This window comes from Geotrypetes seraphini, chromosome 11 (genome assembly GCF_902459505.1).
Source record: "Geotrypetes seraphini chromosome 11, aGeoSer1.1, whole genome shotgun sequence".
Taxonomy (NCBI): Eukaryota; Metazoa; Chordata; class Amphibia; order Gymnophiona; family Dermophiidae; genus Geotrypetes; species Geotrypetes seraphini.
In genome coordinates this window covers 54824979-54896369 of record NC_047094.1, presented here as the reverse complement: position 1 = coordinate 54896369, position 71391 = coordinate 54824979, and the positions used below count along the sequence as shown (strand labels likewise).

The window sequence follows — 71391 nt, the reverse complement described above, 5'->3', positions numbered from 1 at the left end:
GGCTTTGACCAGGTGACTTAATTTTGCTGTATTTTTTGAACAGAAAGCAATGACAATGACTGTGTGCTCTGTGTAAAAAAAAAAAAAAATTAATAACAAAGGTTCCTGACAAAGGGAGCTTGTGCTCTCGAAACCGAGCTCAGTCGAAGCTATTTTTGAGATTGTCTTTACAGAGTATATTCATTGAAAAAATTATTTTGATGGCGTCTAGCATGACAGCGATGCATTTGATTCTCAAGCAACATTAAAATAAGTGGTTTTGAATTTTACTTTGATTAGCATTCTCTCACTGGGAAAGCACTTTTTATTTATTATTTCACTACATTGGTTTGTGTAATTGCACACTAGTGTAACCCGATGATGGTGTACAGCAGAAGGCCTGTGTGCCTATTGGATGTCTGAATGGTCTATACCAGTGTATCAAAAACTTTCTCGAGCCGGGACACACTAAAGGTAGTGCCATTGCTCGAGGCACCCAGAGGTGTGCGGACATCACCGTAATGACATCATGCGCATGTGTGACATCATCATACTGACATTCATGCATGTGCAGAGGCCTTGCAGACAGGCCCTGAAATGCCAATAGGATGTGCCAGCAGGGAAGTCTAACAAATATCAACCGAGTACCCCCAACCACAGACCTCCCAAACTCCACCCAAGCTCTTCCCCAGGGCTGTTGCTGGACAGGGGGAGCAGAAAAGGGGTGATGGTGGACAGTCGAGGAAAGAGAGAGACAGAAAGAAAGACAGACAACGGCCAAGGAGAGAAACAGAAAGACAGACACACATCTATTCTAGCACCCGTTAATGTAACAGGCTTAAAGACTAGTATATAATAAATGTGTGCTCGGTGCTCTGACTATACAGTCACAATATTATGACCATCATTTTAGGGAGTACCTTCTATAATCACAGTTACTTTTTATAAATATATATATAATTATTGTGGAAATCTCAGACCCATAAACCCGTGAATGGTGGTATCACCATAATGAGGTTCAATTAGGGGACCATCATAGATTTTCACCGTCCCTTTGCCATCCAAATAAGAATAATGTGAAAAACTAACTAAACAAATAAAAAATTTTTTATAAAAGAACAAAACTTATCTGTGAACTGGATGGTATGATATCACTATTGAGCCTCATCGGTGATTATAGTGTAAGTAAAATGTAGAAAACATTCGTTGCAGTTCCTTGAAACTATATGCTTGTCCCTCCGACTCGAGTTTCGAAAATCTTTCTTCTTCGGGGATGGACAATGTAAGGACAAGTATAGAATCTCATAATGGTGCCGGCTCCATAATTCGGAAAGAGCAACAAGCCACACACTGTTCCCACTCGGTATTAGCTTAACACATAAGTGAAACACACAGATATAGAAAATCCACTTATCGGTATTTTGACGATATATTTGGTCTTTCAAATAACAAATTGCTAAAGCTGTGGTCACTCAATTGAATCCTGTGAACTCTATTCCATATTCCTATATGATTAAATCAAAACATTTTCACCCAATTCATAAAGCCAATCCTTCTTTCATTCCTCAGGAGTCATTCATTTGTCAAATGTCTTCTGACCTGCTAATGTCTACACTTACTGTGAGTGCTACTCTCAGCTGTGCTCTCACACACTGGTATGGCTGCTACTGGCTGCTACTCTTCATGAAACCATGTGAGAAAGAGAAAGTAAAACAGGGAAAGGAATAGAGAGGGGAGGATGATATACGAAATGCGAGGGAGGAGAGAGCAGGAGTCCCCCAGCCAAAGCTCCACCGTTGCTCACAGCAGTCCTAATATAGGGCTCCTTTTATCAAGCCGCGCTAGCAGGGTTAACGCGCGTGACTTTTCATCATGCGTTAACCCCTGTGCTGCCCTCAAAATTACCGCCTGCTCAAGGGAGGTGTTAGTGGCTAGCCTGGCCGGCGGCTTAACGCGCGGTATTACTCACATTAAACCGCTAGCGCGGCTTGATAAAGAGGAGTCCATAATCTTTATCCACAATATAAATTTTTCAGAGAAAAAGCAAGATAATTTATTTGAAGCTAGTTAGAAAAAAGAAAATTCTATGACCTGACTAGAACAGTGGTCTCAAACTTGCAGCCCGGGGGCCACATGCCAGGTACTATTTTGAGGCCCTCGGTATGTTAAGTAAAATAAAACAGTTTCTTGATCATATGTCTCTAGCTATAAAAATGATAATATTATTATTAAGACTTCGCCAAAATGAAAGATTTATAAACTATAAAGAATTTTACCTCATATAAAATTGTCATTTCTTTAATAAGACATTAACTATTTTTTCTGAGGCCCTCCAAGTACCTACAAATCCAAAATGTGGCCCTGCAAAGTATGAGACAGTTATAAAACAGACCTTAGGGGCCCTTTTACTAAGGTTTAGCACGTGCTAAATGCTAAGAAGCCCAAAGGTATAAAAACAGGCTTCTTAGCATTTAGCGCTTGCTAAGCTTCAGTAAAAGGGCTCCTAAATGTCCTTAAACGCATAAAAATACTGCAAAACCTGAACATGGTACCATTTCTGGCCTCCGATCAGGGCGGTGCTGCCACTCTGGAAGGGAGAATCTGTAGCACTTGGCAGCCATATTTGGTTCAAATATAAAGCTCACAGAAACCAAAGGGAAACCCAGAATAAATGTAGAGAATTTCAAGTTACACTTTTGCAGAAAAACAAATCAGATTTATTTCACCATAATGTATAAATCTAGGCTCTGTTTTCAGATACCAACAGGACCAATATTTTGAATGTTCACAGAGAAGCCACTACTACCCATGGATAATTTGTACATTGGTCCCATAAAAGGTCATCACAGGCTACAGAAAACCCAGAGCTCTATGCAATCACCACCAGAGTTGAACCTAGTACAAACGCCTCAGATGGTGCTTGGGCCAGTTTGTTCTTCTTTATAGTAACAGGTTCTAAATTTTGCTGCTAAAGCATAGATAAAGCTTAAAAAAAACATTAAGCACTCCTTTCAAAATATGCAGAGAAGAGACATTTTATATCAATGTTCTGAAACTCTTTTCAGCTTTCTCAAGTTTTTTGCCACATCAAGCCATATTTCTAATGCTTGTGCCCCTGCACACAGGAGATTTTGTAGAAAATTACAAAAATAAAATAAAACCCCCCACACACATTTTCCCCATATCATTTCAGTGTCTGATGCTCTTTTCTATCTCCTTTTCATCTCTTTTATTCATTCTTCTCTCTCTTGAGAATTGGATGTGGAGACGGCTCTGGTGGCACCAGGACGCACACCAGCTGAGACGTATTCTTACATCACAGATCAGCCACAACACCTGGGCGAGTGACTCTTGCTGCCTTGAGACTGGCTCCAGCTAGCATTAGGAACTGCATGTCCTTTGGGAAGGAAGAAACAATGAGACAAACTAAAGCAAACAAGAACTTAATTTCTTTAGATGCAAAGGATATGCAGGGAGAGGCATGAAAACCCTCATTACTTCAGCAAGCCCACTGCTGAGGGGAAGAAAGGGGGCTCAGAGGAGTTGCACGGCTGCAGTAGGAGGAAGGAGAGGCAACAAGATAGCCAGCATAAGACTGAAGTTCCAGTGCTGCAGTAGTAGCAGAGATGAGGATGATTTTCATTAGTGTTTCCAGGGCTCTGGACTGTGCTATTCATTGCTTGCAGAAGATAAGACACTTGTTGTTAGCTGGCATATCAACCTTTGAAAAAAAAAAGGCACTGTTAAACTAATAGGAATTGGAAGGGGGAGGAGATGGAAAAGAATTTGTTCATAACAAGAAAAACTTGAAAGGGCAAGGGTGTTGTTTGTTGTCTCCATTTTGTGAAGATTAGGTTCTTGTCTTGATAATCTTCTTTCCAGGATAAAGACACGTGAATCTTCACAAGTGGGTTTCTTCCTTTCACCTGCGAGGATTACAGAAGGCAGGGTCTACAATTTTCAACTCCGCCTCTGTGTCACTGGGCAGTACCTCAGTCACACACACAGAACTCAAATGCCAAATACATAATAGCTAACCAAAACTGATAAACATAAATTAAACCAAAATCCTAAGAAGCTACACCTGCCATGTAGTACAACACCAAAGAAATATTAAGACCCATTTCCGCCTATACTGTGCAAAATATAAAGATCACATATGCCAGGTATGATGTTAGACCAATGAGTGTAATTAGGGCAACTCCCCTCTGGCTACAGAAAGCCCTAAGTTGCTGGAATCTGAAGATGGCATAGGCTATTAGTGGGCTTTGGGGTCCTCTCCCAAATTTCTGCCCTGGGCCCAACCCATGTCTAACACCGACACTGGTAGGATAAACATTTAAATTCTCATATTCTAACCAAAAAATAGAAAATAAAATTATTTTTTCTACCTTTTATTGTCTGGTCATTTTATTTTTCAAGTCATGCTGATCCCAGGCTCTGGTTTGTTTCCCTCCATCTTCTCTTAACTCACTCACCAGGGTCTCCTGCTCATTTGACATTTCTTCTTCTGTGGTTACCATCCATCTTCCATCTTTGTGTACCTCTCTTTCCCTTCTCTGTGTCCCATCCAGCATCTCCCCTGTGTCCTTCTCCCTGTATTTGTCATCGCTACCATCTGTGTTCCTATTCTCTCCCACATCTAACACTTTCCCTGTGTGCTCATATACCCCCTCCATATCTGCCATTGGCTCTCTCTGTCCATGTACTATTCCCATGCAGCATCTCCCTGAGTCACTGTCCCTATTTTCCTCTCCATGCCCATTATTTCCCCTCTGCTTCTGATACCTCCCTGCGTATCTCCCTCTCTCTTCTGTGTTCAGTATTTCATTTCCTCTTCCTTCATCTGCAGGCCAGGTTTTCAGGATATCCACAATGCATATGCATGAGAGAGATTTGCTTGCACTGCCTTCTTGGTATGCAAATCTCTATCTCATGCATATGCATTGTGGATATCCTGAAAACCTGGCCTGCCAATAGATCTCGAAGACCGGACTTGGGCAGCCCTGGATAGCATCTCTCTTTCCCTTACCTCCAGCAGACTCCCCTTCCACAGATGCAGCACCTCTCCCTCTTCCCTCCAGCTCTCTTTCCTGCATATCCTGTAGTTCTCTCCATTTTCTTTAGTTCCATAGGTCAAGCACCTCTCCCTCCCTCCCTTACCTTCAACTCATCCCTCCCAGGCCTCTCATGCGCCCTTTCCTCCAGCCCCAGCTCCCCTCCTGTGCCCTTTCCTCCAGCCCTAACATCTACTTTGCCTTGTTCCCTCTCTTGCTTGGGACCAATGGCTCCAGAGGATCCAGCTTCCTTTCCCTTATGGGTCCAACTCTGGACGGCTTCCCTCCCTCCCTGCTGCTGGCACACACCTTGTAGCAAAGCAAGCTGATCTCCACACAGGCCTGCTCGATGATGCTCGCAGCCTTCTCTCTGCTGGGCTCCTCCTTATGATGCAACTTCCTCCCTCTCTTTGCGAAAAGAAGAAGTTGCGTCATAAGAAGGGGCCTGGCAGAGGGAAGATCACAAGCATCATCGAACAGGTCTGTGTGGACATCAGCTTGCTCTTTTACAAGGTGTGTGCCAGCGGCAGGGAGGGAAGGAAGCTGGCTGGAGCCACAGGATCCACGAGAGAGGGTGGGGGGCTGGAGCCCGCTGGACCCATGAACGATGGGGGCAAAGCACGCCAGACCTGCAAACGAGGGGAGGGAGGGGGGCCCAGAGTCCACCAGATCCGCGAGCAAAGTGGGTGAGGAATCAAACACCTACATTAGTTTCACTCAGGACTCCTGATGGGGTGGGATGCCTACAGCCACAAGGGGGGTAGGGATGTCTGGAGCCTCGAGGGGGGCGCTATGATCATGGGTGAGGTTCCCTATGGGATCAAAGCTTTTTACCACACTGGCAGTAAACATTTTTACCTGTTCCTGCAGTTTTACTGTGGTTTACTGCAGGAATGGATCACCATGTCATTCTCTACTCCTGAGGATCTCTGCAGGGAACTTCTTCTGCCCTCATGGGTTCAGAAGCCTTTCCACATTTGAGTTTCACCACCAACACCGAGTCACCATTCGAGGGCTGTAGAGGGGATTTATGCCCCAACAAATGAACTTCCTACAACTCTAAGACCCCAGAGGGACCAGAGGGGCTAAGCCCAGCACTCCTGCTCACCTCCCCTATGTGCCCTGCGGCATGTGGCACATAGACACTCCTCAGCCAAACCAGCCAGCACAGAACTGGCATAATACAGAGGTAGAAAGGCCTAAGGAGTCCATAGAAATCGTTTATTATAAAAAAAAATGAGGTGTTTTGATGCAGATTAGATGCTTTTAAAATAAAACTGGGAAATTTAAGATGGCTGCGGCAGCAGCATTTTGGCACTAGAAAATGACCCAGGAAAGCTATAGAAAACATTCAAAAATTCAGAAAAAGGGTTTTTAGAGGAGGGCGATCCTATAGGAAGCCCTAAAGACCCTCAAAAGTCTAGTTCTTGAACCACCCTGAAGTCTCCCATAGATAGTAATGAACTGAACTCATAGAACTGCTTGGTGCTGTACCTGCATTAGCTCACACTGCAGCTGGACAATAGAGAAGATTTCTGCCTCAGACAGATGCTTGTTTCTTTGGACTGTCTTTTAGACAGTTTCTGAAAGCCTAAAACCCTCGACCTAACTGGGTGAACACATTTAAGCACCCTGACCAAACTATACAGTATGTTTAAATAAATGTCTACTTGAACAGAGGCTGACGAAAGCTTTGCATGGTGCCAGTACATCTTTCTATACACTTTTTTACACCACATTACTATTGGAACATATTGAGAATAATTAAAAAAAAAAAAGTGATCATGACAAGTACAAAACTTTGGAAGCTTATTTTTGCCAGAGGAAGCGTTATGAAGTACTTGACTGAAAGGCTGTTCAAACTTTTCTGTAACCAGCTGAGGGCCTTTCTGTTCTTGGTTTTGGAACTTTCCCCACTGTTGCAGCTCAGAAATATTCTTAAGTCTCCTAGCATGATTGAGATCTCCTCCCAGATTACAAGCTGAGTTGCAGTTGACTGGCTTGCAATGGTGGGGATAGGGGCTGGGGAGGAGGAGGGGTGGCTGACAGGCTTGCTGGATGGCGAGTGTAGGGGCTGAGGGATGGGATTTAATGCAGGAAGGAAATAGGGGGAAAGGGGGAGGAACAGGCTAAAACAGAGACAGGGTGACAATGGAGGGGGGGAGGGAGAGAAAGAGACAGCTTGTGTCTGAGAAAGTGTGCAAGACTGAGTGATGACAGGCTGGGAGGAGGGAGAAAGAGATAGCGAACATGCGAGTAAGATTAAGTGGAGGGGAACAGCTGGCTGTGTATTTCTCCCAGTGGCCTGCAGGGGTGCATAAAAGGGCCTAATTTACTAAGCTTTTTTTTTTCCCCTTGGATGAGAAATGGGAAAACAGTAAATCAGTCCCTAAAGGAGCTGTGTAGACCATAGAAGAGTTCTCCTCTCCCCCCCCCCCCCTTCACTTCAGTAGAAATAACAGGGAGGGTGGAGATCTCAGAATGATAGATCCACTCATGGGCTTAACACTTGGCAAGGTGTTCTTTTATTTAAATGCTTTACCTCTTGTTTTCTCCACAAAACTATGTCCAAAAAGTTCAGTTTTTGACTTATTTGTCCAAAGAACATTCTTTCAGAAGTCATCCAGATGTCCTTTGGCAATCCTAAGTCAGTCAGCAATATTCTCTTTAAAGCCGTGTCTTCTTCTTAGCAATCTTCCCTTTACCACCATTCCTCTTTTTGTCCCGACAGTTGATCCTGAACCCTTATAACAGCCCCAGTGAGAGGTGCCTGACAATTTAATTTCGCTGCTTTTCTGGGACTGTTTTTGACGTTTTGCACAATTATCCAATTTGCTTATGGAGTGATCTTGGCAGGATAAGCACCCCTGGATAGAGTAACTCTGGTTTTCAGCTTTTTCCACTATCTGTCTGACAGTGGATAGATACAGCTACAGATCTTCTGCAAATGACTTGTAAACCTGTCTAGCTAAATGAGCTTCAATTACTCCTCTTTATTGTACATCCTCTGAAATTTCTTTTTGATCAAACTCAAAATCGGTTAGACTTTATATAAGATAGGATGTCTGTGCTTTTACTTGTTACCCAATTATTTAAGCCCCTAATTATATTTAGCCAATAAATTGCACTAGATTGCAATTAATTGCACTGGATTCACTTATTGTTCCAAATACCGACTGATTTTAGCTGATCCTACTTTGTATACTATGACTCAAGAAGTATGACATTTTAAAATCTATACCCTTTTATTGCAAAAGACTAATTTCAATTAAACAAGAGCATTATGGCATTCTCCTAGATCAAGCAAGATGCGCTAGCCACATGTAGGACCATCTCTTCCCTACTGAGGAAGGCGAGAACACGGCCTCCTGCTATCTGAGCTCTCACCCCCACTGTGAGGCAGCTGAGTAGACTAACCTATCACATGGCCTAGGTCAGGGGTGCCCAACACGTCGATCGCGATCGACCGATCGATCGGGAAGGCAACGCCAGTCGATCTCGTGTTGCCGTTCCAATCGGCCGGCCGATCAGCCTTCCTCTCCCCAAGGTTCCCCACCGGAATCTCCCCAAGGTTCCCCATGCACACTCATTCTTGCTGCGCCCTTCCTGCCCGACTGCCAGAACCCGTCGTCCGACTGGGGGATGATGTCACTTCCTTCGGGAGAAGGCGGGAGGGAGGTCTAGGGAAGTCACGACCCTTGAGAGCTGAGCACTGGCTGCCCCTGGCGGAATTGACAAGCCAGACTGGAGAAAGGCGGTCGGGAGCAGGAGGTGCTCTGCCCAAAAATGCCGGAGCTGCTGCTGCTGCTGCTCTGACGTCTTGAGCCTGAAAATGGGAAGTTGAGTGTCGTGCTAAAAAGAGACTGGAACGGCTCTCATGGAAGACTGGCTTTTTTTCTTTTCTTTTCCTCGGCCCTGGGGATCCAGAGATTTGGGCCTGCAGAAGCCTCATGCTGACCAGCATTCCTCTCCCCGACATCAATTCTTACATCGGAGAGGAATTTCTGGGCCAGCCAATCGCTGCCTGGCTGGCCCGGAACTTCCTCTCCGACATCAGAATTGAAGGGGAGCAGAATGCTGGTCAGTGCAAGGCTTCTGCATGCAGAGCTTGGTGGGCGGTGGCTTGGAGGCCTGTTCCCCGGTGGCGACAGCAAACCTAGTGGCTTGGGGGAGGGCAGGGAGAAAGAAACAAAGGGGGCAAGCAGGGAGACAAAAAGAAAGTGGGCATGGAGAGAGAGAGAGAAAGAAAGAACAGGAGGCAGGGAGAAAGAAAGAAAAAGTTGGGGGAGAGAATGAGGTATGGAAGAGAGAAAGCATATAGGAGGCTGAAAGAAGGAGTGGGCTGAAATCAGAAGATGTCAGAAGAAGTGCAGCCAGAGTGAAGTGAGAAGAAGTCAGAAGAAGAAAGTGCAACCAGAGACTCATGAAATCACCAAACAAAAGTAGGAAAAATGATTTTATTTTCAATTTAGTGATCAAAATGTGTCTGTTTTGAGAATTTATATCTGCTGTCTATATTTTGCACTATGGCTCCCTTTTACTAAACCACAATAGCGGTTTTTAGCGCAGGGAGCCTATGAGCGTCGAGAGCAGCGTGGGGCATTCAGCGCAACTCCCTGCGCTAAAAACTGCTATGTGGTTTAGTAAAAAGGGAGGGGCTATATTTGTCTATTTTTGTATGGTTGTTATTGAGATGACATTGCATAGAGTCATCTGCCTTGACCTCTTTGAAAAAAACCCGGAATATGAATGATAATTAACATTTTCTCTGCCTTTCAGTGTGCTTTGTGGGTTTTTAAAATTTTTTTTATTGTTGGTAGATCATTTTGACTTGGTCATTTTAAAAGTAGCTCGCAAGCCCAAAACGTGTGGGCACCCCTGGCCTAGGTCATAACAGCCTCACAGACATCTCTCACTAAGCATCTATACCCTACAACCCAGAGCTCCACAGAACAGTGCACTGAGAAGCAGATTGCCTTGATGTACTTCTGCAGTAACATCAGGACCTCCAGTCACTTGAAGTCACAGAATGCTGGGTTGTCATACAAGCTCTCAGAAGAGATCCAAGAACATGGTCAGCACTGATCAACAGCTTCTCTCGGTGCCAAGAACATGCCTCAGCGCCCAAAGGGCTCTCAAAAAATACCAGTGACAGATCTCTAAAACATGGTGTTAATTCAGGAGAGAGATATCAGAAGGTATGAGGCTGTGTCCCCATCTTCCCCAGTAGAGATGAGATGATGCTTCATGTGGTTGATCCGTCCTGCTGTCCTTGAACTATTACAAGTAACTGCATTAAACTTCTAATTCTCATTATTTTACTTGGTGTTTCAAGCCAAAATCTCACTGTATGAGCAGATGTCTTCAAAACCAATTCGTGGGAGCCATTCAGGAAGCTGCTTAGCGCCGAGAAGCAGCGCCAAAGCGTGCTCCTGCTCAGTACTGCTCAGCAGCTGAAGCCGGAACTTGCAGCAACAATCGACTGGGTTAGCAGTGTGACAGGAGCATGGAAATCTTGCTCCTGCCTGTTATACCTCTGGACCACCAGGGATTTCAGCGGCAGAGGAAGTACAATGGACGGGGTGGGGGTGGAGGGGGGGAAGGATGGGCGCAGTGCCTGGCAGGGCAGGGCAAGGCACTTGAATATTAAGCTGCCCGACTTATATTCGAGTCAACCATTTTTCCTCCTTTTTTGGGGAAAAATTGGGGTCTCAACTTATATTCGCTGATAAAAGACAACATCAATGAGCACCTAGAAAAGAATAAACTGATGAAAACAAGTCAACATGGCTTCTGCAAGGGAAGATAGTGCCTAACGAACTTATTGCACTTCTTCGAAGGAATTAACAAACAAATGGACAAAGGGGACCCCATAGACATCGTATACTTGGATTTCCAAAAAAGCCTTTGACAAGGTACCCCATGAATGCCTAGTACGGAAACTGAAGAACCATGGGGTGGAAGGAGATGTACATAGATGGATCAAAAATTGGTTGGCGGGTAGAAAGCAAAGGGCCACTACTCGGACTGGAGGAGGGTCACGAGTGGTATCTCGCAGGGGTTGGTACTCGGGCCACTGTTGTTCAATGTATTTATAAATGATCTAGAAACAGGGACAAAGTGCGAAGTTATAAAATTCACAGACGACACCAAACTATTTAGTGGATTTAGGACTAAAGAGGACTGCGAAGATTTTCCAAAGGGACCTGAACAAACTGGGAGAGTGGGCGAATAAATGGCAGATGAACTTTAATGTAGAGAAATGTAAAGTCTTGCATGTGGGAAACAGAAACCCGATGGACAGCTAAACGATGGGAGGGCTGGTAATGGGTGAAAGTAGCCTAGAGAAGGACTTAGGGGTACTGGTGGACAAAACAATGAAGCCGTCGGCACAGTGCGCAGCGGCCTCTAAGAAGGCAACAGAATGTTAGGCATTATCAAGAAGGGTATTACAACCAGAACGAAGGAAGTTATCCTGCCATTGTATCGGGCGATGGTGTGCCCACATCTGGAGTACTGCATCCAATATTGGTCACCGTACCTTAAGAAGGATATGGCGATACCCGAGAGGGTACAGAAAAGAGCGACGAGATTGATAAAAGGTATGGAAAACCTTTCATATGCTGAAAGATTGGAGAGACTGGGGCTCTTTTCCCTGGAGAAACGGAGGCTAAGAGGGGACATGATAGAGACTTACAAGATCATGAGGGGCATAGAAAAAGTAAAGAAGGACAGATTCTTCATACTTTTGACAACTACAAGAACGAGAGGGCATTCGGAAAAATTAAGAGGGGCCAGATTCAGAACCAATGCTAGGAAGTTCTTCTTCACCCAAAAGGTGGTGGATACCTGGAATGCACTTCCAGAAGGTGTGGTAGGTCAGAGTACGGTATTGGGGTTCAAGAAAGGATTAGATGATTTCCTGAAGGAAAAGGGGATAGAGGGATATAGATAGAGGATTACTATACAGGTCCTAGACCTGATGGGCTGCTGCGTGAGCGGACTGCTGGGCGTGATGGACCTCTGGTCTGACCTAGCAGAGGCATTGCTTATGTGCTTATATACGGTAATCACAGACAGAGCAGGATTACCTCCTCTCCCACCCCTTTCAGCTGCAGAAAAATATGTTCAGAGAAAATCTCATAGAAAAAAAAAATCAGCCAAGCTTTCAGCTGGAGATATATTTGTAAGCACAGTCATTGATAGTCTCACAGGCAAGGGAAGACAATAAGAAAACAAAAGAGAGAGAGAGGTTTGCATACAGCAGGTCTCCAACCACATTAATTGTGGTAACCCTGAAAACCTGACCGGCTAGGTATGTGTCCATGAGAGGGCTAAGAAGCCACTGGGTGGGAGGCACCTGGGGCGGTGGTGCCCCCCTCACACTCTTCTCTGCCCCCCCCCCCCCGATGCGCATGCCCCTTCCCTTCCCTGGCGCGATCTGCATCTCCAAATTGCATCTCCCTCTGACATCACTTTCTAGTTGCAGAACCCAGAAGTAACTTCAGAAGGGAGCGCAGAGATTGGCACAAGCAGCAGGTTGGAGCTGCCGCTAGCGCTAGCGAAGAGCTAGACGTACAATGGAGGGGTGACGGGACAATTGCGCGCCAGACACCGACAATCGAGCGCTGACAATTTGGCGCAAGACACAATCGTGCCACGGGAAAACTTAGTTTTAAAGAGCTCCGAGAGGGGGTGTGGGGGGAACCCCCTCACTTTACTGCATACTATTCACGCTGCCGTGGGGGGGAATGTGGGGGGGGGTTCCCCACTCACACCCTGCTTTAGAGCTCTTTAAAACTAAGTTTTCCTTTGGCGCGCTAGTATCTTGCACTGAATTGTCTGCCCTCCATTGTCGGTGCGCTGGTGTCTCGCGTGCGGCTGACTATGAACCCAATGGGGGGGGAGGGGAATGAAGGCACGCACACGGCGGGGGAAGAGTGGGAAGGAGCAGGGGGTGGAGAGGTGCCAGCACCCCCACAAAGTCAGCGCTAGGGTGCCACTGTCAGTTCAGCTGTCAAAGAAGGTTTGAAGCAGGAGCTATCAAGAAAGGCCGACCAAGACCTTAATCCTCCAAACCACACCTAAATGTGTTTTAATTTCTTGTGCATCGGTGTTTAATCTTTACTCTTGGCGGCCACTCCAACTTCTGTACTTTATCCTATTGTTATTTTTTTTTATTTTATATATGGGTTGGCAGAAGTAATGTTAAACTCTGACATATACCATTCTCTCTAGACGTAGTCCATTGGCTTCCGCGAGCTGTTGCAGCTGCATTGTGTCCCGAATCCCCCAAGCCGGATTCCTGCCAGAATAATAGATCTAAATATTAGTGACAGTGAAAAAAAACAAAAAAAAACCCACCAAACCCAACTAATCTGAAGTCATTCCCTTCACAAAATCAGACTGAAGAAAGTGAAGCTTAAGAGGCATCATCGGAGTTGTGCGTGGGGCTGGATACTAGAATCGCAGGGTGTGTCACAAATCGGGAGTGAACTGCACTAACCATCATTTAGATCCGTCTCAGCTCTGGGAAAGCAGAGGTGCTGCACAGCTGCAATGCACTAGCACATTCCCATGTTCTTATTTTGTAAGAAGCTGCATTAGGACCTTTGTTTTATTTTCTAATATTGGTCTCCTCACCTCAGTTGTAAACTGTAATTGAAGTCCACGTTGCTCTGTGGAGTGAGATGTCCGTTAACAGCGTAGGGCTGTGAACACACATAAATAAAAAAGTTACTATGTTTTTTAAAGACCCACTTCTTACTCCCTATGTTAAAAAAAAAAATTTCTAAATGACAAGTGTTCAGGGCTCTATACAGTAATGTTGGAAATAACCCCAGAGAAAGGTCAGTTGCTGCATCCAGTCTGTCATGTCTAGACTTCTCTTTGGTTTTCTGGTACTGATTTTTGCTTGTTTTAAGTGGAAACAGCATAAAAAAGGTCGTTTAGGAGTTTGTAGTGTGTAATTGTGAATAAAATGCTGCCGATAGAGGCGATAAAGAAGGCTAATCCATTGTTATCTAATGGTATACAGCATTTTCATGAATAGAAACTTAAGGTGTGATTAATTTAATCACAGGGATTCGTATTTTTGTTTACCCATAGTACTATTACTATGGGTAAACAAAAATACGAATCCCTGTGATTAAATCAACACCTTAAGTTTCTATTCATCCTGTTTTCACCATTGCCATCTATTTATCTCTCACAACCATATTCACAAATTCTGTTACAGTGCTGACCTCTGCTGGTCACTTTGCTCACAGATTTCTCTACAAGACCAACTTAACCCTAAACTCATGCTTTCTTCCATGGCTTATTATCATATTCTATAACAATGCACAGTGGCATCAACAATTTGTTGTTCAAGAACATTCAATCATCCCATATTCAATATTTGGTATCATGGAGCTTGCTCGGTGCGGATTAACCTGCCATTTCTTAGAAGCCCAGTGGAACTATTACTTTTGGGGTCAACGCTAACGCGTCCATAGACTATAATGGACACGTTAGCGTTTAGTGCACACTAATATTTAGCGTGCGCTAAAACGTCTAGCATGCCTTAGTAAAAGGACCCCTTTGTTAAGATTTTAACCTCATCTCTGTCCCCACCAGCTTCCCTGTAATCTCAGTTCTGCATACAGGCACCTCCAGGCTCTTTGGAAGTCTGATGCTGTGGTACCACAGCTGTTAAGACTAACCTAGCCAGACCCAAATGTGCTTTTGCTTTCTGAGCCCTGGAAAGTCTTTTTCCCCATCTAGCCTTCTACAACTTCCTGAGCTAAAGCTCAAGACACTTCCATTTTTTTTTTTCTATTATTCCCTACTAGTCCTTACCATGGTACTCAGATTCTGTCCTAAGCATGTTTAAATTGTCATGATTTTAGTTGCCACTAACTCTAGTATCTAACATCTTCTCAACAAAAGTTATTTTCTCAACTTTTCTTTGTCTTTTCCTCCCAGCAGCTTCAAGTCATGACTCTCTGGTCCTTGAATCTCCTTGGAATAGATCGCTTTCCTGTACTTTATGAAAGCATGCTAAATATTTAAATTTCTATCTTGCTGCTCTCATTCCTTCTTTCCTCCAGCAAGTTACCTTTTTCTTTATAGGGATGTTGCTTTTTCTAATGTTCTTCCATCCTATCAAGCTCTTTTCAGTTTCCAATATGGAACAGAATGCTAGGTGGATCTCGCAACTTCATACATAAAATTACACATCCCCCTCCATATTCGTGGGTTCGGAACTTGTAACTTCGGTTATTTGCAGTTTTCATCTGAGTGACCACCCCTGCTTCCCAGACCTCTCCACTTCCTTACTTTTTTAAAAATCTGGTGATCTAGCGGTGAAGCAATCTTCCTACTCTCCTGCCCTGTGCAGAACTGGGAACAAAAATGGCTGCTGTGAGTTCTCGGGGTCTCGCGGGAACTTCCGGCAGCCATTTTTGTTCCCGGGTCTGCATGGAGCAGGAGCGTAGGAAGATCGCTTCTACCCTGCTTCACTGCTAGACCACTAGGTTTTAAAAAGAGAGCAAGTGGAGAGGTCAGGGATGCAGGAGGGAGGTGGGGGTAGGTCAGGGTCAGCTCTAAAGTTATTCGCGGGCTGGCTTTGCTCCTAACCCCCGTGAATATGGAGGGGGATGTGTGCTACCTTCCTTCTGCTGAGAATACCTCTGCTTCTGCCACCAAGCACATTGCTAGCTTCTCCAGTTTACTTCTCCCCATTCACCTTCTGAGGTCTTGCAGAGTTTGGAGAATAGGGTAAACAATGTGACAAATACAATTCACCTTAGGGAGTCACAATAAGCTTTTCTTTGAGCTATTCAATGGGTTATTACGGGGGAAGCAGCACAGGTGATAGATCCTATATGACCTCTCCTGAGGGACTCAGAGATGACCAAACTTGTATCTGAACCTTATCTGCTACAGCCAATTCCTACATCCCCCCACCCACAAAGCCCCTGCCAGCTACTTTCAAATTGAGGGTAATCTCCTCCCTGACCCCCTCCCCCCCTAGTACTGCAAGCCCTTCAGCCTAAATTAGGACTTACGCCATAGGTAAAGAGCACACCCTGAGACTTCAGCAGCTGTCCTGCACCCCGAAACAATCCCTGGAAAGAAAAGCAAGTGCACTATACATCATCTGTATTCAAATTAGAATTGTAAGGTGTCACTGCTACAGGATACTTAAGTTTTAATTAATTAATTTATTTCTAGACCACCTAAAAATTAAGCGGTTAACAATTGAAAAACATTCATAATAATTCATACACAATACATTTACAAAATGCATTCATATTACATTGCAATTACATAGCAATCTCATCCCCTAAAAATAATGTCGAGAGCTCAAAGAATTTACACATTAAATAAAGTGCAATAACCCTGCTACTCTCCTATCCCCTTCATTCGTCCCCACATCCACAAAATGCTCTGTTCTCAGTGGTAGTCCAGGTTACTTCCAGTGTCATGGATATCTGTTTTCTGCCCCTTAGTCTGCTAGTCAAGAACGGAGTTTAGGTCAAGAGAACCATTCTGTGACTACTTTCTAATGTCTGATATTATAAAATAGGTGTAGGAGCCACTTGTTGGGGTAGTGGGCGATTAGGGGGAGGGCCTCATGGGGGGAGACTGTGGTTTTGTATTACTGATGCGACATTCTTGGAGTTCTTTGTGGCTTTTAACAAAAACCTAGATTGACATCCTGTTTAGGATACTACTTTGGATTACTCACTCTGTTGTCTATCTTTCGATTCCGTTTTGTTTTTTCGCTTGCTGTCTTATAATTGTATTTGTTACCTACCGGTTGTACCTCAATAAAAATTGTTGAATATATATATAAAATAGGTGTAGGAACAGCATGGCCCTGGGGGTCTCTCCCAAGGCTTTAGCATCAAAAGACAGGCGAGTGCCGCAGATACAATTCATCTCCCAAGACCCTGGACTTGGGCCCTCTCACCTCAGTGCAGCTATAGTCCGTGATGTGGATCATGTTGATGTTGACAATGATGTCCAAGTTGTTGGGTTGCCATCCTCCCCATGTCTCCCAGCCTAGGGAGGAGTCCAAGAACAATGGTTCCATCACATTCTTCAACTTCAGGGTTGATATATAGGCAGATATACTACGAGAGAGAGAGAGAAAAAAGGTCTGTTTAGGAAGAGTGGCATAATACACCAAGTTACTTAAGGGTTAATAGCATACTGCCTACTCATTACTCCATGTTATCAGAGGGCCATTATGTTATTGAAGGATCAGCAGTATGATATGGCCATCATCACTCAATGTTACATTATGCTTTTACATTTCAAACAAAACGCATTCAGGTACACATCAGCATATAGAGAAATAGCAGCCTACTAACTACTATAAATTAACAAGTGGAGAAAAGACCTCAGCGTCACGTAGGATCGAACAAACAGATCCTTCAGACCAAGCAACTTCAAATAACAAATTTAAAGATGCAGACACATCCTCGGTCATAAAAAAAAACTCCACTGTTCTAATAATTCTTTTGTTTGAGTTTAAAATATAGCATTGATAAATAGCAATTCAGAACTCTTAGTCAAAAAATTCAAAACAAAGAAATAATAACAAACTTATCTGCTGCAAAGGGTCCAAATCAGTCTCATATGGACCACTTTCCAGCCAACTCCCGACAGGGCCCCTGTTTCGCTATATTTAGCTGCATCAGGGAAATAAGCTTTAACTTGAGCATAACGCTTCAAAAATCCTGCTCAAGTTAAAACTTATTCCCCTGACGCAGCTAAATATAGCGAAACAGGGGCCCTGTCGGGAGTTGGCTGGAAAGTGGTCCATATGAGACTGATTTGGACTCTGCTATCTTTAGACAATATTATTATTAAGACTTAGCCAAAAGGAAAGATTTATAAACTGGGGCTGAGAGGAGAATGGGAGCAGAGACATGATTTGAGCATTAGGAGCTCACTGTTACCGTTTGGATCTTCTTATCTTTGCAAATTTGGATTTTCAGCTCTGACAGAAATTTTTAAAAAAGAGAATGACTGCAGATGGTGAAATGAGTGCGCTTTGAGTTAATTTGCACTCAAAAACAAGCACATCCATTGCATTGATTAGCAATTCTATTCTATCTACTTTAATTTTACTGTTGTTACAGTTACCCATACATAGCGTACAGAACTTTAAATAAATAACTCTCAATTTTAATTTTTTGTTGGTTTTGCAGTTTTTAAAATTTCTATTATAATGTGCCATGAAAAACATTTGCTCTGTTTATTGTGCCAGTGCTAAAAAAGTTTGAGAGACACTGAGATAGAAGGTGAGAGATTAGTAAGCACAGCTCAGGAAAGCGATCTTGGGGTGATCGTGTGTGAAGATCTCAAGGTAATGAAACACTTTGACAAAGCAGTGGCCTTGGCTAGAAGGATGCCGGTCTGCATAAAGGGGTATAATCAATATAAGAAAGAAAGTGTTGATGCCCCCTGTACATGTTGTTGGTGAGGCCCCGCTTGGAGTACTGTGGCCTTAATTTACTAAGAATGGAAAAAGATGAAACGGTTCAAAGAACAGCGATGAAAATGGTACAGGGTTTGTGTCACAAGACATATGAGAGAGACCTGATGACTTGGAGAAAAGGAGAAATAGGGGTGATATGATACAGACATTCAAATATTTGAGGTATTAATATGGAAACAAACCTTTTCCCAAGGAGGTAAGGTTTCAGAACTAGAGGACGTGAATTTAGATTGCAGGGGACAGATTCAGAAATAACATCAGGAAGTACAAGAAAAGAGTGGCAGATGCCTGGAATGCCCTCCTGTGGGAGATGGTAGAAATGAAAACGGTAACTGAATTTAAAAATGCATGGAATAAACATAAAGGAATCCTGTATGGAAGGCATGGAACCAAACAAGCTTAGAGGTGATTAGATGGCAACACTAGTGAGAAGCAAAGCCAGTGCTGGGCAGACTTCTACAGTCTGTGCCCTGAAAATGGCAAGGACAAATAAGAATATAGAAACATAAGAATTGTCATACTGGGACAGACCGAAAGTCCATTAAGCCCAGTATCCTTTCAAGTACCTGGCAAGATCCCAAGAAGTAAAACAGATTTTATGCTGCTTATCCTAGGAATAAGCAGTGGATTTCCCTAAGACATCTCAATAATGGCCTATGGACTTCTCTTTTAGGAAATTAGCCAAACCTTTTTTAAACTCTGCTAAGCTAACTGATTTCACCACGTTCTCCAGCAACAAATTCCAGAGTTTAATTACATGTTATGTGAAGAAATATTTTCTCCAGTTTGTTTTAAATCTACAACTTAGTAGCTTCATTACATGCCCCCTAGTCTTAGTATTTTTGGAAAGAGTTAACAAGTGATTCACATCTACTCCACTCAGTATTTTATAGATCTCTATCATATCACCCCTGAGCTGTCTCTTCTTCAAGCTTTAGCCTTTCCTCCTAAGGAAGTCATCCCATCCCTTTTATCATTTTCATCATCCTTCTCTGTACTTTTTCTAATTCCTCTATATCTTTTTGAGATAAGGCAACCAGAACTGCACACAGTATTCAAGGCCCAGTTAAGCACAGCAAAGTATTAAATCATTTTGAAGCAGATATGGAAATTCTGTACAACTCGGTGGTATGACAAACATGACCGATGTTTCGTCAATCTTATGGTCCTAAGGAGGCCAGTTTAACCATTAGGCAAGGGACAGCAGCTTTTTGGAGGGAGTGGATTGGAGTGTAACAAAGAACAGCAAATTTAATATTTGATAAAAGCACCTAAACCTACTATTTTAGCTGATATGATGACCGATTTTATAGGACTGTAATAAAATGATCATGACTGTTGAGTTTAATTATCAAAATCTTAGAAGAGAATGGAGGAGCTAACCCTTTAAAATGATTGAGGGTAGAAATATTAGGGGTGCCCAAGCATCCAGAGCTGGCTCCTATGGGGCCATTTTTAAGAACCCAAGACTCTTGCAGCGATCCTAGTTCCGGGTGAAGTTGCTTTCGGAGCTCGGGGCAAATCGCTCTCACCTCTGCCGGCACTGCGGGTCCGTATCCGAGGGATACCACCGCACGTTGGGCAGCGCCTGGGCGCAGTGCACCGCGTGCTGGCCCGAGCCCGACGCCACCTCCAACAGCCGCACCTCGGGCGCTCGCGGGTCCACGTACTGCCGCAGGACATCTAGAATAGGACCCTTGTTCCGCTCCGCCGCTGCAGCCACGATCATCGCACACCGCAGGGCTCCAGTCAGGGACCCAGTGGGCCGGAACATAGCCTGATAGCGTCAGCTGCAAGCCGGGTGCCAATGGAAGTTGTAGTCCACCTGTCTCTTACATGAGAGAGATACGTGGGGGAAAAGTCTACAATTCCCACAATGCACTCAGAAGTATGTGCGTGCTAGGGCTGAGAGTTTTTTTTAAAGGGGAAGCGCGGATTCTTGCCGTCTCTGGTAGCCTGTGCTGGATTTCTCGGTGTAGTTAGTGGGGTTGTACATTTCAGTCTGATTTTATGGAAGCTAAAAATAAATAAAAGTAAGCTTTCTTACCCTGCAAAAGAACGTGTGAATTTTTGTAATTTTATAAAGTAATGAAAAGTTTGTTTAATTAGCTTACAGAAATTACTGATAAAGAAAGGAGCCAAATATAAGTGATTTAGAAGACTATAGCTGGTTAGGTTGCAAAAAATAAATAAATAAATAAAAATTTGTGCGCCGCCCGGGAATCGAACCCGGGTCGCAAGAATGGGAATCTTGCATGATACCACTACACCAGCGGCGCCGATGCACGTGAGTATCTTCAAAAAGATGTGTTCTCCAGTACACAAAAGAAATTGAATTATGTTGAGAAAGTCCAATGCAGCTATTTTCTTAGAACAAATTACTTTACTGTCCAAAGCTCCTATTTAAGAACAAAAATTCTATTTACTTTCATAAAACTCCTACTGAACCAACAGGACAACATATTTCAGTTATCAAGTAAGAGTTGCTCTTTGTTTTAAAACAAATTAAAACTCATGTGGAACATTAGCTCAAAGTTAGTACAAAAATCAATAATAAATTTACATGTTTCATCATGGAATCCTTGCTATAGCTGTAGCTTATGGTCTAACTTTCACAGAAAATTGTGGGGGAGGAATTTCTAATTATTGTGACACATTGTACCCTAATATTTATTCAATACTGTATGTGAAATGTCATGATACAGATTATGTTGAGGTTCCCTTTTGGAAACGTTGGCTCACCAGAGGACAATAATGTGCGGTTTCTGGGCAATTGCTCAGATGTAGAAAGAATGCAACAAGTATCATCTTAGTACTGTCAACAAAAGGGTAACCAATGGGATATGATCAGTAAAGGGGTTACATGGTCATATTTTTTTGCTTTATGGATTAATTTTATTGCGGTGTTTTGGATAATTTGAAGCCTCTTTTTGTCCTTTTGTGGTACTTTTCAATATACCACAAAAGGACAAAAAGAGGCTTCAAATTATCCAAAACACCGCAATAAAATTAATCCATAAAGCAAAAAAATATGACCATGTAACCCCTTTACTGATCATATCCCATTGGTTACCCATTAACCATCGAATCACTTTTAAAATAGCACTACTAATCTTTAAAACTATGGCTTCTAAGGAACCACAATTTATTTCCAAAATGATTATTCCTTATCATTCTTCTCGCTCCCTTCGTTCTATATCTCAAGATCTATTATCAGTCCCTTCTTTAAAAACAGTAGGCACAAGAAGAAACGAAATGTTCTCCGTCTTAGGACCTCACACTTGGAATTCCTTGCCCCTCTATATAAGAAAAGAAAAAGACCTCAATTCCTTTAAAAAATCTTTGAAAACTTTTTTATTTAAAGACGCTTTTACTATTTAATTTTAAATTCTGTTTAAAAAATTTTTTGTTTTTCAAGCTCAAATTTTTAATCTTCTATATTTATTTTTGCCCTTTCCTTATGTGTTTACCTTTATTGTTTCTTCCATCTTAGATTGAAAAAATTGTAACTGTTCCCCTTTTTCCCTAATGTATCTAGTTAAGTGATGTAACCCCTTAAGTTCTAACATTGTATGTCATAAATTTTTTTGCCTTTCAAAAAATGTTAAGAAGTTTTGTTTTTAACACTGTTTGTTATCATATATGATATTTTAATTATACATCGCTTAGAAAGTGTTATAGGCGATCCATCAAATAAAATTGAACTTGAACTTGAACTTGAAAAGTCAATTAGGTAACTACATTATTACTTTGTTATTATATAGGCATACTGTAATACAATATGGGGCTCATAATCGAAACAGAAATATGTCTAAAAACTCGTCCAAGTCTGCACTTGGACAATCAAAAAGACAGGTCATCCAAGTGCTGATAATTGAAATGGCTTTTTTGATGTATCCATGGACTTTTTAGGCCTATGAATCCCACTGTGCGCCCAAATTTGAAAGGGGTGTTTTTGGAGGAGTAATTAGGGCGGGATATGGGCCAACCTAGATTTAGTCACACTGTGATGGACTGGCCACCCAGACATGGCAATAGAGCAGTGGGGCACCTTACAAAGCACTGCTGTGAACTTCACAAAAAGGGTGCCACATAAATATCTCACCACAACTCCCATATAAGTAATGTTGAGGCCCCAAAACACGCCCAAAACCCACTATACCCACCTGTCTACAACCCCCATAGCCCTTATGGCTGCAGGTGGCACCTACTGTGTATGGGCTCACATATTCCACCATTAATGTAGTGATTAGAGTGGCTTATGGGCCTGGGTCCTCTCTATGGTTCAGTAGCCCACCCCCCCAGCCTACTTAAGCCACATCTGTGCAGCTCTACTAGGCTTTCCTATGCTAGGTGATGATGTTCCGGATACAGGTATGTACGTTTTTATTCTGAGTTTTATGGCAGTGTGAGGGGGTCAGTGAACATGGGGGCAGGGCCCGATTAATGAATAGGCCCAGTAGGACCCGAAACTGTGAGGGGGCCCCGCTGAAGGAGGATGACTCACCTTGCCATTTTTTTTAAACAGCAACGGCCCCCCTCCCAGCATCAACAGTAACGAGCCACCCCCCTCCTCCATCAACGTCAATGCGGCTGGCTCTGTTACAGGAAGGTCCCACGATGACTGCGTCTGCCGGTCCATCCCACTCCGACGTTACTTACTTGCTCCGGAAGAAGTGATGTCAGAGGGGGATGGACTGGCAGGGGCAGAGGGCCCAGTGTACTTGTGTGCCTAGGGGCCCTCGTCGAATTAATCTTGCCCTGCACGGAGGGAGTGTTTGGGGGTCTGTACTTTGTGTATGCAGTGGTTATCTGGGCACTTTTGATATCTTCTGGGCTCTTAGACCTGGTTTTAGATGATCGCCTAAGTCACAACGCATAAGTTCCGTCCAGGCAGTCTGGTAAAACTTGCGATTATCCCTGCAGTATGTCTAAGTCTAGGCTGGCTCACATCCCGCCCTAACCACTCCTTCAAAAACACCCCTTTTAGCTCTGGGTGCACAGCGGGATTCAGAGGCCTAAAAAGTCTGTGGATACATCTAAAAAGCCCGTTTCAATGATCAGAACTTGGATGACCTATCATTTTGATCATCCAAGTGCCGACTTGGGCAGGTTTTAGACGTAGTTCTGTTTCGATTATGAGCCCCCTACTGTATTTCTGTTGGACAACATGGTTCATAGACAGTAACGCGGAAGACAAAGGCGCGTGCCGACAACTGAGCGCAAGACGGAGGCGCGCGCCGAAGAAAAAGACTGCTTTTAGGGGCTGCGATGGGGGGTTTTGTTGGGGAGCCCCCCCACTTTACTTAATACATATCGCAGCGGCGTTGGGGGGGGTTGGGGGGTTGTAACCCCCCACATTTTAGTGAAAATATAACTTTTTCCCTGGTTCCCCCCCCACACCCCCTGTCGTAGCCCCTAAAAACAGTCTTTTTCTTCGGCGCGCACCTCCGCGCTGCGCTCATTTGTCTGCTCGCGCCTTTGTCCCGGCGCGCTTTTGACCTGACACCAGACATTAGCGAATGATCTCTATAGAATCAGTTTTTGTGTTATTTTATTGCATATCCACAACATTCATACACTCCTGACGCAGGTATCTACTGAAATGTGGCCACAGTTTGCTGTTTTCTTGATCCTTTTTCCAGTGCTGGGCTTCAGCTAAACTGGCATAGATTCTTTTATTTAGAATGAGTTTTGATTTGTTTATTACAATTCAGCTATGCCCTTTGGCACCTGCATGGCTAATCGTAATCACCAGCTGTACATGTTTATTTTTGATTGAAATAAAACCAAACATGGAACAATTAGATTCCAAAATTTCTCATAAATGGAAGATAGTTTCTCATATTCTGTATAACATGCACCTTACAATTATTTTTAGCGTATGAATGTAATGCATCACTTAATCTACATACATCAAAAATTGCCTAATTTATTTGAATTTTAAAGTGTTGCTTTTCTGCAAAATACTATCGTCAACTGGAAACCAAGATAGAACATAAGAACTGCCATACTGTTTCAGGCTGAAGGTCCATCAAACCCAGTATCCTAAGAACATAACATAAGAATAGCCCAAAAGGTTCCAAGTCATCAGAGATGACCTGTACTTAAATTGCTGTATAGTCCATTCTTAACCTGTACCTAAATTGCTGTATAATCCCCGTACTTGAACTACTTATAGTAACATAGTAGATGACGGTAGATAAAGACCCGAATGGTCCATCCAGTCTGCCCAACCTGATTCCATTTAAATTTTTTTTTTTAAAAATTTTTTCTTCTTAGCTATTTCTGGGCAAGAATCCAAAGCTTTACCCGGTACTGTGCTTGGGTTCCAACTGCCGAAATCTCTGTTAAGACTTACTCCAGCCCATCTACACCCTCCCAGCCATTGAAGCCCTCCCCTGCCCATCCTCCACCAAACGGCCATACACAGACACAGACCGTACAAGTCTGCCCAGTAACTTGCCTAGTTCAATATTTAATATTATTTTCTGATTCTAAATCTTCTGTATTCATCCCACGCTTCTTTGAACTCAGTCACAGTTTTACTCTCCACCACCTCTCTCGGGAGCGCATTCCAGGCATCCACTACCCTCTCCGTAAAGTAGAATTTCCTAACATTGCCCCTGAATCTACCACCCCTCAACCTCAAATTATGTCCTCTGGTTTTACCATTTTCCTTTCTCTGGAAAAGATTTTGTTCTACGTTAATACCCTTCAAGTATTTGAACATCTGAATCATATCTCCCCTGTCTCTCCTTTCCTCTAGGGTATACATATTCAGGGCTTCCAGTCTCTCCTCATACGTCTTCTGGCGCAAGCCTCCTATCATTTTCGTCGCCCTCCTCTGGACCGCCTCAAGTCTTCTTACGTCTTTCGCCAGATACGGTCTCCAAAACTGAACACAATACTCCAAGTGGGGCCTCACCAATGTATATTGGTGTACTGTATAATCTTTGTACTGTCCAAAAATACACCACTGTGAATATTTGCTTGTAGGCCGTTCTGAGCTACTGGGAGAACGGGATATAAATTGAAATAGATAAATAAATAAGATCTTTCAAGACCTGGCAGAGGGTCACCACTGAGTAGCAGGCGCAGTGCCCTTGATTTCCTGCACTCACTTTGGATTAATGCATAGATATGATAGATCAGTGTCTCACAAACTTTCTCGAGCTGCGGCACACTAAAGGTAGTGGCCGTGGCTCGAGGCACCTGGAAGTGCACAGATATCGCCGTGATGACGTCAATCCAAATTATCAACTTCATTGGTTGTGCACTTGTGATGCCAAGCATGGATGAGTGTAACCTGAATGGGTGGTGGGTGCAATTATGTCTGATTTGATGAATGCGCTGTCATTTAATTTCTTCTGCCATATTTATTTATTTAAAATATGTCTAAATTATTCTATCCAGTTGTAATAGTTACATCACAATCTCATGTAACCAGGACAATACACAAAAATGAATATAAATTAAAAACTTATCAAATAATCATCATACAAAAAACAGTAAACAACTAAATACCTTTAATCTAAAAAAAAGAAAGCCTGAAAAAAGAAAAACACTTTTTAATAGTTTCCTAAACTGAAGTAGTGATGTCATCAAACAGAAATCATTGTCCCTATAATATGCCGAGTGGCCCCATTAACCTCTGAGATCCAGTCACTCCCTCCAAATTGCCTTCACATCTAGAAGCAAAAATCACTGGCGTATTCTCAGAACTGGCAGTGATGTTTGATCTTTCCTGAATATGTTTTGGCGTTATTTATCTGTCTCAGCCTTGGGACTGATATATGGAAGCTCACAGAGTCCTTGTTGATAAGAGAGCAGCCGGCCCTTGCAGATCCTACTGAGGGACATCTTAAAGGGAAATGAGGATCATTTTTCATCTCCAACTGAAATAAATCTATTGTACTCTGTAGACGGGATGAGTTGGGTGAGAGACTTGTACAGTTTGAGGGGCATAATCAAAAGGGACGTCTAAGCCCATTTACGTCCATCTCGCAAGTCGTCCAAAGTTAAAAAGAGCTTAAGACACATTTTCGAAAGATACGTCCAACTTTATTTTTCGTTTCAAAAATCTTCTAATTATACGTCCTGCCGATCTGATCGTCCAAGCCACTAAATCGTCCATCTTTATACCACATTTTTGTCCAACTTTCCATCCAAATCCAAAATACCTAGAACAAGCCCTGTTGGACGTGGGAGGGGTCTGCAAAGTGATGGACTGCACACCCAGACATGCCACCTAAACAGTGGGGTACCTTATAGGGCACTGCTGTGAACTTCACAAAAAGGGTGCCATGTCTTCTTCTCCCTAAAGCTCCCTTATAGGTTACAGTGAGCCCCCCAAACCACCTCCAGAATCCCCTAGACCCACTTATCTACCACCCCAATAGCCCTTATGGCTGCAAGAGCCACTTATATGCCAGTACAAAAGGGTTTTGGGGGTGTATAGGGGAGTGTACATGTTTAAGTATCAATGCAGTGATTACAGGGGCTTATGGGCATGGGTCCTCCTCTCTATGGGTCCCTAACCCACCCCAAGATGATTTAAGCTGCCTCTGTACTGGACAACTAGGCTTTCCTATGCCAGGCAGCCAGGTGATGATGGTCTGGAGGCAGAATTTTAAAGTTATAATTAAAATTTTTATGGGGGGGGGGGGTGTGGTGATTACTGGGGTATTGTGTGGGAGTCTGTTTTATGTGTTTGCAGTGCTTATCTGGTGACTAGGTGGGTTTTTGTGACTTAGACCATGTTTTACATGGTCTAAGTCACAACGTCCAAGTTCCGTCTAGGCTCTGTTGTAAAACTTTCGGTTATACATGCTGTACGACTAAGTCTAAGCTGGCCCACGTCCCGCCCAACTCCCACCCTTGACACGCCTCCCGAAATGCCCTGTTTAGCTTTGGTCATTCAGCAGCACTATGAAGGCCTAGGTTGTTTAGAAATACATCCAAAACCCGTTTTTATTATCTGCACTTGGACATTTTTGAGAAATGTTCGTCCAAGTGCCGACTTAGGCCGGTTTTTGGACATTTTTCTCTTTTGATTATGAGCCCCTTAGTGTCCCATATATGGTGATTCAGTGTAGGATGGTCTGGAGAGCAGTGGCTTAGTGAGGGTAAGTGTTGCTCCTTCCCGCCCCTTTCCAACCCCCTCCCCTACCGCTGTGCATGTACCCCACTTCCCTTCCCTTGTACCTTTTTAATTTTCCAGGCGATCAGCTGAAGAGAAGTTGAAAAGATTTTTCTCCTATCTTTCTCTGTCTTCTACAGCACAGCACAGAGCTTTTTCAATTCGGATGAAGGTTTTTTTGCCAATGAGGTGATCGCTCAACCACCTTTAGAAACCACTTTTTGTGGAGATGGGAGGGCCCTTGTCTGAGGCTATTTCCTTCTTTTTCAACTTGTTATAAAGCCTGTACTGTTCTGATATTGTATCACTTGACATCATGCATTAATTGTAGTGAAAGTGTTTTTATATACTATATGCAATAAAATCTGTATATAACTACTGCAAATGACCCCATGCTTTTAAACCCTTGACATTATCAGCATTATCAATGGTGTTAGAATAGATATAAATATGTACGCTAATATCATTTTCTAAATGGAATGTCTCTTTTTTCATGTTTTACTTCCAATTCTAACTGAGCTAATATTCATATATTTAATAAGCGTTTGTGTATATTTCATCCTAATAATAATTAGATGGTTAAATTTCTCAAATGATAACCAGTTCGATATACACTTGCTGTTAGATGATAATACCTTATGTGGACAAATGTGCAGAGTTTATGTTACTTATTCTGTTCATATTATTTTTTTTAATGTATTGTTTCTTTCTTTTTGTTGTAAAGACAAAAACTTTTTTCAATAAAAATATTGAACAAAAAGAAAAAAAAAAAAAACCAGAGAAGTTTCTGGAATACGGTGGATTACAGGACCAGAGACAACGGATTCACTATAGGTAGGTCTTGTCAGACAAATCTGATCAATTTCTTTGACTGGGTGACCAGAAAATTGGATAGAGGGAGTGCACTAGATGTGGTGTATTTAGATTTTAACAAAACTTTTGACAGTCTGCTAATAAATAAACTGAGGGCCTCTTCTATTAAATAAACTGCGCTAGCAGTTTCTAGCACTGGAAGCCGCACTGAGTGGCCCACGCTGCTCCCGATGCTCATAGAATTCCTATGAGCATCGGGAGCAGTGCGGGCCATTCAGCGCGGCTTTCCGCGCTAGAAACTGCTAGTGCAGTTTCGCAGAAGAGGGGGCAAGTGCTCTTGGGATGGGCCCCAAAGTGACTAGCTGGGTCAGTAACTGGTTAAGCAGAAGACAACAGAGGGTAGTGGTCAATGGAGATCGCTCTGAGAAATGGGATGTTACCAGTGGTGTGCCTCAAAGTTCTGTTCTTGGGCCTGTTCTTAACATTTTTATAAGCGATATTGCTGAAGGGCTGTCAGGTAAGATTTGCCTCTTTGCGGATGATACCAAAATCTGCAATAGAGTAGACACCCCTGATGGTGTGAATGACATGAAGAAAGACCTAGTGAAGCTTGAAGAATGGTCTGAAATTTGGCAGCTAAAATTTAATGCAAAAATCTGAAGGAACAATAGTTTAGGGGGTGAAGAACTTTTGTGTGATTGTATGTGATGATCTTAAGGTGGCCAAACAGGTTGAAAACGTGACGGCGAAAGCTAGAAGGATGCTAGGTTGCATAGGGAGAGGTATGGCTAATAGGAAAAAGGAGGTATTGATGCCCCTGTATAGACTTTGGTGAGACCTCATTTAGAATATTGTGTACAATTCTGAAGGCCACACCTTCAAAAAGATATAAAAAGGATGGAGTCGGACCAGAGGAATGCTACTAAAATGGTATGTGGTCTTCATCATAAGGCGTATGGGGACAGACCTAAAGATCTCAATCTGTATATTTTGGAGGAAAGGCGGGAGAGAGGAGATATGTTAGAGACGTTTAAATACCTAAGTAATGTAAATGTGCATGAGTCGAGTCTCTTTCATTTGAAAGGAAACTCTGCAATAAGAGGGCATAGGATGAAATGAAGAGGTGATAGGCTCCAGAATAATCTAAGGAAATACTTTTTTACAAAAAGGGTGGTAGATGTGTGGAACAGTCTCCTGGAAGAAATGGTGGAGACAGAGACTGTGTCTGAATTCAAGAAGATGTGGGATAGGCATGTGGGATCTCTCAGAGAAAGAGATAATGGTTACTGCAGATGGGCAGACTAGATGGGCCATTTGGCCTTTATCTGCCATCATGTTTCTATGTAACCAACAGTCTCAAAATGGTCATCATCTCCAAAGTGAGAGTTAATCGCTAGAAAGAGACCATCACATTAGCCTTACTAAGGCTAAAGGTAAACAAGGCCACGGGACTGGACAATTTACACCCAAGAGTGCTCAGAGAATTGAGAGATGTTCTGGCGGAACCATTGGCAGTGCTCTTCAATCTCTCACTAAGTACGGGGAAAGTTCCGTTAGACTGGAAAACAACCAACGTCGTTCCTCTGCATAAGAAGGGTTGCAAGGCTGAGGCTGCGAACTATAGACCGGTAAGCCTCACCTCAATAGTGTGTAAACTCATGGAAACACTAATTAAGTATAAATTAGATACGATCCTGAACGAGGAAGATCTCCGGGATCCCAGCCAACATGGATTCACCAAGGGTAGATCATGCCAGTCCAATCTAATCAGCTTCTTTGACTGGGTAACAAGAAGACTGGACTCAGGAGAGTCTTTGGACGTCGTGTACCTGGACTTCAGCAAAGCGTTTGACAGCGTCCCACACCGCAGGCTGCTGAACAAGATGAAATCGATGGGATTGGGAGAGACTCTAACTGCATGGGTTAAGGATTGGCTTAGTGGCAGACTTCAGAGGGTGGTGGTTAACGGTACCCTCTCTAAAATGTCGGAGGTGACTAGCGGAGTGCCACAGGGTTCAGTCCTGGGCTCACTCCTCTTCAACATATTCATTGGGGATCTGACTCAGGGGCTTCAAGGCAAAGTAACCTTATTCGCTGATGACGCCAAACTATGCAATATAGTAAATGGCTATAATCTACAGGATGCTATGGAGCAAGACCTGCATACTTTAGAAAGTTGGTCCTTGAACTGGCAGCTGGGCTTCAACGCCAAGAAATGTAAGGTCATGCATCTCGGTAACGGAAATCCTTGCAGAACTTACACCCTGAATGGAGAAACTTTAACCAGGACTACGGCAGAACGAGACTTAGGAGTAATCATCAGTGCTGACATGAAAGCAGCCACTCAAGTGGAGAAGGCTTCATCTAAAGCACGGCAGATGATAGGTTGTATCAAGAGAAGCTTCGTCAACAGGAAACCTGAAGTCATGATGCCATTGTACAGAGCCATGGTGAGCCCTCATCTGGAATACTGTGTGCAATTCTGGAGGCCACATTACCGTAAGGATGTGCTCAGAATTGAATCGGTTCAGCGGATGGCCACCAGGATGGTCTTGGGGCTAAAGGGTCTCCCGTACGAAGAAAGACTGAGCAAATTGCAGCTCTACACTCTTGAAGAGCGTAGGGAGAGGGGAGACATGATTGAGACATTTAAGTACATCACGGGACGTATCGAGGTGGAAGATGATATCTTTCTTCTCAAGGGACCCTCAACCACAAGAGGACATCCACTCAAACTCAAGGGAGGGAAGTTTCGTGGAGACGCCAGGAAGTACTTCTTCACGGAGAGAGTGATTGAGCATTGGAACAAGCTTCCAGTGCAGGTGGTCGAGGCACGCAGCATCCTAGAATTCAAGAACAAATGGGATACCTATGTGGGATCCCTACGAGGTCATGCTAAGGGATAGGGTCACTAGGACTTGAATGAGCGGGTCAGTAGAGTGACAGTATAATTACAATTATATTTTAGGGGGTCAGTAGACTTAAGAGGGTGGGTAAATAGTGTGGGCAGACTTGATGGGCTATAGCCCTTATCTGCCGTCATCTTTCTATGTTTCTATCCTACTAAACCTCTATACAGAAGATATCACCTAATTTAGGACATATTTGATCTATAAATGGTTACCTCTGAACTACAGATGCCTATGTAAAGTGCAATCAGGATATGTCAATGCTTCTCAAACTAGTCTTTGAGGCACACCTAGTCCCATCAAATTTTCAGGATATCCACAATGAATATGCATGAGATAGATTTACATGCCAAGGAGGCAGTGCATGCAAATCTATCTCATGCATATTCATTGTGTATATCCTGAAAACCTGATGAGACTAGATGTGCTTCAAGGACTGTGTTGAGAAGCACTAATCTAGAGCAAGTTCACAACTCAATTCCTAGGACTCACCCAGATAGTCCAGTTTGCAGGATACCCACAGTGAATATGCATGAGATAGATTTGCATACAATGGAGGTAGTGCAGACTAATCATCTCATGCACATTCATTGTGGATGTCTTGAAAACCAGATTGACTTGGTGTGTCCCAAGGACTGGTTTGAGAACCACTGTCTTAGAGCAGTGTTTTTCAACTCAGTCCTGGAGTACTCCTTTGCCAGTCAGGTTTTCAGGATATCCACATTGAATTTGCATAAACTTGATTTGCATACACTGTCTCCATTATATGCAAATTTCTTTCATGCCATATTCATGGGGGATATCTTAAAAACTTGACTGGCAAAGGGGTACAGGACCGAGTTGAGAAACACTGTCTTAGAGTACAAGAGTTCTCATCCCAACCAACTTCCTTAAATTCTGAGCATCATTTTGCCACTGTAGCTGAAAAGTGTTGTTTCATTTTACAAAGTGTCAATTTGTAGAATCATAATGCTACATTCTGACATAGTTTCAAATCATTGAATGAACCACGCCAACAAAAGTGTGGAATTTTCAAGTGTGGAACTCTGAGCCGTCATGAAGTTCCTATTCCTGCAGAATACAACTCCAAAGGAAATCCATGAATGTATGATGCAAACATTGAGAGACAAATGCCCATCATACTCCACAATGAAGAAGTGGTATGCAAACCCTCTGACAAAACAGTCCCCAGTAAGCAATTACAAGATAAGTACTTGCCTAAAATGCTTCACAGATAATTTTTAGAGACTTTTTGAAATTGCCTTGTCTTGAACCAAAGATTGTTCTGTTTGGAGTTTTTTTGCCCATGATAGAAACCAGTCCTGCTTAGTGCTTGCAATTCAGTCATCATGCTGTGCACACTGGGACTTTTTGAGGTGTTTTCCTCCAATTTTTGTATGAATGTGTGTGTTTTGACTTCCACTGTTTGCCTACATCTTTTTGGTAGTGTTTATTATATATATATATATATATACATAAATTATTGAATCATTATATTATTGAATATATAGCATTGAATAATTATCTAACGTTCCCCAAAATGTAAAGCTGATTATTTGTGATTGAATTTTCAGGATTGTTGAAATATTTAGGTTAGCCACATATGTTTATTTTTAATCTTTATTTTTAATGTGTATATTCATATTTTCTTGTGATTCACCCTGACCTTCTGTTTGCTAGGATGTGACTAATCAAGCTTCACAAAATAAGATAATGAGGAGCTGTAAGTATCCTGAACTGTTTGTGGAAATGGAGGGGGAGCAACATTGTCATGATGGAATTAAAGAACGAAAAGCTATGAGATGTATGGGGCAGAGGGAGACCTAGAATGTGCTGTCTGTCCAAAACCACTCTAATCTGATAAATTCCCAACATCACATCAGAGGTGTGGAGAAAAGTCATATTTTCATATGGCATTGTATTCTACTTGCTATACCAAGAATACCATAACATAAAATTAATTAAATATTTAATTTATTGATTTCTTTAATTCAATTCATATCCTAAAACTAACAAAATTTTTTCATCTACATTTAAAACCTAACATAACATGTAATACAAAGTGCTACTAATAACAAAATCATAGACTACTTGCCCAGGACAGATAAGTTCAAGTACCAATGCTGTCTGTGAGGTAAATTCAGTGTCTAACTTTGAGGGTCTTGGGAGTGTTTGCTCATACCTGGATTGTAAACTGCTTGGGAAATAGACTTTGCAACTGTGTCCTCGATATTGTCAAATTCTTCAGTGGCATGAACAGTTAAACATGTGGGAATATTTTTAAGAATGGTGTTTTTTGGCCAGCTTGTGATGATATTTGGCTGTGCTCTAAGGCACTGTTCTTCAACCGCCGGTCCGTGGACTGGTGCCGATCTGCAGGAAATTTCTGACGGTACGCACAGAGCCAGCGAGATTGACAAACTTCAGTTTCCTGCCGGTCCCATAGGGCTGGGGAGATTGACAAGATGTCATTTCCAGCTGGTCCACGCAGGGCCGGAGAAATCATGGGGAGCCTCCGACAGTGGCTTTCTCCCCTCTCAGCAGCTCTCCTTACTTACCAGTGCAGCGATTCAGGAAGGCAGCTTTGGGGCTTTTGCTGATTCACAGCCGCCTCTGATGATGCAACTTCCTCTTTCCTCAGAGGCGGCATGACCCATCAAAGGACCCGAGGCTGCCTTAGTAAATCGCTGCGCTGGCAAGTAAGGAGAGCTGCTGGGAGGGTAGAAAGCCACTGTTGGAGGCTGGGAAGCTGCTGGGCAAAGGAAAAAAAGGGAGAGCAGCTACTGGACCTGGAGGGAAGGAGAAGGAGAGATGCTGCTGGGAGGGGAGGAGGGAAAGGAGTCTGGGAAGCTGCTGGACAAGGGAAAACAAAGGACAGCTGGTACTGGACCTGGAGAGAAGGAGAGATGCTGCTGGGAGGGGAGGAAGGGAAGAGAGTTACTGCTGGACAGGAGGAGAAGGGAAGGGAGAAGTAAAAAAGGAAGGAAACAGCTGGCAGGGAGATTAGAGGAGGGGAAGGGGAGAGACAAGCATGAAAGTAGAGAGATTGATGATGGGAAAGGGTCAGCAGAGAAATAAGCAGAGAGGGACGATGCTAGATCTGGTGTAGGAGAGATAAAAATGAAGAGAGCAGTGAAGCTGGAATGAATCATGTAAAAAGGAGAGAGGGGGCACAGGCTGGATGGAAAGGGGAGAGGGGCATAGAAAGAAGACATATACCATATGGAAGGGGGAGAGGGCAGACAGTGGATGGAAGCGGCAGATGCTGGATTGAAGAGACAGAGAGGGCAGATGCTGGAAGGAAGAGAGTGAAAAGATGAAAGCAAAAACCAGAGATGACAAAAGGTAGAAAAAATAATTTTATTTCTGTTTTATGATTAGAATATATCAGATTTGAAATATATATCCTGCTAGAGCTGGTGTTAGACATAACTGGGGACTGCAAAGCCCAGGCAATGCTTTTTTAGCTTCCAGCCGACTTAGGGCTCTCTCTGACCAGGGGGCAGTTGCCCTAGTTGCACTCTCCTAACACTATTCCTGTCATGTGTGACTGCAGTATTCTGTTAGTATGATATTTCTGCATAGCATTCTGTAATAATTTGGCTTATTCAGTTTTCTTGATAGTAGAGGGGATATATGTGAAGGGGAGGGGAAACAGGGGTTTTGTTGATCCGTGCTCTGTATTATTTGTATTTAGAAAATGACAATTGTACAGAATATTGTTTCTTTTTATACTTTAATAAAACACATTCAATATAAAATCATAATTGAGGCTTGTGCAGATGGGATCAGATGATTTGCAGAGACCGAGCTCGCGGAGATGGGGCAGAAACGGGGGTTATAAATTTCAGTCCTAGTAGTTTGCCGGTCCACAAAATAATTATTTTATTTCCACCGGTCCATAGGTGTAAAAAGGTTGAAGAATACTGCTTTAAGGTAATTTAATTCTGCAAATCATTGTTTTCACCTTTCACAACACAGAAACCCTTGTAATTTACCTTTAAGATACTGTACAAATAAGAGTTAAGTCTCCTATGGGATTTGAGTAAAGTGAAGCATTTTCCTCAGCACAAGCACCAAGACCTAAAACTATTTTGCTTTGCAGGAAATTAAGATCATTGAGCTATAGGTGAAACGTTTAGTCATGCTTATTTTCCCAAGACTATGTCTAATTAAATCGGAAATTATCTGCTGTAAACAAATCTCGAGCCCCACAAAGCAGAACCATTAAAAGTTTTTAACAGCGAAAACATACTATTCTTCCATCACACAGTATGATCCCTCTTGAGCATAGTACGGGGAGTGGGTATAGACAGGATCTCCTGGTTTATTCCCTTCTGTACCGCCGCAGGGAGAAAACCGAGTGATGTTTCTCCTTGTAAATCCTAGGCTGGGTATAGGATTCCATTCAACTAGCTGGCTGCTGAAAGGTTAGGATTAAGCAAACCTTTTCCCAAGTGCTATTCTGAGGGGTAGAATCCCCCTCTTCTTCCTGCCTCAATACTAATTAAAAAGTCTGCTAATTAATCATTGGAAACTTTCACTAAACCTACAACTCAACAGCCACATCTCAGCCGTCTTCCGAGCAAAATTTCACGTTATCCAGCCCAGGCATCAAACCCTCTGGGCGAATCCACTCAGTGCCACAACCCTTCTGCCATCAGATCACGTGAGCACCACTTTACGCAAGCGCGAACTACACCTGCTCGGCCTGGGTCTGTCCTTGTCCTTTAAGAACTCTGGGGGGGGCGTGTCATTCCAACCATGCTTTTCTTAAAGGGCTCGCACTGAAGGGAGTAGCTACATCAAAGGCACGCTAGAGGTGATTTTGTAAGTGGCCTGGCAGAGGGACACGGGGCTTTGATCAAAGGCCGCGATTGCTTAAATCTTGTTGTATTCTTCTGATTTGGGGTTGGTTGTGTTCTCTTACCCAAACGACGAAAATATCTTAGCCAGAATCCTAGACGTAACTTTGCTGTGGTGTTCCCCTCTGCCCCACTTCAGAGTGCCCTTTCCAGCACATGATGTACACCATTACCCGGGGACCTAGCAAACTGGCCACGCAGAGAAGGACAGGTAATCCAGATTTGCTTTCTCTTCTTGATTCTTGTAATAAGCCATATAAAATTTCGAGGGTTTTTTTTTTTTAAATTTGCTTTTGAGGTCAATATGTAATGTATGAAAAGTGCTCTTTTACACACCAGTATTTTTTTCTGATCTGCTGATACTACTATGGCTTAGAAAAAAACGCCTCTCCTTTCTAGAAAACATTTGCAAAATCACACATGATGCTTTAGTTAATGGGGGATATAGACATGATTCAGATCCTTTTTTTAAAATTCTTCTTTTCTGCTTGATATAAACTGTTTTACAGGTAACTGGTGCCACTTTGTATTCTTTTTTAAATGACTCAATACATAATCCCAGACTCAGTGTCCTTTCTTCTATGTGACATTTACATTTCTGTATGTATGTGCGTTTGTGTGTTGTAATTTTAGGTCCCACACAGCAAATTGAAAGCAAACTGAGTGACCTGAAGTGCAAAGCTCCAAACAGTTCCAGTGTCTGTTCCTCGTGGCCCCTGGCAAGGTGAGAAGGAAAGGGAAGTGTGACAGGCCACCTGTCTCCATAAGGACTCGCAGTTCTTGTAGCCCAATAATGCTACAAGTACTGTAGCCTAACCAAGCCCACACTCTTTCATGCTGGCTGGTGACCTTGTGATTCTGGCTGGTCTTCTTAGGTCTAATGTTGGGGCAAAATTGCCACAGGGATGTTGCAGGTTCTTCCCAGTAAAGGGCTGGCTATGTGCCCTTGGCATGGTAGTCCAGAGGAGGAGCTACTGTCCAATGACCTTGTGCAGAGGTTATTGGTAAGATTTGTCATTGCTACATGGCTGCGAGGAGGCGAAAAAGAATAACTGTATTGTAAAGTTTCACCTTCCCCACATGGGGTCAGCACAAGAGAGAGAGGGAAATAACTACCCAGGCAGGCTCAGTCTGACTGCTAGGCAGATCATGCATCTGTAGGGCAGCACAATTTAAAAGGTGGCAGTCATGGCAATCAATATATCTATGTTAAGCATCTTTCCCATTCTGCTCCCTCTGAACTGTCTTTAGAAAAGGTGGGACCTGGTAGGCCTTAAGCATTTACAGAAGCCCAAGGTCCCATGCTGGGTGTAACCAATGTTGGCAAGCTAACTGACATGCTGGTGCTGTGATGGAAATGGTAAAGAAGGAAAGCTGCTACCCCCCCCCCTCCCTCAAAGGATAGGAAGATAGTGGACAGTGGACACCATGGGGGTGACAGAAGGGGAGAGGGGGGTATTAGATAACCTTGGGCTAGTCCTGCATCCAAGAAGGACAGAAGACACTGTATCCAGAGTCTCAGGGCTGCACAGATAATGTATCATTAAATCCTGCTAACCAGAATCAACACTGAACATTAGTAGCCTCATTGTAGAAAATATTGCTTGGTCCTGAATTCGGGCACTGCACTCTATTGTCATTTATCTTTCTGGTATTGCTTGATTCCAGAAACTGTTGATCAACTGCCCTTGTTTGCTTATAGCCAGCTTGCCCTTTAAGAAAAGAGAGGGAGCAATAGGGTTTGGGCCCTAGGCCTTATGTTTAAGAGGGACCCTGTAGGATGACAGACTTTACCCACTGATGGACTGCTAGCTACTGCCATAATAACTCCCTGTGGAGCCACTCATTCTGAGGTATGCTCCTGGCTTTTGTGACAGGACCCTGGTTAACATTTCTAGTTGGTTTAACATTGGCACTGTCAAATCCTACAAATGACTTGCACAGGCAGCGGCACAGCAGGCGTTGGACATTCTGAGGCCCAGGACAGAAAGTGGTAAGAGGGCCCCCAAATCCTGCCAACAGGCTGAGCTCCTTTCAATTTGGGATAGGTGTAGTGGCTCATTGAAGTTCAGGGAAAATGCAATTCCCTAACACCAGCCTTGAGCCTCAGGCAGGCTAAGCTAGTCCCAAAACTGTTCTTGTATCAAGTTTTAAAACAGCGGTGATGGTCATGTTACCTGGAATCATCTAGTACCTGACACTGTCCCTTCAGTGGCAGTGTTCTGAATAACCAGTTCCTGCTCCTTTCTCTAAAGGAGAGTCATGTTCTCTGACAATGATTTGCTAGCTTTCACTCATGTTTCTTCCAGAGGCCAACTAAATTTTAGTTTCAGATTGTGCACCAAAACCAGACTGAAATCTGGTTCATGTTTTGGCCCAAAATGCCAGGGCATTTTCAGCTGAAACAAAAGCTCTGCCCGCCCACTTGCCAATCCCCCAGACCCAATGAAAACAAGCCCCCCTCCAGCAAACTGACCCCTTGACTATCAGTAGGCCTTGCCCAGGCCTACCTTAACAAGACTTGCTGGCCTACTGTCCTCTTCCGGGGCAGGGAAGAACCCCACTCTTTCCTGCTCAATTCAGCTGCTGGGGCTTCCGGCAGCCCTTTTGAGATTGGTACTCGTACAAGCAAGAACAAATCTCAAAAGGACTGTTGGCAGTGTTAGCAGTCATTTTAAAGCAGCAGCAGTGGCACCAGGCAGGAAAGAGTGGGATTCTTTTCTTGTGGCCTCTTCTAGGGCAGAAAATCGGGGCTTGTTAAGGTAAGGCCCATTGATTCCTTGGGGGTTAGCAGGGTGCATATTTTCTGGCAGGGGCCAGGCATAATATTTCCAGATTTGGTTCTGGCTAAAACTGAGCCATGGATTTCAGAAGTTCTACATTGTTAACTAGTTGAGGGGCCCAAGATACCAACAATGGGAAATTGAGTGGCTGGGCTGAGGGTCCTAAATCTCATCCCCAGGCTGCCTGAATCGAAGTGCAATCTTTCTGGGGAAGATTTTAAAGCAATAATTTGTGGAGACCCGATACTGATACATGACCTTCCTCATCCCCCTGCAAGAGAACTCTTTATTGCTCACTGTGGGAGACAAGTGGAGTAGACCCATAGGGCTGGATTCTGTATAGGACGCCTAGTCTCAGCAGCCACCTAAGCGTCCTATATAGAATCATGTCTGTCCTAACGGACAGACGCCTAACCACTCCAATTCTCTAATCGGCATCCATGTCACAGGGAATCTCCCTGCTTTGATCAGCTCAGTGGCTGCGGCAGGAAACCCCCCAGTTGCAAAGTCAGCTGGCAGGAGGGTTGTTCAGACCCTCCTGCTGGAACCCCTGAAGTGCGCCCCCCCCCCCCGAATGTCCATGGCAGGAGTACCCAATTCCTCCTGCCACCACCCCTCCTGCCAAAATGCCTCCACCCCCAAACCCACCCGGATCCCTCCCCTTGTTCCTTTTTGTAGGCCGGCCAGAGGGATGTTTACTTCCTCCAGCCTGCAGGCCTGTCTCCACAGAATGGCAGGCCGTCCCCTTCTCGATGCATCCTGGAATGCACAGGGGAGGAGCCTTAGGCCCCACTTGGGCCAACCGGAATCTTGGGCCTCCCAGTGCATTCTGCGATGCACTGGGAGTGACCTAAGACTCTGGCCAGATCCCTTAGGCCACCTTCCATGGGAGGTGGCTTAAGGGATCTGGCCATTTAGGGCCTTAGGCCCCTCCTCTGTGCATCCCAGGATGCATCGGGAAGGGGGAGACCTGCCATTCTGTGGAGGCAGGTCAGCCGGAGGGAGTAAACATCCCTCTGGCCGGCCCACAAGAAAAAGGTACAGAGGGTGTCAGGGTGAGGACATTTTTTCTGGGCATCCCTCCTGTTGGTGATCTTTGTGGGATGGCGGCAGGAGGATTTGGGCTCATCCTGCCGCAGACATTCGGGGGTGAGGGTCCAGCAGGAGGGACTGGGCATCCCTTCTGCCTGCTAACTTTGCAGTGGGACGTGTTCCCTGCTGCAGCCACTAAACTGATCACGGCAGGGAGATTCCTTTGCTGCGATCAGTTCAGTGGTCGCGTCTATGCTGGCCTACATTTCAGGTGCCTAATGCAGCCCTAGAGAGATGCCTAGAGGGCTGTCTAAGCTCCCCTAAGGTCACTTCCGGATGAAACCATGCCTAGAGGAGACATGATAGAAACCTTCAAGATCATGAAGGGCATAGAAAAAGTAGACGGACAGATTTTTCAAATTATGGGGAACCACAAGTACAAGGGGGCACTCAGAGAACTTGAAAGGGGAAAGGTTTAGAACAAACGCCAGGAAGTTCTTTTTCACCCAGAGAGTGGTGGATACATGGAACGCGCTGCCGGAGGATGTGATAAGCAGGAGCACGCTACAGGGATTCAAAGAAGGTTTGGATAGGTACCTGGAGGACAAAGGGATTGAGGGGTACAGATAGGAGTAGAGGTAGATTATAGGGATAGGATTAAAGGATTAGAGTTAATTACAAAATTAGTTAGGGACCACTGTTTCAGGCAATAGGCCTGATGGGCCGCCGCGGGAGCGGACCGCTGGGCAAGATGGACCTCTGGTCTGTCTCAGCGGAGGCAACTTCTTATGTTCTTATGTAGCCTTGGGCGAGCTTAATTGGCCCTATTTGCCTCCCTAGGCTTGAGAAGATGCCTACAATGTAAGCAGCTTGCCTCGGGTGTGTTTTATTTTTTTAAACGTGCATCCTGATTGGCTGGTTAGACAACAGTAGGACGCCTACCAATGCCTACAATTGGGATGCCGTTTATAGAATTTGCCCCATAGAGTGCATATAATGTGAAACTTGACCATAAGCAAAAAAAGACGGAAATCTGCAAAGGTCAGGGGCTGTCCATCTTCCCACAAGAAGTGTTCTATTAATTTAATTTCTTGTGAACCCCCATCTCTGAAAAGTTGCTTTTTCCCATCCTGGGGTAAAATCTACATTACCAATAAGGGTAAGCAAGGGACTGATGGTAGCATCATAGCTCCAACTTTTCATTAAATAATGCCATGCCTCACAGAGAGGTTCCAACAATAAACTCCCTCTATGAGCTTCCTGCAATTGTGAAAGCTAGGCATGTAGCAACGAGTTGAAGTGCCATGGTTAAAAATATTCTCACTCAAATTGTATGTCTGTAAAATCAGCAGTGGAAAAAATCTAATTTTTTACATGTCTAAGAAGACATGCCTGGTTATAGAGTCTTATATCGGGAACTCCTAGGCCTCCCTCTGACCAATCCCCTAGCAGCAGGGCCCCCTTCAATTTTGCTTTCTTCTTACCCCCCATAAAACTGACTCAGTAATTTGTATAATTGCGAAAGATCTTTAGTGAAGATATAGAAGGACAGCGTTTGAAGAACATAAAGCCAGCGAGGGAAAATAATCATTTTATAAAGATTAATTCTTCCCATCAATATGAGTGGTAAATGCATCCACTGAGCCAGAAGTGATTTGGTGTCTGATAGCAATTTATCAACATTACATCTATATAATAGATGTGGGTTCATGGTTTAAACGTATGCCCAGATACCAAAAATCCATATTCGTCCATGAAAGTGAAAAGGGTCGTACCCAGCTCCTTTGTTACGAGGGCAAAGTAGTCATAGCTTCTGATTGAGATAAATTTAGTTTTCAGCCTGAGAAATCCTCATACTCCTGGACACTTTCCAATAAGGCCGATAACGAGTAGTGAGGGTTTTGCATAAACACTTAACATGTCAGTGGCAAAAGCCGCTATTTTGAAAACTTGATTACCTATAGGGATGCCTTGTATATCTGGATTAGCCTGTAATTCTCTAATCAAAGGGTTCAATTTTAGCACAAAGAGGAGGGGAGACAAAGGACATCCTTGCCTCATCCCCCTCTGCATCGGCAACCAACCTGAGAGAACACCATTGGCCCGCACTTTGAGCCCCCGGAGTAGCATATAACGTCTGAATAGCTTTATAGATGAAGTCCTGAAACCCATAAGCTCTCAGGGTACCAAAGAGAAACCCCCACATTACTCTATCAGATGCCTTTTCGGCATCTAGACTGACAAGCAGTGCATGGGCCTTCCTCCCCCAGACTGATTCTTGGGCCACTACAATTTTATGGAAATTTTTGACCACAGTGCGGCCCTTTACAAAACCTACCTGTGGTTCTGCTATTAATTCTGTCAGGATTCGAGCCATGCAATTAGCTAGTATCTTTGCTAGCAGTTTAGCTTCAAAATTTAGTAGTGAAATAGGTCTGTATGACCCCAGACTCTCCGGGTTTTTACCAGGCTTCAGAAGCACTATAATTCTGATCCCTGTAAGCAAGGGATCTCTCTGCTGTGATCAGTTTAGTGGCCGTGGCCTGTTCCCCCCTCCTCTCCCCATGCCCCTGTGTGAAGACTACCAACAGAAGGGATGCCCAGGCCCTCCAGCCGGGACTCCCGAAGCCGGCCCCCCACCCCAAATGTCTGCTGCAGGTAGAGTGCCCAATACCTCCAGCCGCCACCCTGCCGCCACATCCCCTGGCAGGAGGGATGCTGAGCAGGATAATTGGACATAAGCGTGCTCTTAGCAGCAGTACCTGTGTGGGTACCAATTAAGCTGCTAGTTTCGCTCTAGGTGTGTAAAAAGTACATGGAAAATGACACATGACGCAAATTTTATTAAAATAGTTATTTTGTTTTATTAATTGCCATAATGAATTATCAAAAGGTTAGTTTGCGTCATCTTAGAGATCTTTACAGCTGCCAAACGCTGGCCTTCCTGACAAAGATCTCAACCCAATAATTCATTGCTCCTCAATATGTACCTTTTGTCCTGCATGAAATCATTACTTGTCAGCCAATCCATTAACAGAGGCTGTCCTTAAATTTGGACAAAGAACTTCCTTTTATCATGAAATAAGTTTCAGAAATCCATATTTTTGTTTACATTCATTTCTGAATATACATTATTACATAACATATCCATCTGCATTATTACATATCCAAAGAAACTTTGAATCCAAAACTGCTGAAAAGTTCTTGTCTCTATCAGCACTATAGAAAGGAGGAGGGATATTCTCCCCTGCTCTGAAAAACTGGCAGTTTCAAGTTTCACTGACACACAGACTCAGAAAACCTCAGACCCCTTCCTATGCTGGTGATAGATATATATATATATATAAAACATTTAAATATAAGTAGAAATCATTTTCTCACATCATCATTCCATCATTCATTCGGGGCTCCTTTCTTCCATAGATCCCCACAATATATTTCATTCATATTTAATGCAAGAAAACTTTTCTTCTATGCCCAGTATTGGAATGTGAAATCAAGCTACCCAGCTCTAGCCCATTTGGTATCAATTAGACCATGAGGGAAACTGAAAAAAGACAGAAGGGACATAGGCCGAATACAAAATGGAGTAAAGTCAAGCAGAAGATACAGAAAGACAGAGAACAAAATGGAATCATTAATATTTCTATGTATGTTACGCATTACCTGATTTCCTCTATGATCTGGCTTAATAGCAAAGTACATAAAGAGAATATTATTATGCTTTTCCTTAATATTAATCTATGTTTTTCTGGCCTTGGCTACATCCATATTCAGATTTTTATTCACCAACTTTTCGTACGCTTCTATTGGGCGTGACCTTAACTAACACATATGCTTGTATCTAACTAGAGTTACCCAAAACCATACGAAAGGCAGGCGTTTTTGTAGAAAAAACTCCACAAAATACTGCACCATCATGTCCTGCACTGTCCATTCCATTAACATACCACAGCTATCGCCCCCTACAGTCCACGAGCCACTATTCAATGCCCAGTCCCTCCTGCCTAACCCTCCCCCACCCGTAACAACCGCAGCAGGAGGGATACCCACTCCCTCCTGCCAGACATCCCCTGTAATGACCATGTCCAGGAGGGACCCTCCCACCCCCTCCTGTGAAGGAAGACTGCCGACCCCCTCTCCCAGCTGGAACCCCCTCCCACCTAGCCCAGCCGGACCAGCCTTCATCTGAATTACGGGCCTGCCCTTTCCTGGTGCATTGTGGGATGCACCAGGGAGGGGCCTAAGGGCCTGATTGGCCCAGGTGTCTAAGGCCCCTCCGGAATCTTAGGCCTGTCTCCCAGTGCATTCTGGAATGTGCTGGGAGTGGCCTAAGATTCCAATTGTCCAGATCCCTTAGGCCCTCTCCCTTAGGGTTCTTAATGGGCTAGGGGGTGGGGGTCAGGCGGCCTACCTTGGTGGGGGGGGGGGGGTTTGGGGTGTCCAGCAGGAGGACTTGGTTTCCCTCCTGCTGGGGAAGCTTATGGGGGGGTTCAGGAGTGTCCGGCAGGAGGGACTGGGGATCTTATGGGGGGATTTTTTATTTTATTTTTTATGGGACAGATATTTTGTGTGTATAATACATGCAAAATATCTGTGCCATTAAAAAAAAAATAAAATAAAAATTATTTTTAACCCGGCAGAAGCAGTTTACTTATGTGTCTTCCGTTTGGTCTTGTGAACTAAAGTTGGACCCTTTGATATTATTTGACTTATATTCATTGCAAGTGCCTGTTCCAAGTGGCTATCGTTCCTTTTTGAAGCATACCATCTTGATGGGGAAGAAAGTTATTTTACTAAATTGGCTTTCACAGAGTCCTCCCAATGGCGGATGCAAATGCTCACCTTGCTTAAGCTGGAACAAATACAATTTTCAAAATTTAGAATCTCCTTTGGTTAATTTAAGCACAGTTAGTGAGGTTTTTGGACAACGTTGACCCATAGAGTGCGTAGTTGTCTTTTGTATAGGTAAATGGATATATATGGTCCCAGGCACTCCTCTCTTGGTTTTAGTTTCTTTTCGGTGGTGGGAGGGTGGTTTTGGGGATTACAAAATATTGAATTTTGAGCAAGTATAGCTTACACTTTTTTATTTGGACTGTTTATTTGTTTGGTATGGTCAAATTGCTGTATGTACAGATATTGATTTACGATTGCTCAATAAAAATGATTTAAACATAAAAAAACCCGGCAGACCTGTCTAACACAGTTACCGACAGATCAACAGCAGTTAGATTTTAGGATCATAAAACCTGATGCAAAATAGCTAAGCAAATGTTAGTGAATCAGTCGCTTGGCTGTTTTGCATGGGGTTTTACAAATTTGCATGGCCGGATCGGAAAATGGATGATTGAGGGGACAAACACACGGCGGGCCGTTTTGTGAATCGGGTCAGTTAGCATTGATTGTCGCTGAACCTATGAAAACAGGTTTAATAACAGTCACTGACTTTATTGAATAGGGGCCAATGTAGCTTTACAACTTGAATGTATAAACGACACAAAGAGACAGGGATGGGTATTGTATGTGAGGGTGGGGTGGGTTGTTTTTGATGCGTATTTTATGTAGAATGGGTACAAGTAGATCGATTTTTCACTCTGTTAAAAATTACAGAGGCTAGGCGACACTTGATGAAACTGTAGGGAAATACTTTTAAAACCAATAGGAGGAAATATTTTTTCACTCAGAATAGTTAAGATCTGGAACGCATTGCCAGAGGTTGTGGTAAAAGCGGATAGCGTAGCTGGTTTTAAGAAAGCTGAAGGAAAGTCCATAATCTGTTAAGACATGGGGAAGCCTCTGCTTGCCCTGGATCGGTAGCATGGAATATTGCTACTCCTTGGGTTTTAGCCAGGTACTAGTGACCTGGATTGGCTACCATGAGAACGGGCTGCTGGGCTTGATGGACCATTGGTCTGACCCAGTAAGGCTATTCTTATGTTCTTATGACAAGGCAATTATTACAAGTCTTGCTTGAATGTATGTTTTTGTAATGTGTGTTTTTTACTATGTATGTGTTTTTGGAACCCGCTTTGTATAAAGCGGGATATACCAAATATACTCTAATATAAACCGGGATTTTTGGGCAAAAAAATTGGCCCAAACATGGGGGTCCCAGTTTATATTTGGGCTAGTTCCCCCTTCCCAGAATTATTGCAGGCTGCTGCCAGGCTCTGCACTCTTGTCCCCCCTCCCTGCCCTGTCCTCGTACCTCCTCTGCCGAACCCTGGTGGTCCAGAGGTGCAGCGGGCAGGAGCGAGCTAACCCGGTGGCTGTCGCGAGATCAGGTTGCTTTAGCTGCTGAGTGGCACCGAGCAGGAGCGTGCTTTGGCACTGCCACCACCGACCGGGTTAGCAGTGGGGCAGGAGCGGGAAAAGCTTGCTCCTGCCCGCTGCACCTTTGGACCACCAGGGATCAGCAGAAGAGGTACAAGGACAGGGCAGGGAGGGGGGGACAGGGTGCAGAGCCTGGGAAGGGGGGAGGGATGAGTGCAGAGCCTGACAAGAGAGGGAAGGAAGGAAGGGGGCTGGGTGCAGTGCCTGACAGGGGAGGGAGAGAATAAGGCTGGGTGCAGTGCCTGGGAGGGAAGGGGGCTGGATGCAGAGCCTGACAGGGCAGGGCACTTTATTATTAAGCCGCCTGACTTATATTCCGAGTCAACCATTTTTCATCATATGGGGGGGGAAATGGGGGGGTCTTATATTCGAGTATATACGGTAAATAAAACCATAAACCATAGTATTAAGAATTGGGAATTTACCGTGCTGTGTTCTGTACAGCACCAGAGTTTTGAACACTGACCTACCAGTTAGCTAGCAGGTCTTACCCATGTTCTGATGTGTTATTGTTTTGGCATTTCACTTTGCTTTCCGCCTGGAAACTTCTTTGTGCCACCTTTATGCTACTTTAAAGCCGTTATTTGAGCCTTTAATCTTGGTGTTTATCTGAGTATACCAAGAAATGGGGCAGATAAAAGCTTTAATGGGTGCCTTTTTCCACTTCAGAGATTCCAGGTGCAAGCAAATACCATGCATGTGTTTATGGAACATACTAAGGACTTTTTTTTTTTTTTTGAGTGAGACAAATGAGAAAAAAGTTGAGAAGACTCCAGTCTCAGGAGGACTCATGGAGAAGCACCAGAGCTCTTTCCCAGCCAGCATAGATCTACACCATGCTTTCCTGAAATTGTCCTTGTGTATATGTAAGGAGAGAGAAACACGTTAAGATCCCAAGCCAAAGAAGGCTTCATGGGTGATTTTGTGAGAAATAGGCCTTTCATGAAACCGGCTACTAAGGGATGTAGAGAAAGAGATTTGTCCAGATAGGAAAGAAATGCACCGATAACATTGAGTGCAAGGTTTCCTAGAACTCTTCAGTGATAGCATACTGCGCCCAAGGGCAGAAAGCATTTACCCATTCAGTGAAAGAAACTACACTGTTAGTACTAATGAGCAAGAATTGGGATAAAGTAGGGACCCTTCATTCTGAGTTAGCAAAGTTGGAAACTCTTATAGTTCCACAGTGTTCTGATTGAGACCTCTAGGAGGAGTACGGTTTGGCTAAAGGGGTGCTATGAGGATCATGGTGCCCTGATCTTAGTGAAGTTTGAGTAGAAAGGCATCCAATGCTATGCAATTGAGGGCAAAGAGCCTGGAACAGAATTGTGGAAGTTTGCTGTACTGAGGGGAAGTAAAGAGGTCTTATGTCTGGCATTCCCCAATGAGAGAAAATCAGATGCAAGACTATTGTGCTGAGAGACCATTTGTGAGACTTCAATAAGCCTAATGAATTTGTCTGCTAATGCATTCTGCTTCCCTGCCAAGTAAACCGTCCTAAGCAGTGGCCCAATTCCAAATCTTGATTGGCTCTCGACAAAGGGGATAAGATCCTATGCCTCCCTGTTTGATAAAATAGAACATGGTGACTTATAGTTGTCTACCCCTTCCCAGTGCATCCTGGGATGCACTGGAAGGGGCCCAAGGCCCTGATTGGCTCAGGCACCTATAGCCCCTCCCAGTCGCACTTTCAAAAAGATATAAGAACATAACATAAGAATTGCCGCTTCTGGGTCAGAACAATGGTCCATCCTGCTCAGCAGTCCGCTCACGCAGCTGCCCCCAGGTCAAAAACCAGTGCTCTAAATGAGTTCAGCCTCACCTGTGTATGTCCCAGTTTAGCAGGAATTTGTCCAGCTGTCTTGAAACCCTGGAGGGTGTTTTCCCCTATTACAGACTCCGGAAGAGCGTTCCAGCTCTCCACCACTCTCTGGATGAAGAAGAACTTCCTTACGTTTGTACGGAATCTATCCCTTTTCAACTTTAAAGAGTGCCTTCTCGTTCTCCCTACCTTGGAGAGTGTGAACAGTCTGTCTATCTACTAAGTCTATTCCCTTCAGTATTTTGAATGTTTTGATCATGTCTCCTCTCAGTCTCCTCTTTTCAAGGGAGAAGAGGCCTAGTTTCTTCAATCTCTCACTGTACGGCAACTCCTCTAGCCCCTTAACCATTTTAGTCACTCTTCTCTGGAGGGCGACCAGTGCTGGATGCAGTACTCCAGGTGAGAGCGCACCATGGCCCGGTACATGTTCGTGATCCCCTTCTTTATCATTCCTAGCATTCTGTTAGCCCTTTTTGCTGCCACAGTTCATTGTGCAGACAGTTTCATTGACTTGTTGATCAGAACTCCCAAGTCTCTTTCCTGTAAATTGAATGAAGTCTGACTAGACCAGACTTATCCAAGTTCAGCTTTTGAAGGCAGCTAGCAGATTAGGCTTTCAGGATATTCCAAATAAATATACGTTCAGAAATTAGAATAACCACCACATCCATTGTATGCAACTCTTTTTTATTTTTTTTATTTTTTTTAATGTATGCATTAGAGATCCTGAAAACCTAGCCTGTTTGCAGCCCTCAAGGACTAACCTTGGGCTAGAGGACAGCTACTAAAATGATCTATGAAGACAGATTTGAAGATCTCAATATGTATATTGTGGAAAAAGGCATTTAAGTACTTCCTCGGTATAAATGCACAAGACTGGTCTCTCAAAAGAGAGCTCTGTACTGTTTGATTATATTGTACATAAGCTCTACTGAGCAGGGACTGTCTTGAATGTTATAATATACAGCTCTGCGTCTGTCTAGCAGCACTATAGAAATGAGTAGAAGTAAAGGTGAAAGGAGTTAGCTATGTAAATATTTCTCTTCAGAAAAGGTGGTGGATGCCTCCCTGTGTGGGTGGTGAAACTGATGTGTTTCTGAAGTCAAAGCAAAGGATGAGCACAGAAGGAAAGGAAGAGAGCATAAGAACATGAGTTGCCATACTGGGATAGACTGAAAATTCATCAAGCTCAATATCCTATAACAGTAACCATCCCAGGTCACAAGTGCCTGGCGAGATCGCAAAGAGTTAAAACATATTTTATGCTGTTTATCCTAGCAAATAAGCAGTGGATTTCCCCAAGTCCATCTTAATAATGGCTTATGGACTTTTCTTTTAGTAAGTTTATCCAAACCGGTTTATCCAAACCGTTTTTAAACCCTGCTAAGCTAACTGCTTTAACCACATTCTCTGGCTACGAATTCCAGAGTTCAATTAGGTAGAAAAGGACCTATAGGTCTATAAAATACTGAGTGGAATGGAATAGGTGGACGTGAATTGCTTGTTTACGCTTTCCAAAAATATTAAGGCTAGGGGCCACGCAACGGACGCTACCTTCTTCACTCGGTGTGTAATTTAAACTCTGCAGTTCATTGGCAGGGAATGTAGTGAAAGCAGTTAGCTTGGCAGGGTTTAAAAAGGTTTGAATAATTTTCTAAAAGAAAAGTCCATAAGTTAAGATAAGACTTGGGGAAAAATCCACTGCTTATTTCTAAGAAAAGCAGCATCAAAACTCTTTTACTGTTTGGGATCTGGCTAGATACTTGTGACCTGCGCTGGCTGGCCACTGTTGGAAATGGGATACTGGAGTATGGCAACTCCTTATGTGCTCTGTTAAGCAAGTCTTCATCACTAGTTTGTTGTGGATTTCTGTAATTCTTTATCAAGGATTGCCCCAGGGTAGTATCAAAGTATACAAAACACTGCTGCTCAGCTGATTTAAAGGTACAAAGAGGACAGATAATATTACTCCAGTACATAAAGACCTTCACTGGCTATCAGTGGAATGGCACATAATATTTAAATGTCCTAAAAATTTTTTTAATATAACTTATGTGTATTTTTGTTTAACACTGTGAATTATAGTTGTTTTTACTGTGCTTTGATTCTTTAGACTGGTTTTGAGTAAGGCGATTTACTTACCTAATTTAAAATGAATAGTAACCTAGTAGATGATGGCAGATAAGAGACCTGTATAGTCCATCCAGTCTGCCCAATAAGATAAAATATAGATAAGTTAACTGGTTAGCACAGCAAAGCCCACTCTCTGCCCTTGCTCTTCAAAAAATTAATACATCATCATTTTATCCAATAACTTATAGGAAGCCAATGCAAATTAACCAAAAGCATTATGGGCAGAATTCAGTAAATTGTGATTGTGTGTAAACCGGTTTCAATTTAAGAAACAGTTAAACTCAGCTCATTACTCTGTTTATGTGATTTTATTAGTCGGCATTTGAAGAGAAGAAATTGTTTAATTATGCAGATTTTATACTATGGTTTGTTTTTTTATCTTATATATACTTTTAAGTGATGTAAATGGTTTTAGTTTTTTTATAAATGGTATAAAGTTTTAAATAAATAAAATAAATGGTACACAGGCACCAGGAAGATCTGTGCTAAGATGGTATTTTGTAAAGGCCACTTCATGCAGATCACCTTTTTTTGCAGAATACCTTCTTAGCACTTATCTTCTGTCTAACTTTGGGTGCAGCACTTAACGCCTACTGAAACCTGGTGTAAATGTTGGCAGTTAGGTAATCTAGTTTGTAACATCATGCCTAATTTCTGTGCATTCTCCTCCCCTACCCATCCCTCCCAAGGCCACACCTCTTTGAGTTGCATGCTATAAAATTTAAGTGCACATTTTATTGAGGTTGCCAGAAGTCTGGATTTACCCAGACCTGTCCTCCTTTTAAAGTGCATGTCCGGACGGCTTTTTGTCTAGGCTTTGAAAAGCAGATCGCATCGGGAGGGGCATGTGCAGATGCCCTCCTGATTTGAGATGAGCAGGCTGAGGGGATGGTGTTAGGGGTGGGGCTAGGGGCAAGGCTGGGGCGTGACGTGGGCATAACAGGGCATGGATGGTTGGAACTGGGCAGGTCTGTGGGCGGGTCTATGGGTCTGGATTTTACATAAGTAAAATCTGGTAACTACATTTTATAGTCTAGGACAGGGGTAGGCAATTCCGGTCCTCAAGAGCCGGAGCCAGGTCAGGTTTTCAGGATCTCCACAATGAATATGTATGAGACAGATTTGAATGCACTGCCTCCTTGAGATGCAAATCTGTCTCTTGCATATTTATTGTGGAGATCCTGAAAACCTGACCTGGCTCTCGAGGACCGGAATTGCCTACCCCTGGTCTAGGACATAGAGCATGAGAAAGTTTCACATAATGGAGGTGACAAGCATCCTGATGCATATTCACTAGGGATATTCTGAAAATCTGATTGGCGGGTGGTCCCCCAGGACAGGCTTGAGAACCACTAATGTAGGCCACATCAGGCTTTCTGATGACGCCAACAAATTGAAATACGAAAATATTTAAAGCAATTTGTTTGCTGGTTAAATCGGTTTCAAAACTTTGTCCTGGAGCTGCTTTGCTTATCCAGTCGTTTCTCAAACTATCATTCCTTCCATTCATCCTTAACACGACTTGCCTGGGAATGCTAACATCCAACTCGGTATACAATTCCATCATTGAAACCTTTGTTTTTCAACTCTATTTGTATAGAAGCTGGCCTGGTAACTGTGGCACTGCTGCATGCTATTATGTAGAAAAGCTGAATTAGATTATTGGGACTCTGCTGCTTTGATGATTTGCCAAGGAATGGGCATGCTGCTGAGGCAGCATTTGGATGAAGACTGGAAGTCTGTCCCTACACAACAGTGACAACTAGTGGCCAGGGTTCCAGTTAGGGCAGTGGTAGGGAATTCCGGTCCTCGAGAGCCGTATCCCAGTCAGGTTTTCAGGATTTCCCCAATGAATATGCATTGAAAGCAGTGCATTCAAATAGATCTCATGCATATTCATTGGGGAAATCCTAAAAACCCGACTGGAATACAGTTCTCGAGGACTGGAGTTCCCTACCCTTGAGTTAGGGTTACCATATTTTACAAAAGAAAACCCCAGACACACAACTCCGCCCAGTTCCGCCCCCAGCCCAACCAAGCCTCTTCTCTTTTGCAACGAGCTCTGGTCGCATTTGGAGGGCCTGGAGCAAGCGCGGATGTGTTTGTACATACTCGGAGGCCCTCCATATGCTGCCGGAGTTTGTTAGAGCTTTCCAAAACCCGGACAAATGCCAGGTTTTGAAAGCCCGTCTGGGTTTTCTCGGACATCTGGTATCCCTAGTTCTAGTTGAGTTGGAAGGCTCAAAGGAACAGGAGAGAATTGCTAGACTTCCCCAAAAAAACCTCCCCTACCCCCCCCCCTTTTTTTTTTGTGTATGCACAGCAGATTCCTTCTACTACTCTGGAGCTTAGAACTCAGTTTAACCTGAACACAAAATATCATGAGTCTTCATTTACAGTTACGTTGTTCCCTTCATTTGTATTGCCTTAGTTCCATTCAATTTAATCCAGAAAAAGGAAGATGGATTGTGACATCCGGGTTTTACTTCCATTTGTTTCAATAAAAGTAAAGCCCAGATGTCTATCTGTCCTCCTTTCTTCCTTTGCTTTCAGTAGAAGTTAAACCCGGATGTCTCAATCTGTCCTCCTTTTTCTGGAGCCATATGGTGACCCTATTCCAACCCACAGAAAGGCAGTATATCAAATGCATGACCTTTATGACCAATTTCCATGACTTTTCTTTGAGAGTCGTGATCTGTGGTTCTCTCTACTTCTACTGCATTTAAGTCGGCCTGTAGAACTCTGTGTTGAGTGAAGGATGAGATCCTCTTTGTCATTACTCCACTCTGGGCTGTGAATGTTGCTTTCACAGCATATTTTACCATTCTTGACCTAGGACCAGACACATATCGGAAAAGCATGCTCCGATTAGAAAGGAGCCTAAAGGTCGAGATGTGGATGGGCAGACTAAACAGGCTGTGTGGTTGTCTGCCATTATTTTCTGTGCTTATAGCTGTGCCACAGGGTAACCAGACCACCCATATTTTATTTTCTTGTTAAACAGTTTTCTCCCTAGGCCAGGGGTAGGCAATTCCGGTCCTCAAGAGCTGAAGCCAGGTCAGGTTTTTGGGATATCCACAATAAATATGCATGAGATAGATTTGCATCTCAAGGAGGCAGTGCATGCAAATCCATCTCGTACATATTCATTGTGGATATCCTGAAAACCTGACCCTGCTCTGGCTCTCGAGGACCGGAATTGCCTACCCCTGCCCTAGGCATAAGGATAAGCATGCTGGTTGCATTTTGTTTTTGGTGTAGTTTTGATTAAAAATTATTTGTGCTGATTTGGTTTTTATTTGTGCTAAAAACAAAAACTTCAGTTGGAAATGCAGTGAAATCAAACAAGCCCTTTTTTTTTTTTTTTAATGTATTTAATTTGTTTTATATCCCATCTTCCCCAGTGAGCTCAGAACAGGTTACAGGTTAACATACGTAAAAAAATAGTTAAGGCGTGTTACAGGTCGACATAATAGTTTGTTTATACTAAAATAACATAAATACAGAGTGATCTAGATCCACATGCATTTAATATACATTTGTTTGGGAGGGATAGACTAGAGCTCATTCCAACTGGAGGAGATAGAGTGTAGGTTTTGATGTCCTGTAGTCTAATTAATGATGCTGAGGAGCAGAAGGAGCTGGGGGGGGGGGGGGGAACGACGACAAGACATTCTACCATACGGATAATAGGTGAGGGAATTAGGTGAAGAGGTAGGATTTTATTGCTTTCCTGACGTTCAGAAGTCCTTCGAGGGATCTGATATGTAAAGGCAATTGATTCTAGTAGTTTGGCAAGAAATGGGAGTAGGATCGGCATCTGGTGAACTGGAGTTGGGAGGGAAGAACCAAAAGGTTACTTGCAGCCATGTTTCCACCTGGGAGTGGAGTGACCTGCTCGAGACATATGGGGGCAGCTTAGTTGAAATGTAGCCGGTCGTCCTGTAGTGCAAGGACTTGTACGCTAGTACCAGTCCCTTAAAGACAGTGTTTTTGGTCTCTTGGCTAAGAAAGTGATATTGGGGGGGGGGGGGGGGTTGGACATCTGAAACCCCTCCATCTTTTTGGAGGTGGTGGAATTGTCTCCACAATCTCATGGTTTTGGAAAGAGGTCTGGTGCAGGGCTCCTTTAGGCAGAAATTTTTTTTCTCTAGACCTGGGGATTATACGTGGATTCTTTGCCTCAAAGCTTAGTCTTATTTTGAATACCTTGTGAGCTGGTAACTCCTCTGATGGGTGTTTGGTGCCCCCTTAATCTTGCTGTATATCTCGTTTTCACTGCTATGTCCTCTCTTTTTTTTGGGGGGGGGGGAGAACAGTACTGGTTATGTTGTTCAGATAAATTTCCAATGACATTTGGTATAGCTGTATTTATATTGTTAATATATGATTTCTGTTTCCGCGGTATATACTCTCTTTGATGGGGGGAGGTTCGATATGTTTCTCATACTTTGGTCCATGTTAGTTTTTGGACCATGTTAGCCTTCCTTAACATTGTTCCACTCCTACTGTACTTGGGTGGGGGGAAGGGTTGTTCTTTTAGGCACATTATATATGGGTGATGTATGTTACACTATTCTTTCATATTTACTGTACCCTGTAGTCTTCAATAAAAACCATTTCACATAAAAAGATAGTGTTTTTGTTATAGGTAGCCAGTGGGCTGACAATAGAGCTCGGGAGACAGGGTCGTGTGCATTAAGGTTTTTAAGCAGTCTTAATTGCTGCGTTTTGTACATATTAGAGATGTAGATTTTTTGCTGTCGGCCTGTTGAATAGTGCGTTGCAGTAGTCCATGCAGGAGAGAACAAAAACAGAGAAGCTGGGAAAAGTCAGGTTCTGAGAGTTTATTTTCCAGAGTTGCCGAACATAGAATGAAGATGAGACCACGTGAGAGATAGGGTTGGAAAGTGATAGGTTTGAGTCAAGAAGTATCCCTAAGCTGCATACGTGGTCCTTTGCAATTATGGTAGACTCCCAGGAAGAGAGGGCTGGGTGAAGGTACAGTGTTCTTTGTGGATCCAAAGGAGTTCTGTTTTGGAGGTGTTTAGTTGCAGTTTGTTACTGGATATCCAGTTTTTGACTTCTGAGAGGTAATTAAGGAATTTCATGATCGGAGAGTCATGGTGTTTTCCCAGTAGAAAATATAGTTGGATGTCAAGCCAGCACGGATTCTGTAAGGGAAGGTCGTGCCTGACAAACCTTCTGTATTTCTTTGAGGGAATAAGCAGTCAGGTGGACAAAGGGGAACCCATAGACATCATTTACCTCGATTTTCAAAAGGCCTTTGACAAGGTGCCACATGAAAGGCTGCTTAGGAAGCTGTGGAACCACGGGGTGGGCGGGGATGTACACAGATGGATCAAGCACTGGCTGTCAGGTAGACTACAGAGGGTCGGAGTAAAGGGCCAATATTCTGACTGGCGGGGAGTCACGAGCGGTGTGCCGCAGGGATCGGTGCTGGGGCCGCTACTCTTCAACATATTTATCAATGACCTGGAAACGGAGGCAAAGTGTGAGGTTATAAAATTTGCAGACGATACCAAGCTCTGCGCCAGAGTTAGGACCAGGGAGGAGTGTGAGGAACTGCAAAGGGACCTCGATAAGCTGGAGGACTGGGCAAACAAATGGCAAATGCGCTTTAACGTAGATAAATGCAAGGTCGTGCACATAGGGAAAAAGAACCCGTTGTTCGAGTATAAAATGGGGGGGAGATTGCTGGAAGACACCGGACTTGAGAGAGACTTGGGTGTGCTAGTGGATCCATCCATGAAACCATCCGCACAGTGTGCAGCAGCCTCGAAGAAAGCCAACAGGATGCTGGGCATCATCAAGAGGGGCATATCAACCAGGACACGGGAAGTCATCATGCCGCTGTATCGAGCGATGGTGCGCCCACATCTGGAATACTGCGTTCAATATTGGTCGCCGCACCTCAAGAAGGACATGGCAGTTCTTGAGAGAGTCCAAAGGAGGGCAACGAAACTGGTAAGAGGGCTGGAAAACTGCCCATATGCTGAGAGGCTGGATAAACTGGGACTCTTCTCTCTGGAAAAGAGGAGGCTCAGGGGGGATATGATAGAGACCTTCAAAATACTTAGGGGCATAGAGAGGGTGGACAGGGACAGGTTCTTCAGACTAAAAGGGACGACAGGTACGAGGGGGCACTCAGAGAAACTGAAGGGAGATAGATTCAAATCAAATGCAAGGAAGTTTTTCTTCACCCAAAGGGTCGTGGACAAATGGAATGCGCTCCCGGAGGAAGTGATCCGGCAGAGTACAGTACAGGGATTCAAACAGGGATTGGACAGATTCCTGAGGGAAAAGGGGATCGTAGGGTACTGAGGGAGGTGCTGGGGTGTTGCATAAGTATAGACAGCTCACCAGGTCGTGCAGGTGCAAGGCCGGAGGGTTAGGACATTGATGGGAAGATAGGACTTCGATGAGAAACCTAGGGGGCAAGGGGGCCCCTTCTGGTGATTAAGGCAGGTCATGACCTGTTGGGCCGCCGCGGGGGCGTACTGCTGGGCGGGATGGACCTCTGGTCTGACCCGGCAGAGGCACTGCTTATGTTTTTATGTTCTTATGTTCTTATTTGCGAAAGAGTGAATCCAGATTTAATTTTTATGGGCTATATCTGGGATAGGTCTAATGTAGAGATTAAATAGTAGAGGGGATAGTAGTGCACCTGAGGTACACCATATTTTGATTTGGCTTAGGTTTTGAAAGGGTAGAGTCAAGTAGTTTGGTTTGGGATCTTTTACTCAGGAAGGAAGTGAACTAGCATATTGCAGTGCCTTGGACGCCAGATTTGGAGAATCATGAAATTATAAGATGGTGGTCAATAGTGTTGAAGGCTGCAGTGAGATCTAGTAGCACCAGAAAGGCTTATCGACAAAGGAGCATAGTTGGTTAAGTAGGGTTTTTTCCAGGATTTTTGAAATAAAGTTGCTGGGCATGCCAGGGTCGAGAGTAGGTTTTACAAAAAATTGGTCTGAATGCTGATTTCCAGTTTGGGCACTGAGCCTGATTGTAGAGAAGTTTTGATAAGAGGAAGGACTGAACTTACAAAGGTGTCTTTTGCAGCAACTAGGAGGTGTGGTGAGAAGGGACTAAGGGTAGAGCCAGAAGGGTGAATGGAGCCAAGCATCTTGGTGAGGTCATCATACGAGAGTCTCAAAGTGGGTTAGGTTCCCCATTGATGTGAGGAATTGGTGTTGGTTATGTGGTGGAGCTGAGATGAGATCGTATTTTGTCTGCGAAGTTTTGAAAGCATTTCACAGTTTAGATCAGTGTTAAGACATTGGTTGCCTCATGTGAATATCCCTTTTTGTCAGTGGAAAAAGTTTTTTTGATCTATTGGAGGCTTTTTTAGTAGTTGTTGGGATTAAAATGCCTTTTTGACATCATGGGTAGCTTGCTTGTTTTCTTGTAGTTTTCTTCCAGCTGGTGAGGTCTGGATTTGTACCATATCCTTTCTGCTCTCCTTAGTTCTCTTTTCTTGGTTCTTAGGTTGTTAGTGAACCAGAGGAGGAGGATTTGCGAGGATAGTACTTGAATTCTTTGACTGGTGCTACCTTCGTAGAGGTTTAAACACCTACATGGCATAAATGTGAATGAGGCGAGTCTCTTTTCAATTGAAACAAAACTCTGAAATGAGGGGGCATAGGATAGAGGTGAAAGGGGGATAAGACTAGGAAGTAACCTCAGAAAATACTTTTTTACATAAAGAGTGGTAAATGCTTGGAATGACCTCCCAGTAGAGGTCATGGAGATAAGTGTATTGCCTTTTTAAATTTTTAGTTTCAAAACAAAATGCTTATTCTTAGTAGAAATAGATGACAGATTAGAAACCTTCCTGACCACATCAGAGCTGTATCCACTAGGAAATGCAACTGCATGTTCATATGTGCATTATAGGCCAGTCCACAGCTGTGTTCTGATTGGTGAAGCTGTGCCAGCGCCACCTTGGATTCTGTCCCAAGATTCTGCTGCTTTCTTACAGCAGGGGGAGGTTTTTTCCCTGCCCAAAGAGAAGATTCTAGTGCTGCTAATGCTTTGAACAGTACCTCTAGTTTAACTTACTGTTCACTGCATTTGTTAAACATTTACCATGTGAAACATTAGAAAGTAACTTAATGTACTTGCAATGGGAATATTTTTTGTAGAATGCAATAGTTTTGAAACTTGGTTCATTATCAGGATTTCCTTACTAAAATTCATTAGAATAGGAAAAAAAAAAGGTATAGTGCATGAGAGGGGTGGAGTTATTTTACCCTTTTCATTTTATTCTTTTATGATGTAGGGCAGGATTTCAGATCTCAAATGCTGTGACAAACCAGGTTTTCAAGTTCTCCCTAATTAATGTGTAATGAGAAATTTGCCTACAATGGAGATTGTACCTATTTTGATCTTATTCATTAGCAAGACCCTGAAAACTTTACTGTTTGCAGTACTTGAAGCCCGAACTCTTGCATCCCTGATTTAGTGACATAAAGACCAAGGCCATCAGAAGGGATGGCTGCTCTGGTTGCCAAGCTGGGGGGGGGGGGAGGAGTATACCACGCCACCATTTTGAGTAAATCTGTGAATCTATAACCATGTAAGCTCAAAGGGGAAGGAGGACAGTGAAAGCAACCCTTGCCCTGGACACTGATTTGTCCAGTAACTGCACTGATAAGACTCCACGCAAGTGTTTCTTCTGTGTATTCCATTGATTTTTGACAGTAAAGCAAACACTTTAGCTAATGTTGCTAGTTGTAGATCAGTGGAGCAAAACTTGTTCAAATCAGCATAGAAATGGAACTTCAAGGAAAGCTACAAACTCAAGAGGTACACGTATTCCTACATTACAAAGCTGATAGCTGGCCGTGCCTCCTCTGGCTCTGCCCCTCATTTGTCTGCCACCTTCTGGCTTATGCATTTCATCTTTGCCCTCTGAAATCCATTGGCCCTGATATACTGTACTTTTCTTTCCAGCAGTACCCTTGCCCCAAAGCTAGTTTTCAACAGAGTGAATGGGAAAAGGCACCAGGCAGCTGTACCTCGGCCTGCAGCAACAGAAGAAAGTTACACACCGGCACATGAAGAAAACGTGCGATTTGTCCATGAGGGTAAGAGCCTCTGCAGAGTTCAGCTATATTTTCTGCTGTTGCTTTGTTATCCACCCTGGAAACAGACTGCTACTCCATTTCCCCGGGATACTTTCATCCCTTCTTCTCTCCCAAGGTACCTGCTAGCCACTTTCCCATCTCCTAGCTTCTGAGGCTGTTCACTTCTGCTGCCAAATCCATGCATATTTACTCTTCCTTCCCTCTTTATCTTAGATTTTACTGCCTCCTTTCTCATCTTTCCTGGGGCATCATTCTTTGTCAATTTTCTTGCCTGCTGTTCAAATCTTCTAGGAGCAATTGCTTGCTTATCATTAGAAAATGACATGGAGACAAATTTGTCCCTGTCCCTGCGAGATCCATCTCTGAGTTTTGTCCCTGTCAGCTCTGTCCTCCATCTGCACAAGCCTTGAACACGTAAAATCATAAGCGTTCGAGGCTTGTATAGATGAGGATGAAGCTTGCAGGAATGGGGCAGGGAACGGGATGGAGAAAGATCCCATGAGGACCGGGACAAATTTGTCCCCTTGTCATTCTCTACTTACCATCTCTCAGTAAAAGAAACAATAAGTACTGATGCCACTATCTCACAAGGATACTTTTGCTTAGTCTCTCTCTTCCAAAGATTTTTTTGTGGATGGTGTCCCCTCTAAGGCGTATCCATCAGAGGTAATATTTCCCATCTCCCAGGGCATCCGAGTCCAAAGCCCTACTGCTGGCAGTACTTTCTTTCCTGTAGTGGTTATTTGCTAGTGCCTAATTTCTAGAGCATTCTCTTCCTGCAGATACTGTAGCCGATTTCTCATTCTTATATGGTAACACATTAATCTTGTCTAAGGCCTGATCCGTTGAACTTTCTTAACTGACCTATATTTCCCTCATTCTGTCTCCTCCTGTTTTTGCAATTTCTCCTCTCCCCCCCCCTCCCGTTCTATCACTGCTGTTGTTGTTTTTCTCATTTTATGTCTCTTCATATTTCTTGCTTTCTCTTACAAGATTCTTTTTCCCATCATCCTCTGCCTCTTTCATCTTTTCACACTCTGTCCTCCCCACACACTGTCTCATCCTCTTCTGTTCCTCACAGCCTGGCAGGAAGTAGAGCAGCAGCTGGCAGACGGTCATCAAAGGAAGAATGGCCATGGTCCTGTGCAGTATGTGGAGAAAACACCAAATCCTATCCTGAAGAGTAAGTGTCCAGTACAAATTAGCCTTTAACATTGGCAAATATGAATGTCCCTTTCCATAGCAATAAGAGGAAGAATTTCTCTCCCTACCTTAAATTAGTACAGAGTGGAGGTGCTCACTTTCTGTCTGATATTTTTTTATTTATTTATCATTTTTCAATAATATCAAGTATCCACTTGTATAGAAAGATAAAGTTAAACAAGAAATAAATTTACAAGTCAGTTTATAGTCTAGTAACCCAAATTATCTTAACTTTAAACTCAAGTCCTCAATGTAGATCTAAAATGTAGTATCACCGAAATATAACAAAGAAAATGGAAATAAAGAATTAACAATTATATTGGCTGAGATAGTAAGCCAAACAATCGTATTTAAGAGTTCTTCATATTCCTCCTCCTATTTTCAGTCGAGCCGCTGGCAAGAAGGTTGTCAGCTGGCTAGGATCAAAGAAAACATATTTTTGCATTTGATTCACTATCACACATTTACATGGGTGACGAAGAAAATAAGTCCCCCCAAGAGCTATAACACCTGGCTCTAACAATAGAAATTCACGTGGACGTTTTTGTGTAACTCGTTACAGATCTGGATACATTTGTATTTTAAATACCTTAGAAAATTTTTTTGTTTATTTTTAAAGAAAAGTCTTAATAGCCAGTTTTTATCGGGTGCTAAGGCAACTGTAAGAAGTGTTTCTGGCTTTGCTACTTCCCTATCTGAAAGTTCCAACAATGTAGAAATATTAAGTAATTGTTGATCTTCATCCTTTAACTTTTCTTCCCTTTTAATGGTAAATAATACACTTGGGTGAATGGCGGTAATAGTTCTTCAGTAATTTCCAACACTTCCATCATGTAGCGTTTCAACATATCTCTTGGAGTTACTCTAGGAAAATTAATTAGTCTGAGGTTATTGCTACGAGAGAAATTTTCTAAAATCTCCAATTTTCTTTTTAAGTTAGTATTGTCTCTCACCAGTGTTTCTGCAATTTGTTTGGAAACTTTCCATTTCTTGGGAAGAATTTAATATTGAATTTTTCAAATCCTGTAAATCAACTTTTATATTCTTAATTTCACTTTCTTGAGTATTAATTTTTTGCTCTAACAGAGAGCTGAGGATTTATTATTTTAGTCAAACTCGCCACAAGATCCCAAATAGCGTCAAGAGTTACCTCTTTGGGTTTCTTTAATGTAAAAAAACTTTTTAGAAGAATTCTGTCTGATATTTAACATAACAGGGTTTGGATGGGGGACGCCCAGAATAAGCTTATTCTGGGCGTCCCCCATCCAAACCCTGTTGTGACTGGTTGTGCCTCTTTGTTGTTACTATTTTAGGATTTTTGGCATACATATTGAGTGTAGTGTGTGATATTTAACATAGACTGGCACAGACCCTCTGCAGCCTAGCTGAAGGAAGCATTCTAAGGTGCAAAGTTGTCTGTATTGGTTCTGAAGAAAATCTGGATTCTTGCCAATTCTAACACCTTTTCTTGGACTAACCTGAAAACTGAGAAACTTTATCTTGGAATTTGAACCTACGCTGGCGCCTTGTGTAGTTATTAGCAGTAGCTGTGTGTGAAAAAGGTCATCTAATTTTCATCTTAAACAGATTAGAGTTGGCATGCTCTGTGGCAGTTTTTCAAGGTGAAAAGGTTTTTGTAAACCAACCCTGAGCTAGCTGTCGGAAAACAGTAAGGCTCAGCCTGGGTTTTCTGTCCTAGGCTGATCCAGTGTAGTACTTGAAGATGGAAGTAGATAAAATTTCTTTACCAACAGCCCCCCCCCCAAAAAAAAAAATAAAAACCCCCAAAACACCAAACACAACCCCTTAACATACTGTAATCAAATGTAATACTTTTTTCTATTATACAACCTGGGTTTTTCTTTTGTCTTATATAGACTTTGTTCCCATTGACCTGGAAGAATGGTGGGCCCAGCGGTTTCTAGCCAACATTGAGAACTGCTCATAAAAGGACAATGAGGAAGTCAAAAGTGGACCAACTCCTACCTCCAGAACTTCATCTTTGCCCTTCCCTAGACTGACAAGACAGAATGGAGGTTGGGTAAAGAGGGTTGGGGAGCTGAAGAGCCCAAGATCAATTATGGGGTGGAGGGATGCTGAAACATTTGCACTGGTGACATAGTTGCCTAGCAGCTGAGCCAAGACCCTTGAGCTATAAATGCATAACAATGAGAGCATGCCATCAGTGGCCTGCAGCCTCTTGCAAACCAGAAGTCTAATGTCTGGAGGACATCAACTATGCAAGAAAGATGGCCATAGCAATAACTGTTCCTTTTGGTCCTCCAGCTTTTATAGTCATTATCAGGGCAGCAGATAATGAGCAAGTCGGGAGAGAGCAGAGTTGTGTACGTCTGTTTTAATAACTGCCAATTGAATGCTCACATCTCACAATTCATGCAGTGTTAGTAAAGAACAGTTCTGCTAAATTATTTCACTCTGTATGATCAGTGCTTGTTGCTAAAAGAATGAGGCAGTGTGTCTCTTGATTGCAGTAGGGTCATCATTAGGGTGACATAAAATGCTGACATCTTTATTGGGCTAGTCCTGTACTAACAGACACAATGCTAAAGTCCTTGGTATATAAAACAGCAATTTTATTTGTCCAGTGCTGCTCTGCATCAGTGGATTTGATGGTACTAGATTATTCTGTCCATTCAAGCAGCATGTGAGATCCTTCCGAGCCTGGTACTTTAATAACACTACAACACACTAATAACATCTTGTTTTAAGTCCTTATCATATCTGTTACCACTATGACAGGTATCTGATTATAAAACTTATGCACAGAGGACGGCTCCCTCTCAAAAGAAAAAACAAATGCATTCAAGTGCAACTATGCCAGTGCAAAGTATATAGATGTACAGAAACCTATGCATTAGACAGTATAGGGGAGGGGTGAAATAGCATCTGCTTATGGAAGCTTGTAGTTTCTTGAGGATTGAAACATGCGTGGATTTTATATGTAATGTGTGGTAAAAGGCTAATACAGTTTAGCAGTGGGATAGGAGCTTTCCATAGCATCCTTCCCACTGCTGTCCATTGACTAGCAGGTTGAGATAAGATTCGAGCTGTATAATGTAACACAGCCCTTCAGTATTTTCTATCTTCAGCAGGTGGATGGTAATTTTTTCCAGTCATAAGCTCTGGATAGGCTGCTCCTGGTTCAATTAGTCAACTAGTTCCCAGCTGAGATTTGCAGTTGCCTGCTCCATGGGAATTAATGCATGGTGGATCTTGCTCCTGCTTCTGAAGCCCCTAGCCTCCTACCTGCATGTGGAAGCAAGGCTAAGCAACTTCTTCTGGAAGAGGGCCAAGTTAAAAAAAAACCCAAAATAGGCAGAAAACCCATGCAGGATCAAGGCCTCTGCAGGACAGTGTACAGACAGGGGTATAATGAGTGACTGGGATAAGTCTGCTTCCTGCTTCTATCCAGCGCAGTGCATGTTACTTGGGTCCATTTCATGCAGTAGGACTTTGCGGGTCAGAGCAGTGCACTAGGCTGGGCACATCATTGGCTCCTGTAGAACTGGTAAAGCAGTGCTTTTGCTGCAGAGCTCGCTGGGAAGTCTCAGGTCACTGTGCCTTCAAGTCTGAGAAGGCCAGCGACAGCAGTTCTCATGATTTTGTGTAGCTCAGGTAGCATGGCAGTCGGAGTTCGAGGAGGTGGCTGCTGGCGCACTTCTTCAGCAGGATGAGGGATTGGCAGTCATTTTGCAGCCACAGTGACCTTGGCATTTTTCTGGGCAGAGTTGGGCCAGACTGCAGGGGGGCTATGTTTTCTCCAGAGTTTGTGCTAGTTTTCTATCTGGCATACCTGCTGAAGCAGGCACAGGCAGCAGAGTTGGGGGTCCTCGTCACACTTGGTGCCTTCTGCTCCTCCAGCTTCCAAATTCTCTCATTTTGGACCTTCAATTGGTTGAGAAGAGTCTTCTCTTTCTGCTCTTTTGGAGGATACTTCAGTTTGTTCAGAGGGCCCCTTTTATCAGGAGCCCTTGGAGGAGGGGGATAGTCCTAAAGTTTTGAGGCTCTTTTGTAAATAAGAGATGAGTGCTCATTTCAGACACTTTGGCAGTACTCTCCATTGAGGATCCTTTGACATCAGCTCTGGGGTCTTGGGGTTGTAATGAAAGGCCTTTGGGACCCCTCTAAGGCCTTGTGAATGCACCCAGATATCCAGGATTTTATTGCAGCTGAGTGGCAGTCTCTGGACATGGGGCTTAAGATGGGATAGATAGGAAGAAGAAATTCCAGGTGCCCCAAATGGAAGGGAGTATAGCCCTCAAGGATCTGCAGGACAGAACGATAAGATCATGCCCTGAAGCAGTCAGTTGATTGAGGTGGCCTCTCATCAGGTCATTTTGAGGTGGCCGTGTGTGGTCTTCTTTCCATTAGGTCTGTCCAGACTGAAATTTGAATCTGGTTCTTCAGACAAGGTTTTGAAAGGGATTGGCCGTATGTGGTCTTCTTTCCATTAGGTCTATCCAGAACAAAATTTGAATCTGGTTCTTCAGCCATTGTAAAAGCCCCTGTTTGAACCTTTGAAGAAAGCTTTTCCAAGGATCTAATGCTAAGAACATAAGAAATGCCTGCACCGGATCAGACCTGAGGTCCATCCAGTCTGGTGATCCGCACACGCGGAGGCTCAGCCAGGCGTACCCTGACGCGTACATTAGTCACTCAATGTGTCCTGCAAGAAGATGTGCGTCCAATTTTCCCTTAAATCCTAGAATGGTAGTTTCTTCCACCATCTCTTTCGGGAGAGAGTTCCAGGCGTTCACCACTCGCTGTGTGAAGCAGAACTTTCTGACATTTGTCCTGGCCGTGTCCCCTCTCAGCTTCAGGCCATGACCTCTGGTCCAAGTCTGGGTCGCATTCGCCAATGTGAATAAAGCTATTTCTTGCTCTCCATCCTTTCCCCCTGCTGGTGAGTGAGCTTGCTCCATTTTGTCGATTCCTTTTAGCAATTTAAAAGTCTATCAGATCCCCTCTCAGCCTTCTCTTCTCAAGGGTGAATAATCCCAGTTTTCTGAGGCGATCCTTGTAGCTCAAGTTCTCCATACCTTCTACTAGCTTCGTCGCTCTCCTCTGCACCTTCTCCAGCAGTGTTATATCCTTCTTCATGTATGGAGACCAGTGTTGGACACAGTATTCCAAGTGTGGTCTGACCATTGCTCTATAAAGCGGTATTATGACCTCCCTTGATCTACTCGTGATTCCCTTCTTTATCATGCCTAACATCCTGTTAGCTTTCTTTGCCGCCGCTGCGCATTGAGCCGACGGCTTTAGGGTCCTGTCTATCAGTACCCCTAAGTCTTTTTCTTGTTCGCTCTTCCCCAATGTTATACCTAACAGTTTATACTCATGCTCCTTGTTTTTTCTGCCCAGGTGCATCACTTTGCATTTTTCCACATTAAAACTCATCTGCCAATTTTCTGCCCATCTCTCACGTTGCTTCAAATCTCTCTGAAGTTCCTCGATGTCTTTTTGTGACCCGATTGTCCGGCATAGATTTGTGTCATCTGCAAACTTGACAATAACACTGGTCGTTTCTTCTTCCAGGTCATTTACGAAGATATTGAATAAGATAGGCCCAAGAACCGAGCCCTGAGGCACACCGCTAGTTACTTTTTTCCAGTCTGAGTACTTCCCATTTATGCCCACTCTCTGTCTTCTGTTTTCCAGCCATTTTCCTATCCATCTTAGTATATCCCCTTCTATTCCATGACTTTGTAGTTTTTGAGAAGTCTCGCATGAGGTACTTTGTCGAACGCTTTCTGGAAGTCCAAGTATATTACGTCTACCGGTTCTCCGCTATCGACTTGTTTGTTCACTCCCTCAAAAAATTGAAGTATGTTGGTCAAGCACGACTTTCCTTTCCTGAAGCCATGCTGACTACCTTTCAGGAGGTCATGGTTATCTAGATGCTGTACTGTGCTGTCTTTAATCAAAGCTTCAATCATTTTCCCAGGGACTGATGTGAGACTCACAAGTCTATAGTTTCCCAGTTCTCCCCTTGATCCTTTTTTGAAGATTGGGATGACGTTCACTATCTTCCAGTCTTCTGGTATCCATCCGGTTCTAATTGACATGTTAGCGAGGGATTGCAGTAGTTCTCCGATTTCCACCTTTAGTTCCTTTAATACTCTCGGGTGAATTCCATCTGGGCCAGGGGATTTGTCACTTTTTAGTTTGTCAATCTGATAGTAAATCTGGTCCAGATCCACCTTCACTGTGGTCAGTCTCTCCTCTATTTCTCCCTTGAAAACTTTCACTATTTCGGGTATTGAAGTGGCATCTTCCTTGGTAAAGACAGAAGTAAAGAAGGAATTTAATCTGTCTGCAATCTGTTTGTCTTCTTTGATGTATCCTTTTCTTCCTTGGTCGTCGAGAGGGCCTACTGTCTCCTTTGCAGGTTTTTTCCCCTTAAAATATCTAAAAAAGGGTTTGAAGTTTTTGGCCTCTTGGGCTATCTTTTCCTCATAGGCCCTTTTGGCTTCTCTCACCACCTTGTGGCACTTCTTCTGGTCGTCTTTGTGACTGTTCCAAGCCTCGGTTGTATTCTCGCGTTTCCATTTTTTAAAAGAGTCCTTCTTTTCCCTAACTGCATCCTTCACCTCTTTGGTTAGCCAAGCTGGTTCTCTTTTGGCTTTAGTTTTCCTTCCTTTGGTTATCTGCGGAATGTATAGATTCTGTGCTTCGGTGATAGTATTTTTTAGTAGGGACCATGCTTGCTCTACCGTTTCGATTTCAGCTATCCTTTTTTTAATCCTTTTTCTTACCATGGCTCTCATGTTGTCATATCTTCCTTTTTTAAAGTTAAATGTTGTGGTTAGGGTCTTGGTTCGCTTCTCCTTTCCGATGTCGAGTTTAAAGTAGATCATACTGTGATCGCTCGTCCCCAGCGGGACCGTGACTTCTACCTCTTTTGTTTGCCCAGTTATGCCATTTAGGACCAAGTCCAAGGTGGCGTTTCCTCTTGTCGGTTCTCCTACCATTTGTTCCAGGAAGCAGTCACCCACCATTTCCAGGAACTTTATCTCCCTGCCGCAGCTTGAGGTTACTAGGTTCCAGTCTATTCCTGGGAAATTGAAGTCTCCCATGATCGTTACATTTCCCGTCCTACATTCATGTCTTATTTCTTCTATCATCTCAGAGTCTGTTTCCTCCGTCTGACCTGGAGGTCGATAGTAGAGACCTATTTTTGTGTCTGCTCCGTTCTGTCTGGGGATTTTTACCCAGAGGGACTCCAGTTTCTTTTTCTCCTCCGCCTTCCCTACTCCAGTAGATTCTACTCCTTCCTGGACATATAGGGCAATGCCTCCCCCTTTCTGTCCTGTTCTGTCTCTTCTGTAAAGCTTGTATCCCTGCAGTACTGTATCCCATTCGTTTTCCTCATTCCACCACGTTTCTGTTATGCCAATGATATCTATTTCTTCGCATCTTGCTAGTGTCTCCAACTCCCCCATTTTATTTCTTAGGCTTCTGGCATTCGTGTACATACATTTAAGCTCCCTTTGTGCTGCCTTCTTGGACTTTCTGGGCTTCACAGTCCCTATTGTGTCCTTCACGCTTCTATTTGCGCTCCAATGTTGTCTCCCTCTTTTCCTGCAAGTTCTTTCCCTTTATCTAGGCGGATGTCCTTAGTGCCTGCTGTCTGGGCCATCGACCGGTTGTCGACTGTCCGCTCTCCCCTGATCTTCAGTTTAAAGTCTTCTCAATGACCTTCTTCATGTTTCCAGCCAATATTCTCACCCCTTCTTTGGTGAGGTGTAGTCCGTCCTTCCTATAGTACCTGCTCCTTCCCCAGAACGCTGTCCAGTTGCGTACGAAGTCAAAGCCTTCTTCCTCGCACCATCATCTCATCCAGGCGTTGATTTCTCGCAGTTCATCTTGCCTCTTCGCATCTGCTCTCGGTACAGGAAGGATCTCAGAAAATGCCACTGTCACCTCCCTGACCTTCAGTTTTCTTCCGAGTGAGTGGAGCTGGTTCTTCATTTCCTCCCTATTGTACTTCCGTCCGCTCACATCGTTGGTTCCCACGTGGATAAGGTACAGCAGTGTCATCCCCTCCTGTGCTGTCTATGATCCTGATGATCCTGCCGGCCACATCCTTCACTCTTGCTCCGAGCAGGCAGGTGACCATCCTGTCTTCTCTTCCTCCTGCGATGTGGCTGTCTACATTTCGTATAATGGAATCTCCAACGATGATCCCTATCTTCTCTATTCGAGGGTTTCTTGGGGGTCGTAAGTCCACATCCATGGTGTAGGTCACATCTTCTTTCTTCTGTGACACATCCCCAACCTCTGCTTCCGACTCTTCATCAGTGGTTCGGGTACAGCTCTCCAACCCTGGGATCTCCACATGTTGCTGGTGAGCTTCCTCGATGAATTTCTCAAGTTCCTCGATCTCTTCGCTGGCACTGGCACTGTCCGTCACAAGCAACTTCTCCTGTTTGCTGGGTTCTTCTTTAAAGGTGAGGAGTTCTTCTAGTTCTCTCACTGTTCCCTCCAGCATACGAACTTGTTGTTTCAGGCTATCCAGCTCTCTGCACCGACTGCAAACGTATGCCCTAGTCCCCGAGGGGAGGTAGTCATACATATTGCAGCCAGTGCAGAAGACTGGAAAGCCCATCTTCTGGGTACCGTGGGCGATCATTTCCCTTCTTCCTTTCTGAGGTGTCTGTGACCCTTCTGTTTCTGTCGGTTGTGTGTGACCCGACTTTCTGTTGTCTTCCTGTTAGTAGTGAGTCTGCTTGTGCTGCTGTGTTTTAGGTGAGTGTTTGTTCTAGGTGTGTGGTGTGCAAGAAGTGTTCCCTGTTGTGTGGCTAGGTAAGAAAAGACTTATAACTTACACTTTTGATCTTTCTTTGGGCGACCTAAATTCTTGGCTCCTTCGCAAAGGCTCCTTTGCAAAGGCGCTCTCGCTAAGGCGAGCGCCTTTGCCGCTCGCCTTCGCCACACGCCAAACGGCCGCGCACCGTTGGCTCCGTTCCTGTTAAGGGGGAGTCAGGGCGATGACGCTGATGATGCGGAGGGGGTGGGCGGAGCTTCCTCTCGCCGCTACCCGCTCCTCTCTGCCGCCGCTGGTATCGCTCTCCTGCCTTTACAGGCTCTTCCCGGCTTCTCCCCACCGGCTGCTTCTGCTCCGCTGCTCCTCTTCTCCTCGCAGCTAATAGCTGTTGTTCTTTTGGCTATTTCCTCTGCCTGCCATGTTTCAAAGCTTCAGGCTCTGTCTAACCAAGACGCCTTTCTTTGGTTTATCCTGGCAGGGGTGTCCCTGCAGGCTGTTCCGTTCTTTCTGCCCAGTTGTTATGGTGTTCCACATTATCCAATCTGTGGAGTTTCCCTCCTTACAGAAGGATGATTGTGGTGCTCACTTTGAGCTTGAGGCTATTATTTATTTATTTTAAAATTTTTATCCCGCTTATCTACTAAGTACGTAACAAATTATAACATACATAAAATGAAACAAACTCCATACATTCATCGATACATATTAAATAAATCTGCTTCCTTTAATCACGCCATCTTCTAGTAGTCAATCTGCATATTAAAAAAGAATATTCTGCGATCTGATTTAAGTGATCAGTTCTGAAATGCCCTTATAAATAAGCATGTCTTTAGAGATTTAAAAAAAAATAAATTTTAAAATCTGCACATAATCTTATACCCTTATCTGCAAAACTGCGCTAGCAGTTTTTAGTGCGGGGAGCCGCGCTGAATGGCCCACGCTGCTCCCGACGCTCATAGGAGCTCAGTGAGCATCGGGAGCAGCGCAGGCCATTCAGTGCAGCTCTGTGCGCTAAAAACTGCTAGCGCAGTTTTGGAGGCAAGTGGGTTAGTGTCCCTTTCATTGAGTTCCGTAGCCTCGGGCCTGCCAAGGATACTGCTGTCATACATGTTTTCCTATACTGTACATCCTGAGTATTCTCCAAAGTTAGTCACATAGTAGCTTCTGATCGCAAATTTTGATTTGGAATATATTTTCTTAATTTGAATCAAGTACCATGGTGCCTCTCCATAGAGCACATGATGTATGATGGTCAAAATTTTGTACTTGATTAAAAATTCAATGGGCAACCGGTGTAATTTTTTTTAAAACAGGGGTGATATGATCATATTTTGATACTCCGGTAATTAACCTTGCAACTGTATTCTGTATTACCTGCAAGACATGAGCCCTCGCTGTCATAATGCCCAAGAATAGTGACTTGGCTGTGCGTTGAGTTCTCCTTAGATTGCTGGAGGTTACCAATGAGTTTTGGAGGTCTGATAGGCTCTCTGTCCTATGCAGTGGTCAGAAGAGGGTTCGGCATCTAAGCCCACAATTGAGAGATGGCTGAAAGTCCATTGCTTCAGCCTATCTTCTGTCAGGTAAGCTATTTCCTGTGGCTTTACAGGCACATTATGAGGTGGATTGCTGCTTCCTGGGTGGAAGCAGTTCTCTCATCATCTGCAGATATTAGCAAAGCAGCCACTTGGTCATCCTTTCGTTGTTTTGTCAAGCATTATAGGGTGGATGTGGCGGCTCGTTCAGAGGCCAGGTTTGGGACTACAGTTTTGCAGGTGTCAGCACCAGGGGGGGGGGGGGGTTCTTGATAGGGACTACTTTGAGACATCCCACAAGTTCTAGAATAGTGGGAAGGATGATGTGAAGGAGAAATTAGATCTTACCTGATTTTTTTTGTTTTGTTTGTTTCAGTATCCTT

At 43.6% G+C, this 71391-nt stretch overlaps 2 protein-coding genes and 1 non-coding gene across 4 annotated transcripts; 1 reads left to right on the top strand and 2 right to left on the bottom strand.

Moving 5' to 3' along the window:
* Window positions 1-2670: 2670 nt before the first annotated feature.
* Window positions 2671-20342, bottom strand: METTL26 (methyltransferase like 26). Its single transcript, XM_033915015.1, has 6 exons — window positions 20064-20342; window positions 16996-17158; window positions 16088-16147; window positions 13680-13747; window positions 13263-13341; window positions 2671-3700 (listed from the first exon to the last, which is right to left on the bottom strand). The coding sequence occupies exons 1-6, from the start codon at window positions 20303-20305 to the stop codon at window positions 3653-3655; spliced, it is 660 nt and encodes a 219-aa protein (XP_033770906.1). The 5' UTR covers window positions 20306-20342; the 3' UTR covers window positions 2671-3652.
* A 397-nt stretch (window positions 20343-20739) lies between these two features.
* Window positions 20740-20810, bottom strand: TRNAG-CCC. The gene has a single exon. It is a non-coding gene; the product is annotated as a tRNA-Gly (tRNA).
* Window positions 20811-36166: 15356 nt separating this feature from the next.
* On the top strand, window positions 36167-63480 carry MCRIP2 (MAPK regulated corepressor interacting protein 2). Of its 2 annotated transcripts, none has more exons than XM_033915039.1 (5): window positions 36167-36471; window positions 36894-36984; window positions 59349-59479; window positions 60561-60662; window positions 62560-63480. In XM_033915039.1, the coding sequence occupies exons 1-5, from the start codon at window positions 36417-36419 to the stop codon at window positions 62628-62630; spliced, it is 450 nt and encodes a 149-aa protein (XP_033770930.1). In that variant the 5' UTR covers window positions 36167-36416; the 3' UTR covers window positions 62631-63480. The 2 variants fall into 2 exon arrangements, with proteins under 2 accessions (XP_033770930.1, XP_033770929.1); XM_033915038.1 differs by having other exon boundaries at window positions 36168-36471; window positions 59346-59479.
* The last annotated feature ends 7911 nt before the right edge of the window (window positions 63481-71391 follow it).

Excerpts from the sequence above, each read along its gene's own strand:
- METTL26 (XM_033915015.1), bottom strand. The coding sequence starts at position 20,305 with ATGTTCCGGCCCACTGGGTCCCTGACTGGAGCCCTGCGGTGTGCGATG. Across the intron at positions 13,342-13,679 it reads AATTACAGTTTACAACTGAG|GAATCCGGCTTGGGGGATTC; the intron begins GTGAGGAGACCA and ends TTATTCTGGCAG. Across the intron at positions 3,701-13,262 it reads GACTACGTCTAGAGAGAATG|GTTGATATGCCAGCTAACAA; the intron begins GTATATGTCAGA and ends TTTTTTTCAAAG.
- MCRIP2 (XM_033915038.1), top strand. The coding sequence starts at position 36,417 with ATGATGTACACCATTACCCGGGGACCTAGCAAACTGGCCACGCAGAGA. Across the intron at positions 36,472-36,893 it reads GGCCACGCAGAGAAGGACAG|GTCCCACACAGCAAATTGAA; the intron begins GTAATCCAGATT and ends TTGTAATTTTAG. Across the intron at positions 60,663-62,559 it reads ACCAAATCCTATCCTGAAGA|ACTTTGTTCCCATTGACCTG; the intron begins GTAAGTGTCCAG and ends TGTCTTATATAG.